A 72089-nucleotide genomic window follows, 5' to 3' on the forward strand; every position below is an offset into this window, starting at 1 on the left:
TACAGTATTAGTGTGTATTTCAGGTTGATTTTACTACAGTATTAGTGTGTATTTCAGGTTGATTTTACTTCAGTATTAGTGTGTATTTCAGGTTGATTTTACTACAGTATTAGTGTGTATTTCAGGTTGATTTTACTACAGTATTAGTGTTTCATTCAGGTTGAGTTTACTACAGTATTAGTGTTTCATCCAGGTTGATTTTACTACAGTATTAGTGTGTATTTCAGGTTGATTTTACTACAGTATTAGTGTTTCATTCAGGTTGATTTTACTACAGTATTAGTGTGTATTTCAGGTTGATTTTACTTCAGTATAAGTGTGTATTTCAGGTTGAGTTTACTACAGTATTACAGTGTTTCATTCAGGTTGATTTTACTTCAGTATTAGTGTTTCATCCAGGTTGATTTTACTACAGTATTAGTGTGTATTTCAGGTTGATTTTACTACAGTATTAGTGTGTATTTCAGGTTGATTTTACTACAGTATTACAGTGTTTCATTCAGGTTGATTTTACTACAGTATTAGTGTGTATTTCAGGTTGATTTTACTACAGTATTAGTGTTTCATTCAGGTTGATTTTACTACAGTATTAGTTTGTATTTCAGGTTGAGTTTACTTCAGTATTAGTGTGTATTTCAGGTGGAGTTTACTACAGTATTACAGTGTTTCATTCAGGTTGATTTTACTTCAGTATTAGTGTTTCATTCAGGTTGATTTTACTACAGTATTAGTGTGTATTTCAGGTTGGTTTTACTGCAGTATTAGTGTGTATTTCAGGTTGATTTTACTGCAGTATTAGTGTGTATTTCAGGTTGATTTTACTACAGTATTAGTGTTTCATTCAGGTTGAGTTTACTACAGTATTAGTGTTTCATCCAGGTTGATTTTACTACAGTATTAGTGTGTATTTCAGGTTGATTTTACTACAGTATTAGTGTTTCATTCAGGTTGATTTTACTACAGTATTAGTTTGTATTTCAGGTTGAGTTTACTTCAGTATTAGTGTGTATTTCAGGTGGAGTTTACTACAGTATAAGTGTGTATTTCAGGTTGATTTTACTACAGTATTACAGTGTTTCACTCAGGTTGATTTTACTACAGTATTACAGTGTTTCATTCAGGTTGATTTTACTACAGTAATAGAGTGTATTTCAGGTCGATTTTACTACAGTATTAGTGTGTATTTCAGGTTGATTTTACTTCAGTATTAGTGTTTCAATCAGGTTGATTTTACTACAGTATTAGTGTGTATTTCAGGTTGAGTTTACTTCAGTATTAGTGTTTCATTCAGGTTGATGTTACTACAGTATTAGTGTGTTTTTCAGGTTGATTTTACTTCAGTATTAGTGTTTCATTCAGGTTGATTTTACTACAGTATTAGTGTGTATTTCAGGTTGAGTTTACTACAGTATTACAGTGTTTCATTCAGGTTGATTTTACTTCAGTATTAGTGTTTCATCCAGGTTGATTTTACTACAGTATTAGTGTGTATTTCAGGTTGATTTTACTACAGTATTAGTGTGTATTTCAGGTTGATTTTACTTCAGTATTAGTGTTTCATTCAGGTTGATTTTACTACAGTATTAGTGTGTATTTCAGGTTGATTTTACTACAGTATTAGTGTGTATTTCAGGTTGATTTTACTTCAGTATAAGTGTGTATTTCAGGTTGAGTTTACTACAGTGTTACAGTGTTTCATTCAGGTTGATTTTACTTCAGTATTAGTGTTTCATCCAGGTTGATTTTACTACAGTATTAGTGTGTATTTCAGGTTGATTTTACTACAGTATTAGTGTGTATTTCAGGTTGATTTTACTACAGTATTAGTGTTTCATTCAGGTTGAGTTTACTACAGTATTAGTGTTTCATCCAGGTTGATTTTACTACAGTATTAGTGTGTATTTCAGGTTGATTTTACTACAGTATTAGTGTTTCATCCAGGTTGATTTTACTTCAGTATTAGTGTGTATTCCAGTTTGATTTTACTACAGTATTAGTGTTTCATTCAGGTTGAGTTTACTACAGTATTACAGTGTTTCACTCAGGTTGATTTTACTACAGTATTAGTGCGTATTTCAGGTTGATTTTACTACAGTAATAGAGTGTATTTCAGGTCGATTTTACTACAGTATTAGTGTGTATTTCAGGTTGATTTTACTTCAGTATTAGTGTTTCAATCAGGTTGATTTTACTACAGTATTAGTGTGTATTTCAGGTTGAGTTTACTTCAGTATTACAGTGTTTCATTCAGGTTGATGTTACTACAGTATTAGTGTGTATTTCAGGTTGATTTTACTTCAGTATTAGTGTGTATTTCAGGTTGATTTTACTTCAGTATTAGTGTTTCATTCAGGTTGATTTTACTACAGTATTAGTGTGTATTTCAGGTTGATTTTACTACAGTATTAGTGTGTATTTCAGGTTGATTTTACTTCAGTATTAGTGTTTCAATCAGGTTGATTTTACTACAGTATTAGTGTGTATTTCAGGTTGAGTTTACTTCAGTATTACAGTGTTTCATTCAGGTTGATGTTACTACAGTATTAGTGTGTATTTAAGGTTGATTTTACTTCAGTATAAGTGTGTATTTCACGTTGAGTTTACTACAGTATTACAGTGTTTCATTCAGGTTGATTTTACTTCAGTATTAGTGTTTCATCCAGGTTGATTTTACTACAGTATTAGTGTGTATTTCAGGTTGATTTTACTACAGTATTAGTGTGTATTTCAGGTTGATTTTACTTCAGTATTAGTGTTTCATTCAGGTTGATTTTACTACAGTATTAGTGTGTATTTCAGGTTGATTTTACTACAGTATTAGTGTGTATTTCAGGTTGATTTTACTACAGTATTAGTGTGTCATTTCAGGTTGATTTTACTACAGTATTAGTGTGTATTTCAGGTTGATTTTACTACAGAATGAGTGTGTATTTCAGGTTGATTTTACTTCAGTATAAGTGTGTATTTCAGGTTGAGTTTACTACAGTATTACAGTGTTTCATTCAGGTTGATTTTACTTCAGTATTAGTGTTTCATCCAGGTTGATTTTACTACAGTATTAGTGTGTATTTCAGGTTGATTTTACTACAGTATTAGTGTGTATTTCAGGTTGATTTTACTACAGTATTAGTGTTTCATTCAGGTTGAGTTATCTACAGTATTAGTGTTTCATCCAGGTCGATTTTACTACAGTATGAGTGTGTATTCCAGTTTGATTTCACTACAGTATTAGTGTGTATTTCAGGTTGATTTTACTACAGTATTAGTGTGTATTTCAGGTCTATTTTACTAAGGTATTAGTGTTTCATTCAGGTTGATTTTACTACAGTATTAGTGTTTCATCCAGGTTGATTTTACTTCAGTATTAGTGTGTATTCCAGTTTGATTTTACTACAGTATTAGTGTTTCATTCAGGTTGAGTTTACTACAGTATTACAGTGTTTCACTCAGGTTGATTTTACTACAGTATTAGTGTTTCATCCAGGTTGATTTTACTACAGTATTACAGTGTTTCATTCAGGTTGATTTTACTACAGTATTAGAGTGTATTTCAGGTCGATTTTACTACAGTATTAGTGTGTATTTCAGGTTGATTTTACTTCAGTATTAGTGTTTCAATCAGGTTGATTTTACTACAGTATTAGTGTGTATTTCAGGTTGAGTTTACTTCAGTATTACAGTGTTTCATTCAGGTTGATGTTACTACAGTATTAGAGTGTATTTCAGGTTGATTTTACTTCAGTATTAGTGTGTATTTCAGGTTGAGTTTACTACAGTATTACAGTGTTTTATTCAGGTTGATTTTACTTCAGTATTAGTGTTTCATTCAGGTTGATTTTACTACAGTATTAGTGTGTATTTCAGGTTGATTTTACTACAGTATTAATGTGTATTTCAGGTTGAGATTACTACAGTATTACAGTGTTTCATTCAGGTTGATGTTACTACAGTATTAGTGTGTATTTCAGGTTGATTTTACTACAGTATTAGTGTGTATTTCAGGTTGAATTTACTACAGTATTAGTGTTTCATTCAGGTTGATGTTACTACAGTATTAGTGTGTATTTCAGGTTGAATTTACTACAGTATTAGTGTGTATTTCAGGTTGATTTTACTACAGTATTAGTGTGTATTTCAGGTTGAGTTTACTACAGTATTAGTGTTTCATTCAGGTTGATGTTACTACAGTATTAGTGTGTATTTCAGGTTGTGTTTACTACAGTATTAGTGTGTATTTCAGGTTGGTTTTACTACAGTATTACAGTGTTTCATCCAGGTTGATTTTACTTCAGTATTAGTGTGTATTTCAGGTTGATTTTTACTACAGTATTAGTGTTTCATCCAGGTTGATTTTACTTCAGTATTAGTGTTTCATTCAGGTTGATTTTACTACAGTATTAGAGTGTATTTCAGTTTGATTTTACTTCAGTATTAGTGTTTCAATAAGGTTGATTTTACTACAGTATTAGTGTGTATTTCAGGTTGAGTTTACTTACGTATTAGTGTGTATTTCAGGTTGAGTTTACTACAGTATTACAGTGTTTCATTCAGGTTGATTTTACTACAGTATTAGAGTGTATTTCAGGTTGATTTTACTACAGTATTAGTGTGTATTTCAGTTTGATTTTACTTCAGTATTAGTGTTTCAATAAGGTTGATTTTACTACAGTATTAGTGTGTATTTCAGGTTGAGTTTACTTACGTATTAGTGTGTATTTCAGGTTGAGTTTACTACAGTATTACAGTGTTTCATTCAGGTTGATTTTACTACAGTATTAGTGTGTATTTCAGGTTGAGTTTACTACAGTATTACAGTGTTTCATTCAGGTTGATTTTACTTCAGTATTAGTGTTTCATTCAGGTTGATTTTACTACAGTATTAGTGTGTATTTCAGGTTGATTTTACTACAGTATTAGTGTGTATTTCAGTTTGATTTTACTTCAGTATTAGTGTTTCATTCAGGTTGATTTTACTACAGTATTAGTGTGTATTTCAGGTTGATTTTACTACAGTATTAGTGTGTATTTCAGGTTGATTTTACTACAGTATTAGTGTTTCATTCAGGTTGAGTTTACTACAGTATTAGTGTTTCATCCAGGTTGATTTTACTACAGTATTAGTGTGTATTTCAGGTTGATTTTACTTCAGTATTAGTGTGTATTTCAGGTTGAGTTTACTACAGTATTACAGTGTTTCATTCAGGTTGATTTTACTTCAGTATTAGTGTTTCATTCAGGTTGATTTTACTACAGTATTAGTGTGTATTTCAGGTTGATTTTACTACAGAATTAGTGTGTATTTCAGGTTGATTTTACTTCAGTATTAGTGTTTCATTCAGGTTGATTTTACTACAGTATTAGTGTGTATTTCAGGTTGATTTTACTACAGTATTAGTGTGTATTTCAGGTTGATTTTACTACAGTATTAGTGTTTCATTCAGGTTGAGTTATCTACAGTATTAGTGTTTCATCCAGGTCGATTTTACTACAGTATGAGTGTGTATTCCAGTTTGATTTCACTACAGTATTAGTGTGTATTTCAGGTTGATTTTACTACAGTATTAGTGTGTATTTCAGGTCTATTTTACTAAGGTATTAGTGTTTCATTCAGGTTGATTTTACTACAGTATTAGTGTTTCATCCAGGTTGATTTTACTTCAGTATTAGTGTGTATTCCAGTTTGATTTTACTACAGTATTAGTGTTTCATTCAGGTTGAGTTTACTACAGTATTACAGTGTTTCACTCAGGTTGATTTTACTACAGTATTAGTGTTTCATCCAGGTTGATTTTACTACAGTATTACAGTGTTTCATTCAGGTTGATTTTACTACAGTATTAGAGTGTATTTCAGGTCGATTTTACTACAGTATTAGTGTGTATTTCAGGTTGATTTTACTTCAGTATTAGTGTTTCAATCAGGTTGATTTTACTACAGTATTAGTGTGTATTTCAGGTTGAGTTTACTTCAGTATTACAGTGTTTCATTCAGGTTGATGTTACTACAGTATTAGAGTGTATTTCAGGTTGATTTTACTTCAGTATTACAGTGTTTCATTCAGGTTGATTTTACTACAGTATTAGTGTGTATTTCAGGTTGATTTTACTACAGTATTAGTGTGTATTTCAGGTTGATTTTACTACAGTATTAGTGTGTATTTCAGGTTGAGTTTACTTCAGTATTACAGTGTTTCATTCAGGTTGATGTTACTACAGTATTAGTGTGTATTTCAGGTTGATTTTACTACAGTATTAGTGTGTATTTCAGGTTGATTTTACTACAGTATAAGTGTTTCATCCAGGTTGATCAACTGTAAACATCAGGGAGACGTGTTAGTTTATAACTCTCATTTATTATTATTGCATAATTGCATTCAGTTCAAATCCTATACGTCTGAACTATATAATTTCCCTGCTGTGAGCTTAATGTGTCAACTATACTATAAAACTAGAAAGACAAAGTCTCATTAACATTTTATACATTTACAAAAAATTTGACAAAAAGATGAGAAAATAACAAACAATAAATGAAAATATATTTTAAAATAATGTTTTTTTTTTTTAAAAGCCCTACTAGTTGCCTCTAATACATTCTACAGCAGGTGTGTTGGGTGGTTGACTGGCTCCGTGTGTTGAGGCCTAGCGCTGGCTGAAGCCTCGGTATTTCCTGGACCCTCTACCCATCTGGCCCTGCTCCGCTGCCTGCCAGGTTGTCCAGGGAGAGCAGGGGCCGTAGTTTGATGGTGGTGTGTCGGAGGGAGTACCACAAGCCTCTCCAGGTTCCCCACACCACACCGTTGTCATAGAGACCCTTGTAGACTCCGCCGCGGTAGAACTTCCCATTCAGGTTGGCTGCATGACACCTGGAGAGACAGGTGAACACATCAACACACTGAGTTCTGAGTACAGAGCGAGAGAAATACATTACAGTGTTAAGAGCTTATCAAGTGCAGCCAAGAGATAGTAAGCAACACGGATAAAGAGAGAGTGACAGACAGGAAGACATGACAGCTGGAGAGGGCGGAGGAAAGGGACATAACATGTACAGAGTTGGAGTTCTAGGTTTGCCAAGCGCTGCCAGGAAGGACATCTGGTTGGAGTCACAAAGTGGGACGTAAATATTTATAGTGTTACACTCTGTTAAGCCCAGCCAAGAGAAAGAGATGGACACAGAGCCATTTGCTCCACCCTTTCCTTATGTTCCATAGTGCTAGGCTCCTCCCTTTCATTATGTTCCATAGTGCTAGGCTCCTCCCTTTCCTTATGTTCCATAGTGCTAGGCTCCTCCCTCTCCTTATGTTCCATCGTGCTAGACTCCTCCCTTTCCTTATGTTCCATAGTGCTAGGCTCCTCCCTTTCCGTATGTTCCATAGTGCTAGGCTCCTCCAACCCCCAATCAGAACTCCCCTCAACCCCTCCCATCTATCTCTGAACACCGTCCAGTCCCATCCTTCAGCTCCACTCAACCCCTCCCATCTATCTCTGAACACCATCCAGTGCCATCCTTCAGCTACCCTCAACCCCTCCCATCTATCTCTGAACACCATCCAGTCCCATCCTTCAGCTCCCCTCAACCCCTCCCATCTATCTCTGAACACCATCCAGTCCCATCCTTCAGCTCCCCTCAACCTCTCCCATCTATCTCTGAACACCATCCAGTCCCATCCTTCAGCTCCATCCAGTTCCATCCTTCAGCTCCCCTCAACCCCTCCCATCTATCTCTGAACACCATCCAGTCCCATCCTTCAGCTCCACTCAACCCCTCCCATCTATCTCTGAACACCATCCAGTCCCATCCTTCAGCTCCCCTCAACCCCTCCCATCTATCTCTGAACACCATCCAGTCCCATCCTTCAGCTCCACTCAACCCCTCCCATCTATCTCTGAACACCATCCAGTCCCATCCTTCAGCTCCCCTCAACCCCTCCCATCTATCTCTGAACACCATCCAGTCCTATCCTTCAGCTCCCCTCAACCCCTCCCATCTATCTCTGAACACCATCCAGTCCTATCCTTCAGCTCCCCTCAACCCCTCCCATCTATCTCTGAACACCATCCAGTCCCATCCTTCAGCTCCACTCAACCCCTCCCATCTATCTCCTAACACCATCCAGTCCTATCCTTCAGCTCCCCTCAACCCCTCCCATCTATCTCTGAACACCATCCAGTCCTATCCTTCAGCTCCCCTCAACCCCTCCCATCTATCTCTGAACACCATCCAGTCCCATCCTTCAGCTCCCCTCAACCCCTCCCATCTATCTCTGAACACCATCCAGTCCCATCCTTCAGCTCCATCCAGTCCCATCCTTCAGCTCCATCCAGTCCCATCCTTCAGCTCCATCCAGTCCCATCCTTCAGCTCCACTCAACCCCTCCCATCTATCTCTGAAGACCATCCAGTCCCATCCTTCAGCTCCATCCAGTCCCATCCTTCAGCTCCACTCAACCCCTCCCATCTATCTCTGAACACCATCCAGTCCCATCCTTCAGCTCCATCCAGTCCCATCCTTCAGCTCCATCCAGTCCCATCCTTCAGCTCCACTCAACCCCTCCCATCTATCTCTGAACACCATCCAGTCCTATCCTTCAGCTCCATCCAGTCCCATCCTTCAGCTCCATCCAGTTCCATCCTTCAGCTCCACTCAACCCCTCCCATCTATCTCTGAACACCATCCAGTCCCATCCTTCAGCTCCATCCAGTCCCATCCTTCAGCTCCATCCAGTCCCATCCTTCAGCTCCACTCAACCCCTCCCATCTATCTCTGAACACCATCCAGTCCCATCCTTCAGCTCCATCCAGTCCCATCCTTCAGCTCCATCCAGTCCCATCCTTCAGCTCCACTCAACCCCTCCCATCTATCTCTGAACACCATCCAGTCCTATCCTTCAGCTCCATCCAGTCCCATCCTTCAGCTCCATCCAGTTCCATCCTTCAGCTCCACTCAACCCCTCCCATCTATCTCTGAACACCATCCAGTCCCATCCTTCAGCTCCATCCAGTCCCATCCTTCAGCTCCATCCAGTCCCATCCTTCAGCTCCCCTCAACCCCTCCCATCTATCTCTGAACACCATCCAGTGCCATCCTTCAGCTACCCTCAACCCCTCCCATCTATCTCTGAACACCATCCAGTCCCATCCTTCAGCTCCCCTCAACCCCTCCCATCTATCTCTGAACACCATCCAGTCCCATCCTTCAGCTCCCCTCAACCTCTCCCATCTATCTCTGAACACCATCCAGTCCCATCCTTCAGCTCCATCCAGTTCCATCCTTCAGCTCCCCTCAACCCCTCCCATCTATCTCTGAACACCATCCAGTCCCATCCTTCAGCTCCACTCAACCCCTCCCATCTATCTCTGAACACCATCCAGTCCCATCCTTCAGCTCCCCTCAACCCCTCCCATCTATCTCTGAACACCATCCAGTCCCATCCTTCAGCTCCACTCAACCCCTCCCATCTATCTCTGAACACCATCCAGTCCCATCCTTCAGCTCCCCTCAACCCCTCCCATCTATCTCTGAACACCATCCAGTCCTATCCTTCAGCTCCCCTCAACCCCTCCCATCTATCTCTGAACACCATCCAGTCCTATCCTTCAGCTCCCCTCAACCCCTCCCATCTATCTCTGAACACCATCCAGTCCCATCCTTCAGCTCCACTCAACCCCTCCCATCTATCTCCTAACACCATCCAGTCCTATCCTTCAGCTCCCCTCAACCCCTCCCATCTATCTCTGAACACCATCCAGTCCTATCCTTCAGCTCCCCTCAACCCCTCCCATCTATCTCTGAACACCATCCAGTCCCATCCTTCAGCTCCCCTCAACCCCTCCCATCTATCTCTGAACACCATCCAGTCCCATCCTTCAGCTCCATCCAGTCCCATCCTTCAGCTCCATCCAGTCCCATCCTTCAGCTCCATCCAGTCCCATCCTTCAGCTCCACTCAACCCCTCCCATCTATCTCTGAAGACCATCCAGTCCCATCCTTCAGCTCCATCCAGTCCCATCCTTCAGCTCCACTCAACCCCTCCCATCTATCTCTGAACACCATCCAGTCCCATCCTTCAGCTCCATCCAGTCCCATCCTTCAGCTCCATCCAGTCCCATCCTTCAGCTCCACTCAACCCCTCCCATCTATCTCTGAACACCATCCAGTCCTATCCTTCAGCTCCATCCAGTCCCATCCTTCAGCTCCATCCAGTTCCATCCTTCAGCTCCACTCAACCCCTCCCATCTATCTCTGAACACCATCCAGTCCCATCCTTCAGCTCCATCCAGTCCCATCCTTCAGCTCCATCCAGTCCCATCCTTCAGCTCCACTCAACCCCTCCCATCTATCTCTGAACACCATCCAGTCCCATCCTTCAGCTCCATCCAGTCCCATCCTTCAGCTCCATCCAGTCCCATCCTTCAGCTCCACTCAACCCCTCCCATCTATCTCTGAACACCATCCAGTCCTATCCTTCAGCTCCATCCAGTCCCATCCTTCAGCTCCATCCAGTTCCATCCTTCAGCTCCACTCAACCCCTCCCATCTATCTCTGAACACCATCCAGTCCCATCCTTCAGCTCCATCCAGTCCCATCCTTCAGCTCCCCTCAACCCCTCCCATCTATCTCTGAACACCATCCAGTCCCATCCTTCAGCTCCATCCAGTCCCATCCTTCAGCTCCCCTCAACCCCTCCCATCTATCTCTGAACACCGTCCAGTTCTGATTTCTAATTGCCATACTGTATATTTTTTAACTGTGCTGTAATGTTTCACAAAAGTCTTGAACTTTTCCATTCTCATAGTTTCTACAGATTGTACATTAAAGATCAATATTTTTACTAAAAGTATTATTATATTATTGATTGATTGACTTAGGCTTTTCAAGACACCCATCAAGACACCCAGCAGTGCTGTCTGCAGGGTTTGCTCCAGATAAATGTTGCAAATCTTCAGCCATTCCTGAACCTGCGACCAAAAACAAGCTACATAAGGACAGTACCAAAACAAGTGATCTAATGATTCTGTCTCTTCACAGCAAAATCTGCAGAGCTGGGATGGTTGTAGCCCCCATATAGTGAAGTTTGTATAATTTTGAATCTGGCGTCGTTTTATGTACCAGTTCATAAATCATGTGCCATGGAATCGGCACATCGGAAATCTCTTCCCAACTATTTTCCAATCTGTATGGCACGGCTGTACATTTTTTGGATCCTTAAATGAAACTGGTGTACTTTTTTACTTATCACAATTTTCTTTAACCAATTACAGTCTTTAATGCCGACAGACAAGTTCCTTACATTTCCTCCTTCTACTTGCCTCTTCCGTTTTTGCGGTAATGCTGCAATTAGTTGGTTGTAATTTTGAGTAGAGCAGACATTTCCATACGCTTTAGTTAGCTGCATGTGTGACATAACTACACCAGTCCTATTTATGATATATTTTACAAAGATTCTAACATTTTGTTTTACATTTTTGAGATTGAGTTTACATATAACACATTAATCATTAACTTGAAGATTCCACTTTAAATCTACCAGAGCTTGAAACCCTAGACAGTATATATATATATATATATATATATATATTGTCCATTTTTAGTTGAAATCTGGGTTGAATTGAAACAATAGCTGGTGACGACTTCGCAAATACAATATAGTCTAACTAGATGATGTACAGTGACTTCAGAAAGTATTCACACCCCTTGACTTTTTCCCACATTTTGTTGTGTTACAACTTTTAAAATGGATTACAATTGAGATTTTGTGTCACTGACCTACACACACACACACACAGCACCCCATAATGTCAAAGTGGAATTAATGTATGTTTTTTGTTGTTGAAATGTTTACTAATGAATTACACAATAAAAAGCTGAAATGTGAAAAGCGAGAGAGGACATTAGTCTTCTCACCTACCTACCTGTTGTACCACCAGCCTCCATTGTTCTCCTGAGCACAGCTGCCCTGTAGGAAGCGGTCATGGTCCTATAGGAATCATCAGGATAACAAATTATATTTACATTCTGATTTTTTTACTGACAAAATGTAGCGCCTTTCACTGTGCTCAATACACTATGAGTGTTTCCACTGTGCTCAATACACTATGAGTGTTTCCACTGTGCTCAATACACTGTCAGTGTTTCCACTGTGCTAAATACACTATGAGTGCCTCCAAATGTGTCTACAATAAGAAATGCTTTCATCACATACTGGCTTGTGACTAACCTGGGAATGATTGATTAGGTAGCTGTGACTAACCTGATCTCTGGTGCTGATTGGTTGACTAACCTGATCTCTGGTGCTGATTGGTTGACTAACCTGATCTCTGATGCTGATTGGTTGACTAACCTGATCTCTGGTGCTGATTGGTTGACTAACCTGATCTTTGATGCTGATTGGTTGACTAACCTGGTCTCTGGTGCTGATTGGTTGACTAACCTGATCTCTGGTGCTGATTGGTTGACTAACCTGATCTCTGGTGCTGATTGGTTGACTAACCTGGTCTCTGGTGCTGATTGGTTGACTAACCTGATCTCTGGTGCTGATTGGTTGACTAACCTGATCTCTGGTGCTGATTGGTTGACTAACCTGATCTCTGATGCTGATTGGTTGACTAACCTGATCTCTGGTGCTGATTGGTTGACTAACCTGATCTCTGGTGCTGATTGGTTGACTAACCTGATCTCTGATGCTGATTGGTTGACTAACCTGATCTCTGATGCTGATTGGTTGACTAACCTGGTCTCTGATGCTGATTGGTTGACTAACCTGGTCTCTGGTGCTGATTGGTTGACTAACCTGGTCTCTGGTGCTGATTGGTTGACTAACCTGATCTCTGGTGCTGATTGGTTGACTAACCTGATCTCTGATGCTGATTGGTTGACTAACCTGATCTCTGATGCTGATTGGTTGACTAACCTGATCTCTGGTGCTGATTGGTTGACTAACCTGATCTCTGGTGCTGATTGGTTGACTAACCTGATCTCTGGTGCTGATTGGTTGACTAACCTGATCTCTGGTGCTGATTGGTTGACTAACCTGATCTCTGGTGCTGATTGGTTGACTAACCTGATCTCTGGTGCTGATTGGTTGACTAACCTGATCTCTGATGCTGATTGGTTGACTAACCTGATCTCTGATGCTGATTGGTTGACTAACCTGGTCTCTGATGCTGATTGGTTGACTAACCTGGTCTCTGATGCTGATTGGTTGACTAACCTGATCTCTGGTGCTGATTGGTTGACTAACCTGATCTCTGGTGCTGATTGGTTGACTAACCTGATCTCTGATGCTGATTGGTTGACTAACCTGATCTCTGATGCTGATTGGTTGACTATCCTGGTCTCTGATGCTGATTGGTTGACTAACCTGGTCTCTGATGCTGATTGGTTGACTAACCTGATCTCTGGTGCTGATTGGTTGACTAACCTGGTCTCTGATGCTGATTGGTTGACTAACCTGATCTATGATGATGATTGGTTGACTAACCTGATCTCTGATGCTGATTGGTTGACTAACCTGGTCACTGATGCTGATTGGTTGACTAACCTGATCTCTGGTGCTGATTGGTTGACTAACCTGATCTCTGGTGCTGATTGGTTGACTAACCTGGTCTCTGATGCTGATTGGTTGACTAACCTGGTCTCTGATGCTGATTGGTTGACTAACCTGATCTCTGGTGCTGATTGGTTGACTAACCTGATCTCTGGTGCTGATTGGTTGACTAACCTGATCTCTGGTGCTGATTGGTTGACTAACCTGGTCTCTGATGCTGATTGGTTGACTAACCTGATCTCTGGTGCTGATTGGTTGACTAACCTGGTCTCTGATGCTGATTGGTTGACTAACCTGATCTATGATGCTGATTGGTTGACTAACCTGATCTCTGATGCTGATTGGTTGACTAACCTGGTCTCTGATGCTGATTGGTTGACTAACCTGATCTCTGGTGCTGATTGGTTGACTAACCTGATCTCTGGTGCTGATTGGTTGACTAACCTGGTCTCTGATGCTGATTGGTTGACTAACCTGATCTCTGGTGCTGATTGGTTGACTAACCTGGTCTCTGATGCTGATTGGTTGACTAACCTGATCTCTGGTGCTGATTGGTTGACTAACCTGGTCTCTGATGCTGATTGGTTGACTAACCTGATCTATGATGCTGATTGGTTGACTAACCTGATCTCTGATGCTGATTGGTTGACTAACCTGATCTCTGATGCTGATTGGTTGACTAACCTGATCTCTGGTGCTGATTGGTTGACTAACCTGATCTCTGATGCTGATTGGTTGACTAACCTGATCTCTGATGCTGATTGGTTGACTAACCTGGTCTCTGATGCTGATTGGTTGACTAACCTGGTCTCTGATGCTGATTGGTTGACTAACCTGATCTCTGGTGCTGATTGGTTGACTAACCTGGTCTCTGATGCTGATTGGTTGACTAACCTGATCTATGATGATGATTGGTTGACTAACCTGATCTCTGATGCTGATTTGTTGACTAACCTGGTCTCTGATGCTGATTGGTTGACTAACCTGATCTCTGGTGCTGATTGGTTGACTAACCTGATCTCTGGTGCTGATTGGTTGACTAACCTGGTCTCTGATGCTGATTGGTTGACTAACCTGGTCTCTGATGCTGATTGGTTGACTAACCTGATCTCTGGTGCTGATTGGTTGACTAACCTGATCTCTGGTGCTGATTGGTTGACTAACCTGATCTCTGGTGCTGATTGGTTGACTAACCTGGTCTCTAATGCTGATTGGTTGACTAACCTGGTCTCTGATGCTGATTGGTTGACTAACCTGATCTCTGGTGCTGATTGGTTGACTAACCTGATCTCTGGTGCTGATTGGTTGACTAACCTGATCTCTGGTGCTGATTGGTTGACTAACCTGGTCTCTGATGCTGATTGGTTGACTAACCTGATCTCTGGTGCTGATTGGTTGACTAACCTGGTCTCTGATGCTGATTGGTTGACTAACCTGATCTATGATGCTGATTGGTTGACTAACCTGATCTCTGATGCTGATTGGTTGACTAACCTGGTCTCTGATGCTGATTGGTTGACTAACCTGATCTCTGGTGCTGATTGGTTGACTAACCTGATCTCTGGTGCTGATTGGTTGACTAACCTGGTCTCTGATGCTGATTGGTTGACTAACCTGATCTCTGGTGCTGATTGGTTGACTAACCTGGTCTCTGATGCTGATTGGTTGACTAACCTGATCTCTGGTGCTGATTGGTTGACTAACCTGATCTATGATGCTGATTGGTTGACTAACCTGATCTCTGATGCTGATTGGTTGACTAACCTGATCTCTGATGCTGATTGGTTGACTAACCTGATCTCTGGTGCTGATTGGTTGACTAACCTGATCTCTGATGCTGATTGGTTGACTAACCTGATCTCTGATGCTGATTGGTTGACTAACCTGGTCTCTGATGCTGATTGGTTGACTAACCTGGTCTCTGATGCTGATTGGTTGACTAACCTGATCTCTGGTGCTGATTGGTTGACTAACCTGGTCTCTGATGCTGATTGGTTGACTAACCTGATCTATGATGATGATTGGTTGACTAACCTGATCTCTGATGCTGATTGGTTGACTAACCTGGTCTCTGATGCTGATTGGTTGACTAACCTGATCTCTGGTGCTGATTGGTTGACTAACCTGATCTCTGGTGCTGATTGGTTGACTAACCTGGTCTCTGATGCTGATTGGTTGACTAACCTGGTCTCTGATGCTGATTGGTTGACTAACCTGATCTCTGGTGCTGATTGGTTGACTAACCTGATCTCTGGTGCTGATTGGTTGACTAACCTGATCTCTGGTGCTGATTGGTTGACTAACCTGGTCTCTGATGCTGATTGGTTGACTAACCTGATCTCTGGTGCTGATTGGTTGACTAACCTGGTCTCTGATGCTGATTGGTTGACTAACCTGATCTATGATGCTGATTGGTTGACTAACCTGATCTCTGATGCTGATTGGTTGACTAACCTGGTCTCTGATGCTGATTGGTTGACTAACCTGATCTCTGGTGCTGATTGGTTGACTAACCTGATCTCTGGTGCTGATTGGTTGACTAACCTGGTCTCTGATGCTGATTGGTTGACTAACCTGATCTCTGGTGCTGATTGGTTGACTAACCTGGTCTCTGATGCTGATTGGTTGACTAACCTGATCTCTGGTGCTGATTGGTTGACTAACCTGGTCTCTGATGCTGATTGGTTGACTAACCTGATCTATGATGCTGATTGGTTGACTAACCTGATCTCTGATGCTGATTGGTTGACTAACCTGATCTCTGATGCTGATTGGTTGACTAACCTGATCTCTGGTGCTGATTGGTTGACTAACCTGATCTCTGGTGCTGATTGGTTGACTAACCTGATCTCTGGTGCTGATTGGTTGACTAACCTGATCTCTGGTGCTGATTGGTTGACTAACCTGATCTCTGGTGCTGATTGGTTGACTAACCTGATCTCTGGTGCTGATTGGTTGACTAACCTGATCTCTGATGCTGATTGGTTGACTAACCTGATCTCTGATGCTGATTGGTTGACTAACCTGGTCTCTGATGCTGATTGGTTGACTAACCTGGTCTCTGATGCTGATTGGTTGACTAACCTGATCTCTGGTGCTGATTGGTTGACTAACCTGATCTCTGGTGCTGATTGGTTGACTAACCTGATCTCTGGTGCTGATTGGTTGACTAACCTGGTCTCTGATGCTGATTGGTTGACTAACCTGATCTCTGGTGCTGATTGGTTGACTAACCTGGTCTCTGATGCTGATTGGTTGACTAACCTGATCTATGATGCTGATTGGTTGACTAACCTGATCTCTGATGCTGATTGGTTGACTAACCTGGTCTCTGATGCTGATTGGTTGACTAACCTGATCTCTGGTGCTGATTGGTTGACTAACCTGATCTCTGGTGCTGATTGGTTGACTAACCTGGTCTCTGATGCTGATTGGTTGACTAACCTGATCTCTGGTGCTGATTGGTTGACTAACCTGGTCTCTGATGCTGATTGGTTGACTAACCTGATCTCTGGTGCTGATTGGTTGACTAACCTGGTCTCTGATGCTGATTGGTTGACTAACCTGATCTATGATGCTGATTGGTTGACTAACCTGATCTCTGATGCTGATTGGTTGACTAACCTGGTCTCTGATGCTGATTGGTTGACTAACCTGATCTCTGGTGCTGATTGGTTGACTAACCTGGTCTCTGATGCTGATTGGTTGACTAACCTGATCTCTGGTGCTGATTGGTTGACTAACCTGGTCTCTGATGCTGATTGGTTGACTAACCTGATCTATGATGCTGATTGGTTGACTAACCTGATCTCTGATGCTGATTGGTTGACTAACCTGGTCTCTGATGCTGATTGGTTGACTAACCTGATCTCTGGTGCTGATTGGTTGACTAACCTGATCTCTGGTGCTGATTGGTTGACTAACCTGATCTCTGGTGCTGATTGGTTGACTAACCTGGTCTCTGATGCTGATTGGTTGACTAACCTGATCTCTGGTGCTGATTGGTTGACTAACCTGGTCTCTGATGCTGATTGGTTGACTAACCTGATCTATGATGCTGATTGGTTGACTAACCTGATCTCTGATGCTGATTGGTTGACTAACCTGGTCTCTGATGCTGATTGGTTGACTAACCTGATCTCTGGTGCTGATTGGTTGACTAACCTGATCTCTGGTGCTGATTGGTTGACTAACCTGATCTCTGGTGCTGATTGGTTGACTAACCTGGTCTCTGATGCTGATTGGTTGACTAACCTGATCTCTGGTGCTGATTGGTTGACTAACCTGGTCTCTGGTGCTGAACTGCATCCCACTGAGAGAGGAAGACCACTGCTCCACCATCCCCCCTCCTCCTGATAGAGCATCTCCTCCACGACCACTAGATACACCATACCATAGACGATAGCTATCCTGGGGGGAGAGAGGAGAGGAATGGTAAGGGTAACAGTAGAGCATCTCCTCCACGACCACTAGATACACCATACCATAGACGATAGCTATCCTGGGGGGAGAGAGGAGAGGGAGAGAGGCATGGTAAGGGTAACAGTAGAGCATCCCCTCCAAGACCCGAGAGAGAGAGAGGCATCCCGTCCTAGACCACCATACCATAGACGATAGCTATCCTGGGGGAGAGAGAGGAGAGGGAGAGAGGGAGAGGGAGAGGGGGAGAGAGAGGGAGAGAGGCATGGTAAGGGTAACAGTAGAGCATCTCCAAGACCACTAGACCCAACATACCATAGACGATAGCTATCCTGGGGGGAGAGAGAGAGGGAGAGGGAGAGAGAGGAAAGGGAGAGAGGGAGAGAAGGGGAGAGAGAGGAGAGAGAGGAAAGGGAGAGAAGGAGAGGGAGAGAAGGAGAGAGAGAGAAGGAGAGAGAGGAAAGGGAGAGAAGGAGAGGGAGAGAAGGAGAGAGAGAGAAGGAGAGAGAGGAAAGGGAGAGAAGGAGAGGGAGAGAAGGAGAGAGAGAGAAGGAGAGGGAGAGAGAGAAGGAGAGAGAGAGAAGGAGAGGGAGAGAGAGAGAGGGAGAGAGAGAGAGAGAGAAGGAGAGAGCGAGAGAGAGCGCGAGAGAGAGCGCGAGAGAGAGCGCGAGCGAGAGCGCGAGCGAGAGCGCGAGAGAGAGCGCGAGAGAGAGAGAGAGAGCGCGAGAGAGCGAGAGAGAGAGCGAGAGCGCGAGAGAGAGAGCGAGAGCGCGAGAGCGCGAGAGAGAGAGCGAGAGCGCGAGAGAGAGAGAGCGAGAGAGAGCGTGAGAGAGAGAGAGCGAGAGAGAGAGAGAGCGAGAGAGAGAGAGCGAGAGAGAGAGAGAGCGAGAGAGAGAGAGACTTTTGACTTTTTGTCTTTCTTTACTGAAACATTCTCATTTCATTTAAAACTCACCACCCAACCTCCCCCTTAAAAATAAAATACATCCTGTAATGCATTCATGTACCATACTCGCCTTTCCAGCAACCACATGATACAAGCCAACATCACAATACTCAAGACAATACCAACTTCTACAACCGTATATCCAAGACATCTTCCCCAGCTATACAGACAGCCCCCCCAACACACCATATCTCCTGAAACATCTCCACACTTTTTATCATTTTATAGAACTCAAACTCAACCCTAAGGCGCGCAGAGACCATCCCATTAAACAATAATAAAGGGTCTGTTCTCCCCCCACCTTTGACCCTGTTCCTCCTTGTTAGCCAAATAGCTAACTTTGCCTGAGCAAACAGAAAATTCAACAAAAACACATTTTTCCTTCTCCTTACTTGAATACCTGTATCCCATTATGAACACCCCAACAGTAAAGACCACCCCCAACCTCTCACATAGACATTCCAACAGAGACATTAATGGCATTAATCTGGTGCACACAGAAAACACATGAATCACAGTTTCTTTCATTTTACAGAAAGGACACTCCTGCCCGACTCCCGGTTCAACCTGTACCAACCAGCTGTTAGTGGCCAGGGCTCCATGTAGAACCCTCCACTGGAGGTCCCCTGACCTCTTTGGTACTGGGGGTTTGTAGAGCCCCCTCCATCTAAAACCCACCATACTCTCCACCCCACATACCCCCTGCCACTGATGTGCCTTCACTCCTGTTAGGCTCCTAATGTTCCTCACCTTAACACAGAGGTTGTAGAGGGCTTTACCTCCCACCCCTTCAAACTCCCCCAGGCTCGGAGTGTTAAAATCTAACAAGTCCTCCAGACCCCCTTGCCAGTCTCCAGTCTCTGCCGTCACCTGCAGTGGCGGAAACATTGGTGGCCCCTCTCCCTTTGGCTGCTCAAACATCCCCCTTACCGGCTCAGACAGTGCCTCCTGGACCTCCTCCAGGAATCTCTCCAGCAGCCTAAGAGACGTTATTCCTGTTTGCTGTGCCAAGACTTCCGGGCTTTTCCACCCCTCCTCTCCCAGGAGTCTCAAGTCACCCAGCCTTTTTACACCCCCTGCCATCAGTTGCCTCTGCAGGATGGCCGACTGGACCGATCTCAAAGGGATGGCTGGGTTGTGGAAGACAGGCTCCTCCCACACCCACAGCCCAGGCTCCACACCCCCTTCTCGTGTGTGCCTTAGCAGCTGCCAGGCCCTCAGCACCGCAGAGTAAAAATCTGAGAGACCTGCTGTACTCAGCCTTTCCAGCTTCATGAGGAACAGCTGCCGGTCCAACCCTAAATCTCCAGCTCTCCTCAGCAGTGCGCATGCTGGTTCCCTCCAGCCAACATCAGTATGGTACAGCAGTCTCTGTGCCGCCTTTAGCCGGAAAGCAGCCATCCTGCTCTCCAGTTCCACCAGGCCCCGTCCTCCTTCGTGGACGGTCGTATACAACACCGCCGCCCTCAGCCAGTGATGGCCCGACCAGAAGAAGTCCACCAGCTTGCGTTGCAGGTCTGCGAGCAGACCGGCGGGGGGGTTGAGGACAGCCAGTTTATGCCACAGGGAAGATGCCACCAGGTTGTTAATTATCAACACCCTCCCTCTATATGACACTTGGGACAGGAGCCACCTCCACCTGGCCAGTCTTGACACCACTGCCTGTGACAGCCCCTCCCAGTTCTTCCTGACCCACCTCTCCGAGCCCAGGTACACCCCCAACACTTTAAGCCCTTCACAACCCCACTGCAAACCCCCTGGAGGCAGCGGAGGAGCCCTATCCCCCCATGCCCCACATAACAGAGCTTTGCTCTTGCCTCCAGTTTACCTTAGCTGATGAAGCTCCCTCGTACACCCTCAGACTGGTCTCCAGTGCCTGCATATCCTGACCATCCCTGACCATCACAGAAACATCATCTGCATATGCTGACACTGCTATGCCTGTCACCACACCCATACCTGTCCAGCACACTCCCTGCAGCCTCCTGCGTAGCAGGCCTAAAAAAGGCTCAATGGCTAATGTGTATAACTGCCCAGATAGAGGGCATCCTTGTCTAATGCCCCGTCTCACCCAGACTGGCCTACTGAGCCCCCCTCCCACCTTAACCATACATGACGCCCCAGCATACAACAGCTTCACACAGGTCAAAAAACTCTTCCCAAACCCAAACACAGACATCACATTAAACAGATACCCATGGTCCACTCTATCAAAAGCCTTCTCTTGATCTAAAGAGACCAGTCCAAAGTTCACATTAGAACCTCTCGACAAGTCCAACATGTCCCTAATTAAGAACAAGTTGTCCGTGATTGAGCGTCCCGGTACACAATATGTTTGGTCCTTATGTACTATCGAGTCCAAGTGGGACTTCAGTCTGTTAGAGAGGACCTTGGCAAATATCTTGTAGTCCGCACAGAGCAATGCCACAGGCCTCCAGTTCTTAAGTTCACACAAGTCCCCTTTTTTGGGCAGTAGAGTCAGAGCCGCCCGACGGCAGCTCATCGGCAACTATCCTACCCCGACGCATTCACGCAACACGCAAAAGAAGTCCTGTCCAATTATTCCCCAGAATTTTTTATAAAACTCCACTGGGAGTCCATCGACCCCCGGTGCACGACCGGGGGACATCTGGGTTACGGCCACTGCCAGTTCATGGGACAACAGAGGAACGTCCAAATCGTCCCTCTGTGCCAGAGAGAGTTTAGGGAGTCCTGTGAACAAGACCTGAGCACACAAAGGATCACACACTTCTGCCCTATACAATTCAGTATAAAACTCCACAGTCCGCTCCCGCATCTCACCCACCACAGAGGTCACCCGCCCATCAGACAGCCGTAGACAATGCATACCCTTGGCTTCACCACTCTGTCTTTCCAAACCAAAGAAGAAGGAGCTGGGAGCATCCATCTCCTTGAGCATGGAGAATCTAGCTCTTACAAGTGCTCCCTTTGCTTTAACCTGGAAAAAACTGCCCAGGTCCCTACGTAATTCAGCTAAATTAGCCTGGAGGCCTACATTGCCTTGCCCCACCATCTCTACCTCCATATCACTAATACACCGCTCTAGTTCCCCCAATACTCTCCTAGCCTCTGAGGATGAGAGAGCTGTGTATTGTTGACAGAAAAGCCGAATTTGGACTTTCCCCACATCCCACCATTGGCTCAGAGACTCATACTCCTCTATTTGCTGCCTCCACCTTTCCCAGAAGGTCTGGAAACCTGAGCAAAAACTGGCATCTTGTAAGAGCTTTACATTGAATTTCCAATAGGATGCCTGCCGGGGCCCTGGTGAAATAGACAGCCGAGCCATGGTTATGTGATGATCGGAAAACCCCACCGGGAGAATGGTAGCGCCCAACAGCCTATTGCTCCGATTCCTAGACATATAAAACCGATCAAGTCGGGCTGCACTCACCCTAGCCCCAAAAACCTTCACCCATGTGTACTGTCTTGTGTTCGGATGTTTAGTTCTCCAAACATCCACTAAGTCGAACTGATTAATAATGTCCCTTAACACTCCCACTAACACTGAATGAGGCTCTTCCCCATTTCTGTCTTTTGTAAAATCCATTGTGCAGTTCCAGTCCCCTCCAACCACCAGTGTCTCCTCAGGCGCTACCTGTGAGAGTTCCTGTCTAAGACTCCCAAATAGAACCCCTCTTTCTCTCCCTGTGTTAGGCGCATACACATTTATAAAGACAAAAACCATGTTGTTAATTTCTGCTTTAACAACAAGGAGCCTACCCCTACACACCTCCTTTGAGGAGCAAATTTTTACAGACAGACCCGGTGCAAAAAGGACTGCCACTCCTGCACTAAGATTTGTCCCATGGCTCAACACACTTGCCCCTTTCCACCAGAGCCCCCAATCGACTTCATTCACCACATCACTATGTGTCTCCTGCAGAAACAACACCTGTACTTTTTTTTGTTTTACATATTCACCCAACACACTCCTCTTTCCCGCATCTCTGGCGCCATTTATATTGAGCGAGCCTACCCGAAGAGTCTCCATAAGAAGTGGGAGAAAAGCCAGCAGAGAAAAAAGACCAATAGCAAAGCTCAAAAGTCCCAGTGTCAGAAAGAAAGTATACATCTAAACAGTGTCCGAAGGTAAACCCTTACGCACTGTTGTGACCCACTTCCTCAACCTAAACCGTTTCCTAGGTGAGAGGACACCATGCCACTCATTTTTCACAGCATGTTGTACTGATCGTACAAACTTTCTTGAATCAGGGAAAAAAGCCTAAAGATTAACTTTTTTCCCCTTGGTCTCATTCAGGAACCTTGTCAGTTCTCTCACCGTGTACTTAGACCCCTCTGCTTGACTGGCTGTCAGCTCCGGGCCCATTGAAGAGGAGTCTGAAAAAAATATCTCCTCATCCTCTTCCTCAGACTCACTTTCCTCCTCATCTCTATCTCCCACCCTGACCACCTGCTCTTCCTCTCTGGTCAGGGCATCCCCCACAGCAACAGGCAAAATTTCCATTGTACCTTTAACCACACCCTTTTTCCTTTTCCGCTTGGCACCCTCCTCCTCCCCCCCTAGTCTCTTACACTTCCCCACTATACTCTCCTCATCCACTAGCATAACCTGACTAGACCTAGCATCCTCTACACCACCCTCCATAGCATGACTAGGCCCAGCATCATTTACACCATCCTCCATATCATAGCTAAGCCCAGCCTCAGCTACCCCACCATCTCTAGCCTGACTAGACCCAGCCTCCGCTACACCACCATCTCTAGCCTGACTAGACCCAGCCTCCGCTACACCACCATCTCTAGCCTGACTAGACCCAGCCTCCACTACACCACCATCTCTAGTCTGACTAGACCCAGCCTCCTCTACCCCACCATCCCTAGTCTGACTAGACCCAGCCTCCTCTACCCCACCATCTCTTGCCTTACTAGACCCAGCCTCAGCTACCCCACCATCCCTGGTATGACTAGGCCCAGCCTCTGCTGTCTGCATCTCATTTCCCCCTGCACTTTGACCTCGATTTCCCCCACCGACGCTTGTACCCTCACTTTGTCTACGGCCTTTATGTGGGCACGCAAAGCTCTTATGCCCCAAATCCCCACACTCAAAACACCGTAGACTGTCTGTGCTGGCAAACCCTGCATAGAGCCCCTCCCCATGCCTCACTTTAAAATGCACATTTAGCTGTTGCCCATTGTTGTTCAGAAACATAAACACTTGCCTCCGGAACGAAACAACGTGCTTAACAGCAGCTGCCTGAAAACCTGCCGACAGTACACGAAACCCGCTAGCAAACTTACCAAAACGACTCAGCTCTTTCCTGATTTGATCGTCCGTAATAAATGGAAGTAAATTTGCAACAACTACTCTTGTCGAAAGAAGGGGTAGAGAAAAACTGTAAAGTAACAGTAAAACAGGCACCAACACATCCCTTACAAACATTCCGCTAGCAATTAGCCTACCAACCAAATTTTCTCTTTTCATGAACACCACCACCGCTTTGTTCATTCTAGAAGCAGAATGTATAAATTCAGCTCCTACCTGTTCGCCGACCGCGAGCAGAACCTCCTCCACCTTAACTCCATTCTCAGGAACACACCTGAATCCATGCCGTATCGACAGCGTCTCCTCCGCGCTAGGCTGAGAAGCGATCGCGCATACCACACCTTGCAAACCCCAGAAACCTTACTCTGTCCTCTTCCACCCTAACTCTGAAAAAAAACAGTGTATACCGCTAAAACAAATATTGCATTAACCCTCCACCATAGAAAATAAAATGTAAGAAAAAGATCAAGAAAAGAGTCTAGAAAGTTAGTTAGGACAGAGTCCTCCGCACCAAACACTCAAACTCCAAAAAACTCCCAGCATGCACAGAGAGAGAGAGAGAGAGAGAGAGAGAGAGAGAGAGAGAGAGAGAGAGAGAGAGAGAGCGAGAGAGAGAGAGAGAGAGAGAGAGCGAGAGAGAGAGCGAGAGCGCGAGAGAGAGAGAGAGAGAGCGCGAGAGAGAGAGAGAGCGAGAGAGAGAGAGAGCGAGAGAGAGAGAGAGCGAGAGCGCGAGAGAGAGCGCGAGCGCGAGAGAGAGAGAGAGAGAGCGAGAGAGAGAGAGAGCGAGAGAGAGAGAGAGCGAGAGCGCGAGAGAGAGCGCGAGCGCGAGAGAGAGAGAGAGAGAGCGAGAGAGAGAGAGAGCGAGAGAGAGAGAGAGCGAGAGAGAGAGCGAGAGAGCGAGCGAGAGAGAGAGAGAGGCATCTCCTCCTAGACCACCATACCATAGACGATAGCTATCCTGGGGGGAGAGAGAGGGAGAGGAATGGTAAGGGTAACAGTAGAGCATCTCCTCCAAGACCACTAGACCACCATACCATAGACGATTAGAGCTGCCGCTTTCAAGGAGCGGGACTCTAACCTGGAAGCTTATAAGAAATCCCGCTACGCCCTCCAACGAAGCATCGAACAGGCAAAGTGTCAATACAGGCCTAAGATCGAATCCTACTACACCGACTCCGACGCTGTCGGATGTGGCAGAGCTTGCAAACCATTTCAGATTAAAAAGGGGAAGCACAGCCGAGAGCTGCCCAGTGACACGAGCCTACCGGACGAGCTAAACTACTTCTATGCTCGCTTCGAGGCAAATAATACTGAAACATGCATGAGAGCACCAGCTGATCCGGACGACTGTGTGATCACGCTCTCTGTAGCAGATGTCAGTAAGAACTTTAAACCAGTCAACGTTCACAAGGCCGCAGGTTCCAGACGGATTACCAGGACGTGTAGAGAGCATGCGCTGACCAACTGGCAAGTGACTTCACTGACATTTTCAACCTCTCCCTGTCTGAGTCTGTAATACCAACATGTTTTAAGCAGACCACCATCGTGTATATGTATCACTGCATGGTATGGAAACTGCTCGGCCTCCGACCGCAAGGCACTACAGAGGGTAGTGCGTACGTCCCAGTACATCACAGGGGCCAAGCTTCCTGCCATCTAGGACCTCTATACCAGGCGGTGTCAGAGGAAGGCCCTAAAAATTGTCAAAGACTCCAGCCAACATAGTCATAGACTGTTCTCTCTGCTACCGCACGGCAAGCAGTACCGGAGCACCATGTCTAGGTCCAAGAGGCTTCTGAACAGCTTCTACACCCAAGCCATAAGACTCCTGAACACCTAGTCAAAAGGCTTTCCAGACTACATATTCCTCAATTACCTCGACTAACCGGTGTCCCCGCACATTGACTCTGTACCTGTACCCCCCTGTCTATAGCCTCACTATTGTTATTTTACTGCTGCTCTTTAATTACTTGCTACTTGTATTTCTTATTCTTAATCATATGTTTTATTCTGCGTGGTTAGAGCCTGTAAGTAAGCATTTCACTGTAAGGTCTACTACACCTGTTGTATTCAGCATTTCACTGTGAGGTCTACTACACCTGTTGTATTCAGCATTTCACTGTGAGGTCTACTACACCTGTTGTATTCAGCATTTCACTGTAAGGTCTACTACACCTGTTGTATTCAGCATTTCACTGTGAGGTCTACTACACCTGTTGTATTCAGCATTTCACTGTGAGGTCTACTACACCTGTTGTATTCGGCGCATGTGACTAATACAATTTGATTTGATTTGATTAACCTCCCTCCTAGACCACCATACTATAGACGATTAGCCTCCCCTCCTAGACCACCATACTATAGACGATTAGCCTCCCTCCTAGACCACCATACTATAGACGATTAGCCTCCCCTCCTAGACCACTAGACCTCCATACTATAGACGATTAGCCTCCCCTCCTAGACCACCATACTATAGACGATTAGCCTCCCTCCTAGACCACTAGACCACCATACTATAGACGATTAGCCTCCCCTCCTAGACCACCATACTATAGACGATTAGCCTCCCTCCTAGACCACCAGACCACCATACTATAGACGATTAGCCTCCCCTCCTAGACCATCATACTATAGACGATTAGCCTCCCCTCCTAGACCACCATACTATAGACGATTAGCCTCCCCTCCTAGTCCACTAGACCACCATACTATAGACGATTAGCCTCCCCTCCTAGACTACCATACTATAGATGATTAGCCTCCCCTCCTAGACCACTAGACCACCATACTATAGACGATTAGCCTCCCTCCTAGACCACTAGACCACCATACTATAGACGATTAGCCTCCCCTCCTAGACCACCATACTATAGACGATTAGCCTCCCCTCCTAGACCACTAGACCACCATACTATAGACGATTAGCCTCCCCTCCTAGACCACCATACTATAGACGATTAGCCTCCCATCCTAGACCACCATACTATAGATGATTAGCCTCCCCACCTAGACCACTAGACCACCATACTATAGACGATTAGCCTCCCTCCTAGACCACTAGACCACCATACTATAGACGATTAGCCTCCCCTCCTAGACCACCATACTATAGACGATTAGCCTCCCCACCTAGACCACTAGACCACCATACTATAGACGATTAGCCTCCCCTCCTAGACCACCATACTATAGACGATTAGCCTCCCTCCTAGACCACCATACTATAGACGATTAGCCTCCCCTCCTAGACCACTAGACCTCCATACTATAGACGATTAGCCTCCCCTCCTAGACAACCATACTATAGACGATTAGCCTCCCTCCTAGACCACTAGACCACCATACTATAGACGATTAGCCTCCACTCCTAGACCACCATACTATAGACGATTAGCCTCCCTCCTAGACCACCAGACCACCATACTATAGACGATTAGCCTCCCCTCCTAGACCATCATACTATAGACGATTAGCCTCCCCTCCTAGACCACCATACTATAGACGATTAGCCTCCCCTCCTAGTCCACTAGACCACCATACTATAGACGATTAGCCTCCCCTCCTAGACTACCATACTATAGATGATTAGCCTCCCCTCCTAGACCACTAGACCACCATACTATAGACGATTAGCCTCCCTCCTAGACCACTAGACCACCATACTATAGACGATTAGCCTCCCCTCCTAGACCACCATACTATAGACGATTAGCCTCCCCTCCTAGACCACCAGACCACCATACTATAGACGATTAGCCTCCCCTCCTAGACCACCATACTATAGACGATTAGCCTCCCATCCTAGACCACCATACTATAGATGATTAGCCTCCCCACCTAGACCACTAGACCACCATACTATAGACGATTAGCCTCCCTCCTAGACCACTAGACCACCATACTATAGACGATTAGCCTCCCCTCCTAGACCACCATACTATAGACGATTAGCCTCCCCACCTAGACCACTAGACCACCATACTATAGACGATTAGCCTCCCCTCCTAGACCACCATACTATAGACGATTCGCCTCCCCTCCTAGACCACCATACTATAGACGATTAGCCTCCCCTCCTAGACCACCATACTATAGACGATTAGCCTCCCTCCTAGACCACCATACTATAGACGATTAGCCTCCCCTCCTAGACCACTAGACCACCATACTATAGACGATTAGCCTCCCCTCCTAGACCACCATACTATAGACGATTAGCCTCCCCTCCTAGACCACTAGACCACCATACTATAGAAAATTAGCCTCCCCTCCTAGACCACCATACTATAGACGATTAGCCTCCCCTCCTAGACCACCATACTATAGACGATTAGCCTCCCCTCCTAGACCACCATACTATAGATGATTAGCCTCCCCACCTAGACCACTAGACCACCATACTATAGACGATTAGCCTCCCTCCTAGACCACTAGACCACCATACTATAGACGATTAGCCTCCCCTCCTAGACCACCATACTATAGACGATTAGCCTCCCCACCTAGACCACTAGACCACCATACTATAGACGATTAGCCTCCCCTCCTAGACCACCATACTATAGACGATTAGCCTCCCCTCCTAGACCACCATACTATAGACGATTCGCCTCCCCTCCTAGACCACCATACTATAGACGATTAGCCTCCCTCCTAGACCACTAGACCACCATACTATAGACGATTAGCCTCCCTCCTAGACCACCATACTATAGACGATTAGCCTCCCCTCCTAGACCACTAGACCACCATACTATAGACGATTAGCCTCCCCTCCTAGACCACCATACTATAGACGATTAGCCTCCCCACCTAGACCAATAGACCACCATACTATAGACGATTAGCCTCCCTCCTAGACCACTAGACCACCATACTATAGACGATTAGCCTTCCTCCTAGACCACTAGACCAACATACTATAGACGATTAGCCTCCCTCCTAGACCACTAGACCAACATACTATAGACGATTAGCCTCCCTCCTAGACCACTAGACCACCATACTATAGACGATTAGCCTCCCCTCCTACACCACCATACTATAGACGATTAGCCTCCCTCCTAGACCACCATACTATAGACGATTAGCCTCCCTCCTAGACCACCATACTATAGACGATTAGCCTCCCCACCTAGACCACTAGACCACCATACTATAGACGATTAGCCTCCCTCCTAGACCACCATACTATAGACGATTAGCCTCCCCTCCTAGACCACTAACCTGTTGGGTCTAGGGGGCAGCATTTGCACGTCTGGATAAAAAAAATGTACCCGATTTAATCTGGTTACTAATCCTACCCAGTAACTAGAATATGCATATACTTATTATATATGGATAGAAAACACTCTAAAGTTTCCAAAACTGTTTGAATGGTGTCTGTGAGTATAACAGAACTCATTTGGCAGGCAAAACCCTGAGACATTTTCTGACAGGAAGTGGATACCTGATGTGTTGTATTGACTTTAAACCTCTCCCATTGAAAAACACAGGGGTTTAGGAATATTTTGGCACTTCCTATTGCTTCCACTAGATGTCACCAGCCTTTACAAAGTGTTTTGAGTCTTCTGGAGGGAGATCTGACCGAACAAGAGCCATGGAACGGTGATGTCCCATTAGACACCTGGCGCGCTACTTCATGTTGGGTACCCTCGTTCCAATACGTTATAAAAGGCTATGCATTCGTCCACCTTGAATATTATTCATGTTCTGGTTAAAAAAGGCCCTAATGATTTATGCTATACAACGTTTGACATGTTTGAACGAACGGAAATATATTTTTTCCCCTCGTTCATGACGAGAAGTCCGGCTGGCTTACATCATGTGCTAACGAGACGGAGATTTTTGGACATAAATGATGAGCTTTTTTGAACAAAACTACATTCGTTATGGACCTGTGATACCTGGAAGTGACATCTGATGAAGAGAATCAAAGGTAATGGATTATTTACATAGTATTTTCGATTTTAGATCTCCCCAACATGACGTCTAGTCTGTATCGCAACGCGTATTTTTCTGGGCACAGTGCTCAGATTATTGCAAAGTGTGATTTCCCAGTAAGGTTATTTTTAAATCTGGCAAGTTGATTGCGTTCAAAAGATGTAAATCTATAATTCTTTAAATGACAATATAATATTTTACCAATGTTTTCTAATTTTAATTATTTAATTTGTGACGCTGACTTGACTGCCGGTTATTGGAGGGAAACGATTTCCTCAACATCAATGCCATAGTAAAACGCTGTTTTTGTATATAAATATGAACTTGATAGAACTAAAAATGCATGCATTGTCTAACATAATGTCCTAGGAGTGTCATCTGATGGAGATTGTAAAAGGTTAGTGTATCATTTTAGCTGGTTTTATGGTTTTGGTGACCCTGTCTTTGACTTGACAAAACATTACACACAACTCTTGTAAATGTACTGTCCTAACATACTCTAAATTTATGCTTTCGCCGTAAAACCTTTTTGAAATCGTAAAACGTGGTTAGATTAAGGAGATGTTTATCTTTCAAATGGTGTAACATAGTTGTATTTTTGAAAAATTTGAATTTTGACATTTATTTGGATTCAAATTTGCCGCTCTTGAAATGCACCTGCTGTTGATGGAGTGCACCACAGGTGGCACGCTAGCGTCCCACCTAGCCCCAAGAGGCTAGACCACCATACTATAGACGATTAGCCTCCCCTCCTAGACCACCATACTATAGACGATTAGCCTCCCCTCCTAGACCACCATACCATGTCTCAGCCTCCAGTATTTATGCTGCAGTAGTTTATGTGTCGGGGGGCTAGGGTCAGTCTGTTACATCTGGAGTATTTCTCTTGTCTTATCCGGTGTCCTGTGTGTATTTAAATATGCTCTCTCTAATTCTCTCTTTCTCTCTTTCTGTCTTTCTCTCGGAGGACCTGAGCCCTAGGACCATGCCTCAGGACTACCTGGTATGATGACTCCTTGCTGTCCCCAGTCCACCTGGCCGTGCTGCTGCTCCAGTTTCAACTGTTCTGCCTGCGGCTATAGAACCCTGACCTGTTCACCGGACGTGCTTGTTGCACCCTCGACAACTACTATGATTATTATTATTTGACCATGCTGGTCATTTATGAACATTTTAACATCTTGACTATGTTCTGTTATAATATCCACCCTGCACAGCCAGAAGAGGACTGGCCACCCCTCATAGCCTGGTTCCTCTCTAGGTTTCTTACTAGGTTTTTGACCTTTCGAAGTGGTGTTTTTCCTAGGGAGTTTTTCCTAGCCACCGTGCTTCTTTCACATGCTTTGCTTGCTGTTTGGGGTTTTAGGCTGGGTTTCTGTACAGCACTTTGAGAATATCAGCTGATGTACGAAGGGCTATATAAAAATAAATCTGATTTGATTTGATTTGATTAGCCTCCCCTCCTAGACCACCATACTATAGACGATTAGCCTCCCCTCCTAGACCACTAGACCACCATACTATAGACGATTAGCCTCCCCTCCTACACCACCATACTATAGACGATTAGCCTCCCCTCCTAGACCACTAGACCACCATACTATAGACGATTAGCCTCCCATCCTAGACCACCATACTATAGACGATTAGCCTCCCCTCCTAGACCACCATACTATAGACGATTAGCCTCCCTCCTAGACCACTAGACCACCATACTATAGACGATTAGCCTCCCCTCCTAGACCACCATACTATAGACGATTAGCCTCCCTCCTAGACCACTAGACCACCATAGTATAGACGATTAGCCTCCCCTCCTAGACCACCATACTATAGACGATTAGCCTCCCTCCTAGACCACTAGACCACCATACTATAGACGATTAGCCTCCCCTCCTAGACCACCAGACCACCATACTATAGACGATTAGCCTCCCTCCTAGACCACTAGACCACCATACTATAGACGATTAGCCTCCCTCCTAGACCACCATACAATAGACGATTAGCCTCCCCTCCTAGACCACCATACTATAGACGATTAGCCTCCCTCCTAGACCACTAGACCACCATACTATAGACGATTAGCCTCCCCTCCTAGACCACCATACTATAGACGATTAGCCTCCCCTCCTAGACCACCATACTATAGACGATTAGCCTCCCTCCTAGACCACTAGACCTCCATACTATAGACGATTAGCCTCCCTCCTAGACCACTAGACCTCCATACTATAGACGATTAGCCTCCCCTCCTAGACCACCATACTATAGACGATTAGCCTCCCCTCCTAGACCACCAGACCACCATACTATAGAAGATTAGCCTCCCCTTCTAGACCACTAGACCACCATACTATAGACGATTAGCCTCCCCTCCTAGACCACTAGACCACCATACTATAGACGATTAGCCTCCCATCCTAGACCACCATACTATAGACGATTAGCCTCCCCTCCTAGACCACCATACTATAAACGATTAGCCTCCCCTCCTAGACCACCATACTATAGACGATTAGCCTCCCCTCCTAGACCACCATACTATAGACGATTAGCCTCCCCTCCTAGACCACCATACTATAGACGATTAGCCTCCCCTCCTAGACCACCATACTATAGACGATTAGCCTCCCCACCTAGACGACTAGACCACCATACTATAGACGATTAGCCTCCCCTCCTAGACCACCATACTATAGACGATTAGCCTCCCCTCCTAGACCACTAGACCACCATACTATAGACGATTAGCCTCCCCTCCTAGACCACCATACTATAGACGATTAGCCTCCCCTCCTAGACCACCATACCATGTCTCAGCCTCCAGTATTTATGCTGCAGTAGTTTATGTGTCGGGGGGCTAGGGTCAGTCTGTTACATCTGGAGTATTTCTCTTGTATTATCCGGTGTCCTGTGTGTATTTAAATATGCTCTCTCTAATTCTCTCTTTCTCTCTTTCTGTCTTTCTCTCGGAGGACCTGAGCCCTAGGACCATGCCTCAGGACTACCTGGTATGATGACTCCTTGCTGTCCCCAGTCCACCTGGCCGTGCTGCTGCTCCAGTTTCAACTGTTCTGCCTGCGGCTATGGAACCCTGACCTGTTCACCGGACGTGCTTGTTGCACCCTCGAAAACTACTATGATTATTATTATTTGACCATGCTGGTCATTTATGAACATTTTAACATTTTAACATCTTGACTATGTTCTGTTATAATATCCACCCTGCACAGCCAGAAGAGGACTGGCCACCCCTCATAGCCTGGTTCCTCTCTAGGTTTCTTCCTAGGTTTTTGGCCTTTCTAGGGAGTTTTTCCTAGGGAGTTTTTCCTAGCCACCGTGCTTCTTTCACATGCTTTGCTTGCTGTTTGGGGTTTTAGGCTGGGTTTCTGTACAGCACTTTGAGAATATCAGCTAATGTACGAAGGGCTATATAAAAATAAATCGTGATTTGATTTGATTTGATTAGCCTCCCCTCCTAGACCACCATACTATAGACGATTAGCCTCCCCTCCTAGACCACCATACTATAGACGATAAGCCTCCCTTCCTAGACCACTAGACCACCATACTATAGATTATTAGCCTCCCCTCCTACACCACCATACTATAGACAATTAGCCTCCCCTCCTAGACCACTAGACCACCATACTATAGACGATTAGCCTCCCCTCCTAGACCACCATACTATAGACGATTAGCCTCCCCTCCTAGACCACCATACTATAGACGATTAGCCTCCCCTCCTAGACCACTAGACCACCATACTATAGACGATTAGCCTCCCTCCTAGACCACTAGACCACCATACTATAGACGATTAGCCTCCCCTCCTAGACCACCATACTATAGACGTTTAGCCTCCCTCCTAGACCACTAGACCACCATACTATAGACGATTAGCCTCCCCTCCTAGACCACCATACTATAGACGATTCGCCTCCCCTCCTAGACCACCATACTATAGACGATTAGCCTCCCTCCTAGACCACTAGACCACCATACTATAGACGATTAGCCTCCCCTCCTAGACCACCATACTATAGACGATTAGCCTCCCTCCTAGACCACTAGACCACCATACTATAGACGATTAGCCTCCCCTCCTAGACCACCATACTATAGACGATTAGCCTCCCTCCTAGACCACCATACTATAGACGATTAGCCTCCCCTCCTAGACCACCATACTATAGACGATTAGCCTCCCCTCCTAGACCACCATACTATAGACGATTAGCCTCCCCTCCTAGACCACCATACTATAGACGATTAGCCTCCCTCCTAGACCACTAGACCACCATACTATAGACGATTAGCCTCCCCTCCTAGGCCACCAGACCACCATACTATAGACGATTAGCCTCCCTCCTAGACCACTAGACCACCATACTATAGACGATTAGCCTTCCTCCTAGACCACTAGACCAACATACTATAGACGATTAGCCTCCCCTCCTAGACCACCATACTATAGACGATTAGCCTCCGCTCCTAGACCACTAGACCACCATACTATAGACGATTAGCCTCCCTCCTAGACCACTAGACCACCATACTATAGACGATTAGCCTCCCCTCCTAGACCACCATACTATAGACGATTAGCCTCCCCTCCTAGACCACCATACTATAGACGATTAGCCTCCCTCCTAGACCACTAGACCTCCATACTATAGACGATTAGCCTCCCTCCTAGACCACTAGACCTCCATACTATAGACGATTAGCCTCCCCTCCTAGACCACCATACTATAGACGATTAGCCTCCCCTCCTAGACCACCATACTATAGACGATTAGCCTCCCCTCCTAGACCACCAGACCACCATACTATAGAAGATTAGCCTCCCCTTCTAGACCACTAGACCACCATACTATAGACGATTAGCCTCCCCTCCTAGACCACTAGACCACCATACTATAGACGATTAGCCTCCCATCCTAGACCACCATACTATAGACGATTAGCCTCCCCTCCTAGACCACCATACTATAAACGATTAGCCTCCCCTCCTAGACCACCATACTATAGACGATTAGCCTCCCCTCCTAGACCACCATACTATAGACGATTAGCCTCCCCTCCTAGACCTCCATACTATAGACGATTAGCCTCCCCTCCTAGACCTCCATACTATAGACGATTAGCCTCCCCACCTAGACCACTAGACCACCATACTATAGACGATTAGCCTCCCCTCCTAGACCACCATACTATAGACGATTAGCCTCCCCTCCTAGACCACTAGACCACCATACTATAGACGATTAGCCTCCCCTCCTAGACCACCATACTATAGATGATTAGCCTCCCCTCCTAGACCACCATACTATAGACGATTAGCCTCCCTCCTAGACCACTAGACCACCATACTATAGACGATTAGCCTCCCCTCCTAGACCACCATACTATAGACGATTAGCCTCCCCTCCTAGACCACCATACTATAAACGATTAGCCTCCCCTCCTAGACCACCATACTATAGACGATTAGCCTCCCCTCCTAGACCACCATACTATAGACGATTAGCCTCCCCTCCTAGACCACCATACTATAGACGATTAGCCTCCCCTCCTAGACCACCATACTATAGACGATTAGCCTCCCCTCCTAGACCACCATACTATAGACGATTAGCCTCCCTCCTAGACCACCATACTATAGACGATTAGCCTCCCCTCCTAGACCACTAGACCACCATACTATAGACGATTAGCCTCGCAAGACGCCATATCTCGCGAGCTTACAGTATATTACACAGATACATGTAGCTAACGTTCATGTAAGCTCGCGAGATCAGGTGGCTTGTGAGGCTAGCAGACAGTAGCTATGCTGGGGGAGGGATGGAGGGAAGGGGAGGAGGGATGGCGAGGAGAAAGAGGGAAGGAAAGGGAAGAGAGGTACAAGGGGGTAGATAGTAAAGGTTGGAGTACAGTAGTACCGTGTAGGCTGTACAAACTGAAGAGAACTGACAGTGTAATGGAATGATAATGTAGGCTATACAAACTGAAGAGAACTAAAAGTGTAATTAAATGGAATGATAATGTAGGTTATACCAACTGAAGGGAGCTAACAGTGTAATGGAATGATAATGTAGGCTACACCAACTGAAGGGAACTAACAATGTAATGGAATGATAATGTAGGCTATACCAACTGAAGGGAACTAACAGTGTCATTAAATGGAATGATAATGTAGGCTATACCAACTGAAGGGAACTAACAGTGTAATTAAATGGAATGATAATGTAGATTATACCAACTGAAGGGAGCTAACAGTGTAATGGAATGATAATGTAGGCTACACCAACAGAAGGGAACTAACAATGTAATGGAATGATAATGTAGGCTATACCAACTGAAGGGAACTAACAGTGTCATTAAATGGAATGATAATGTAGGCTATACCAACTGAAGGGAACTAACAGTGTCATTAAATGGAATGATAATGTAGACTATACCAACTGAAGGGAACTAACAATGGAATGGAATGATAATGTAGGCTATACCAACTGAAGGGAACTAACAATGTAATGGAATGATAATGTAGGCTATACCAACTGAAGGGAACTAACAATGTAATGGAATGATAATGTAGGCTATACCAACTGAAGGGAACTAACAGTGTCATTAAATGGAATGATAATGTAGACTATACCAACTGAAGGGGACTGACAGTGTCATTAAATGGAATGATAATGTAGGCTATACCAACTGAAGAAAACTAACAGTGTAATGGAATGATAATGTAGACTATACCAACTGAAGGGAACTAACAGTGTCATAAAATGGAATGATAATGTAGGCTATACCAACTGAAGGGAACTAACAGTGTCATTAAATGGAATGATAATGTAGGCTATACCAACTGAAGGGGACTGACAGTGTCATTAAATGGAATGATAATGTAGGCTATACCAACTGAAGAGAACTAACAATGTAATGGAATGATAATGTAGCCTATACCAACTGAAGGGAACTAACAGTGTCATTAAATGGAATGATAATGTAGGATATACCAACTGAAGGGAACTAACAATGTAATGGAATGATAATGTAGGCTATACCAACTGAAGGGAACTAACAGTGTAATGGAATGATAATGTAGGCTATACCAACTGAAGAGAACTAACAGTGTAATTAAATGGAATGATAATGTAGGCTACACCAACTGAAGGGAACTAACAATGTAATGGAATGATAATGTAGGATATACCAACTGAAGGGAACTAACAGTGTCATTAAATGGAATGATAATGTAGGCTATACCAACTGAAGGGAACTAACAGTGTCATTAAATGGAATGATAATGTAGACTATACCAACTGAAGGGAACTAACAATGGAATGGAATGATAATGTAGGCTATACCAACTGAAGGGAACTAACAATGTAATGGAATGATAATGTAGGCTATACCAACTGAAGGGAACTAACAGTGTCATTAAATGGAATGATAATGTAGGCTATACCAACTGAAGAGAACTAACAGTGTAATGGAATGATAATGTAGACTATACCAACTGAAGGGAACTAACAGTGTCATTAAATGGAATGATAATGTAGGCTATACCAACTTAAGGGAACTAACAGTGTCATTAAATGGAATGATAATGTAGGCTATACCAACTGAAGGGGACTGACAGTGTCATTAAATGGAATGATAATGTAGGCTATACCAACTGAAGAGAACTAACAATGTAATGGAATGATAATGTAGCCTATACCAACTGAAGGGAACTAACAGTGTCATTAAATGGAATGATAATGTAGACTATACCAACTGAAGGGAACTAACAATGGAATGGAATGATAATGTAGGCTATACCAACTGAAGGGAACTAACAGTGTAATGGAATGATAATGTAGGCTATACCAACTGAAGAGAACTAACAGTGTAATGGAATGATAATGTAGGCTATACCAACTGAAGGGAACTAACAGTGTCATTAAATGGAATGATAATGTAGGCTATACCAACTGAAGAGAACTAACAGTGTCATTAAATGGAATGATAATGTAGGCTATACCAACTGAAAGGAACTAACCGTGTAATTAAATGGAATGATAATGTAGGCTATACCAACTGAAGGGAACTAACAGCGTAATGGAATGATAATGTAGGCTATACCAACTGAAGGGAACTAACAGTGTCATTAAATGGAATGATAATGTAGCCTATACCAACTGAAGGGAACTAACAATGTAATGGAATGATAATGTAGGCTATACCAACTGAAGGGAACTAACAGTGTCATTAAATGGAATGATAATGTAGGCTATACCAACTGAAGGGAACTAACAGTGTAATGGAATGATAATGTAGGCTATACCAACTGAAGGGAACTAACAGCGTAATGGAATGATAATGTAGACTATACCAACTGAAGGGAACTAACAGTGTCATTAAATGGAATGATAATGTAGGCTATACCAACTGAAGGGAACTAACAGTGTCATTAAATGGAATGATAATGTAGGCTATACCAACCGAAGGGAACTAACAGTGTAATGGAATGATAATGTAGGCTATACCAACTGAAGGGAACTAACAGTGTCATTAAATGGAATGATAATGTAGGCTACACCAACTGAAGGGAACTAACAGTGTAATGGAATGATAATGTAGTCTATACCAACTGAAGGGAACTAACAGTGTCATTAAATGGAATGATAATGTAGACTATACCAACTGAAGGGAACTAACAATGTAATGGAATGATAATGTAGACTAATACCAACTGAAGGGAACTAACAATGTAATGGAATGATAATGTAGACTATACCAACTGAAGGGAACTAACAGCGTAATGGAATGATAATGTAGACTATACCAACTGAAGGGAACTAACAGTGTAATGTAATGATAATGTAGGCTATACCAACTGAAGGGAACTAACAGTGTAATGGAATGATAATGTAGACTATACCAACTGAAGGGAACTAACAATGTAATGGAATGATAATGTAGGCTATACCAACTGAAGGGAACTAACAGCGTAATGGAATGATAATGTAGTCTATACCAACTGAAGAGAACTAACAGTGTAATGGAATGATAATGTAGTCTATACCAACTGAAGGGAACTAACAGTGTAATGGAATGATAATGTAGTCTATACCAACTGAAGGGAACTAACAGTGGAATTGGCAGTTGAATATTTGTTATTAGACCTACTGACGGTCCATGCTGACAGTGACTGATATTTAACACGATAGAAAAAGGAAACAGAGAAGTAGCCTATGATTAAGACATTTCCGAGGGCCCATCCCTGCAAGTTATTGAAAGGCCGTACAATTTAAATGATGCATAATGGCCCATGCATTTCATATAATTTCCTTGTGGGAAGAAGGTAAAGTGTTACAATAAGCTGCGTCTCTAGCAATTAGAAGGTCAAAGAGATCTGAAATGAGTATAATCTACAGGAAGTGGACGCTTTCAGGAAGTATTCACACACCTTGACTTTTTACACATTTTGTTGTGTTACAGCCTGAATTTAAAATAGCTTAAATTGAGATTTTTTTTGGGGGGGGGGTCACTGGCCTACACAGAGTACCCCATCATGTCCAAGTGGAATTATGTTTTCTGAAATTTGTACAAATTAATTAAAAGTAAATTGTTAAACCCATCTGGCTTTTAAAAACTTTCTGTCCACCTGACAGAGTAGCCCCCATGACTACTAAAGATAATGAAATGAGTTCAATCAGAAGTACACAGCCTGTTACCAGCCATCCCACAGCCTGTTACCAGCCATCCCACAGACTGTTACCAGCCATCCCCAGACTGTTACCAGCCATCCCACAGACTGTTACCAGCCATCCCCAGACTGTTACCAGCCTTCCTACACACTGTTACCAGCCATCCCCAGACTGTTACCAGCCATCCCCAGACTGTTACCAGCCTTCCTACACACTGTTACCAGCCATCCCCAGACTGTTACCAGCCATCCCACAGACTGTTACCAGCCATCCCCAGACTGTTACCAGCCTTCCTACACACTGTTACCAGCCATCCCCAGACTGTTACCAGCCTTCCTACACACTGTTACCAGCCATCCCCAGACTGTTACCAGCCATCTCCAGACTGTTACCAGCCATATCACAGCCTGTTACCAGCCATCTCCAGACTGTTACCAGCCATCCCACAGCCTGTTACCAGCCATCCCACAGCCTGTTACCAGCCATCCCACAGCCTGTTACCAGCCATATCACAGGCTGTTACCAGCCATATCAGAGGCTGTTACCAGCCATCCCACAGCCTGTTACCAGCCATATCACAGGCTGTTACCAGCCATCCCACAGCCTGTTACCAGCCATCCCACAGCCTGTTACCAGCCATATCAGAGGCTGTTACCAGCCATATCACAGGCTGTTACCAGCCATCCCACAGCCTGTTACCAGCCATCCCACAGCCTGTTACCAGCCATATCAGAGGCTGTTACCAGCCATATCACAGGCTGTTACCAGCCATCCCACAGCCTGTTACCAGCCATCCCACAGATTATACACAGTCTTCTGTGTGTCTTACCTTCTCGTCTGTGATCCTGAAGTTCTGGTAGTAGGTATGAGTCTTCGCTCCGCTCCAGTCCATCAGATCTATCTTCACCAGGTTCTCACCTCAAACCCACACACACACACACACATTATTACACACACACACACACACACACACACACACACACACACACACACACACACACACACCCACACACACATACATATTACACACACACACACACACACACACATACATATTACACACACATTATTACACACACACACACACACATACATACATATTACACACACATTATTACACACATACACAGACACATTATTACACACATGCACATTATTGCACACACACACACATTATTACACACACACACACACACACACACACACACTACAAACATTACACACACACAAATTACACATTATTACACACACACACATTATTACACACACACACATTATTACACACACACACATTATTCACACACACACACACACACACACACACACACACACACACACACACATACATATTACACACACACACACACACACATACATACATATTACACACACATTATTACACACACACACACATACATACATATTACACACACATTATTCACACACACACACACACACAGACATATTACACACACGCACATTATTACACACACACACACACACATACATACATATTACACACACATTATTACACACATACACAGACACATTATTACACACATGCACATTATTGCACACACACACACATTATTACACACACACACACACACACACACACACTACAAACATTACACACACACAAATTACACATTATTACACACACACACATTATTACACACACACACATTATTACACACACACACATTATTACACACACACATTATTACACACACACACACTTTTAAAAGTTGTGTCATACTGCGGTACACTTTACGTGCTGCACTAACCTTTGATGATCTTCATCAGATGGCACTCATAGGACTTCATGTTACACGATACATGTATGTTTTGCTCGATAAAGTTCATATTTATATCCAAAAACCTCATTTTATATTGGCCCGTAATGTTCAGAAATGCTTTTCCTCCGAAAACTTCCGGTGAATGAGCACGACAATTTATAGAAATACTCATCATAAACGTTGATAAAATATTAAACTGTTATTCAAAGAATTATAGATAAACATCTCCTTAATGCAACCGCTGAGACAGATTTCAAAAAAGCTTCACGGGGAAAGCATACTTTGCAATAATCTGAGTACGGCGCTCAGAAAACAACACTAGGCAATACAGATACCCGCCATTTTGGAGTCATCTAAAATCATAAATAGCATTATAAATATTCACTTACCTTTGATGAACTTCATCAGAATGCACTCCCAGGAATCCCAGGTATCCCAGGTCCACAATAAATGTTGTTTTGTTTGATAAAGTCCATCATTTATGTCCTTTTTGTTAGCGCGTTCAGTAAGCTTCTCCAAATGTAGGAAGCGCGCAGAAAATTTCACGACGAAAAGTCAAAAAAAGTTATATTTACGATCGTAGAAACATGTCAAACGATGTATAGCATCAATCTTTAGGGCCTTTTTAACATAAAAGTTAAATAATATTCCAACCGGACGATTCAAATGTCTTCAAAAATGTAATAGAACACAGCTACCTCCCACGTGAACACGCGCAACTGAGGCCATGTCATTGTCTCGGTCATCAGACTCCAGGAGGTCTTCTTCGCTCTCTGTTAACTGTAGAAGCCTGAAACAATGTTCTAAAGACTGTTGACATCTAGTGGAAGCCGTAGGAAGTGCAAAATGAACCCTAAGTCACTGTATACTGAATAGGCCCAGTCTTGAAAAACTTCAAACCACTTCCTGGTTGGATTTTTTTCTCAAGTTTTTGCCTGCCATATGAGTTCTGTTATACTCACAGACATCATTCAAACAGTTTTAGAAACTTCAGAGTGTTTTCTATCCAAATCTACTAATATGCATATCCTACGTTCTGAGCCCGAGTAGTAGGCAGTTTAATAGTCAGATATTTTTTCTGTTAATGCAAGTTAGTGCTAGTTTGACAACCAGAGGGCATCTTTGAGAAGTATTTGATAGTCTTCCATATTGGCATCACCAGAGAATATAAAACCTGTTTTGTAATAACATAGTATGTGGGATTGATTTTAAGAAACTTGGCTTAATTAATTAGATTAATATTATGGTGTTTCTATTCTGAGAAAAACAAAACCCTCAGGGTTTCACTGACGTGACCCCCCCCCCCCTTAGGTTGTGCCATGGGGGAGATCTTCGTGGGCTATACTCGGCCTTGTCTCAGGATGGTAAGTTGGTGGTTGATGATATCCCTCTAGTGGTGTGGGGGCTGTGCTTTGGCAAAGTGGGTGGGGTTATATCCTGCCTGTTTGGCCCTGTCCGGGGGTATCGTCGGATGGGGCCACAGTGTCTCCTGACCCCTCCTGTCTCAGCCTCCAGTATTTATGCTGCAGTAGTTTATGTGTCGGGGGGCTAGGATCAGTCTGTTATATCTGGAGTATTTCTCCTGTCTTATCCAGTGTCCTGTGTGAATTTAAGTATGCTCTCTCTAATTCTCTCTCGCTTTTTCTCGCTTTTTCTCTCTTTCTGTCTCTCCTTTCTTTCTTTCATTCTTTCTCTCTCTGAGAACCTGAGCCCTAGGACCATGCCTCAGGACTACCTGGTCTGATGACTCCTTGCTGTCCCCAGTCCACCTGGTCATGCTTCTGCTCCAGTTTCAACTGTTCTGCCTGCGGCTATAGAACCATGACCTGTTCACCGGACGTGCTACCTGTCCCAGACCTGATGTTTTCAACTCTCTAGAGACAGCAAGAGCGGTAGAGATACTCTGAATGATCGGCTATGAAAAGTCAACTGACATTTACTCCTGAGGTGCTGACTTGTTGCACCCTCTACAACCACTGTGATTATTATTATTTGACCCTGCTGGTCATCTATGAACATTTGAACATCTTGGCCATATTCTGTTATAATCTCAACCCAGCACAGCCAGAAGAGGACTGGCCACCCCTCATAGCCTGGTTCCTCTATAGGTTTCTTCCCAGGTTTTGGCCTTTCTAGGGAGTTTTTCCTAGCCACCATGCTTCTACACCTGCATTGCTTGCTGTTTGGGGTTTTAGGCTGGGTTTCTGTACAGCACTTTGAGATATCAGCTGATGTAAGAAGGGCTTTAGAAATACATTTGATTGATTTGAATTGTTGAACATGGGGTGAGACATTCTCAAGTTGGGGAGGGGGTTCCTACCTACCTCAAGCTGGGGAGGGGGGGGTTCACACCTACCTCAAGTTGGGGGGGGGGGGGGGAGGGGGGGGTTCACACCTACATCAAGTTGGGGGGGGGGGAAAGGGGGGGTTCACACCTACCTCAAGTTGGGGGGGGGGGAAAGGGGGGGTTCACACCTACATCAAGTTGTGGGGGGGGAAAGGGGGGGGTTCACACCTACCTCAAGTTAGGGGGGGGGGAAAGGGGGGGGTTCACACCTACCTCAAGTTGGGGGGGGGGGGGGGAGGGGGGGGTTCACACCTACATCAAGTTGGGGGGGGGGGAAAGGGGGGGTTCACACCTACCTCAAGTTAGGGGGGGGGAAAGGGGGGGGTTCACACCTACATCATGTTGTGGGGGGGGGGGGGGGGGGGTTCACACCTACCTCAAGTTAGGGGGGGGGGGTTCACACCTACCTCAAGTTGGGGGGGGGGAAAGGGGGGGGTTCACACCTACATCATGTTGGGGAGGGGTCGGGGGGGGTTCACACCTACCTCAAGTTGGGGAGGGGGGGGGGTTCACACCTACCTCATGTTGGGGAGGGGGGGGGGGTTCACACCTACCTCATGTTGGGGAGGGGGGGGGGTTTCACACCTACCTCAAGTTGGGGAGGGGGGTTCACACCTAACTCAAGTTGGGGAGGGGGGGTTCACACCTACCTCAAGTTGGGGAGGGAGGGGAGGGGGGTTCACACCTACCTCAAGTTGGGGAGGGAGGGGAGGGGGGTTCACACCTACCTCAAGTTGGGGAGGGGGGGAGGGGGGTTCACACCTACCTCAAGTTGGGGAGGGAGGGTTCACACCTACCTCAAGTTGGGGAGGGAGGGGAAAGGGGGGGGGGTTTCACACCTACCTCAAGTTGGGGAGGGGTCGGGGGGGGTTCACACCTACCTCAAGTTGGGGAGGGGGGGGGGTTCACACCTACCTCATGTTGGGGAGGGGGGGGGGGTTCACACCTACCTCATGTTGGGGAGGGGGGGGGGTTTCACACCTACCTCAAGTTGGGGAGGGGGGTTCACACCTAACTCAAGTTGGGGAGGGGGGGTTCACACCTACCTCAAGTTGGGGAGGGAGGGGAGGGGGGTTCACACCTACCTCAAGTTGGGGAGGGAGGGGAGGGGGGTTCACACCTACCTCAAGTTGGGGAGGGGGGGAGGGGGGTTCACACCTACCTCAAGTTGGGGAGGGAGGGTTCACACCTACCTCAAGTTGGGGAGGGAGGGGAAAGGGGGGGGGGTTTCACACCTACCTCAAGTTGGGGAGGGGGGTTCACACCTACCTCAAGTTGGGGAGGGAGGGGAAAGGGGGGGGGGTTCACACCTACCTCAAGTTGGGGAGAGAGGGGGGGGGGGGGTTCACACCTACCTCAAGTTGGGGGGGGGGGGTTGGTTCACACCTCAAGTAGCTCGGCTATTAGGCAATTCTTTAGTAAAGGTTGAATAGTCTATTGTTCAGTTAATAGCCCACCCTGCTACGCTGGTGAATAACGAATAATAATACTTTCCCCCTTTCCACATGTTAAAGTTAAAAGATTCCAATCAGCCCCAACCCCAATTAATACATTTGGGTACAGTCGATAGCGTGCCGGACTAGAATGTTGAGGGTTTCGAAACCTGCTCCCTGCTTGTTTCATTACATTATTATGCCTGTCTCAGAGCAAATAGCCTGTATTGTTACTCCCATCTCGTTTATCTCGTTCCTCTGAATCAGAGCAGAATGGAGTGGCTGTGCTCAAGGGCAGAACGGCAGATTTTTCCACCCTGATGGCTCAGGGGTTCAAACCAGTGACCTTTCGCTTACGGGACCTTACTGGCCTTTACTGGCCCTTACTGGCTCTTACTGGCCCTTACTGGCCCTTACTGGCCCTTACTGGCTCTTACTGGCCCTTATTAGTCCTTACTGGCCCTTACTGGCCCTTATTAGTCCTTACTGGCCCTTACTGGCCCTTATTAGTCCTTACTGGCCCTTACTGGCCCTTATTAGTCCTTACTGGCCTTTACTGGCCCTTACTGGCCCTTATTAGTCCTTACTGGCCCTTACTGGCCTTTACTGGCCCTTATTAGTCCTTACTGGCCCTTACTGGCCCTTATTAGTCCTTACTGGCCCTTACTGGCCCTTATTAGTCCTTACTGGCCTTTACTGGCCCTTACTGGCCTTTACTGGCCCTTATTAGTCCTTACTGGCCCTTACTGGCCTTTACTGGCTCTTACTGGCCCTTACTGGCCCTTACTGGCTCTTACTGGCCCTTACTGTCCCTTACTGGCTCTTACTGGCTCTTACTGGCCCTTACTGGCCCTTACTGGCTCTTACTGGCTCTTACTGGCCCTTACTGGCCCTTACTGGCTCTTACTGGCCCTTACTGGCCCTTACTGGCTCTTACTGGCCCTTACTGGCCTTTACTGGCCCTTACTGGCCCTTACTGGCTCGTACTGGCCCTTACTGGCCTTTACTGGCCCTTACTGGCCCTTACTGGCCCTTACTGGCCCTTACTGGCCTTTACTGGCCCTTACTGGCCCTTACTGGCTCTTACTGGCCCTTACTGGCCCTTACTGGCTCATACTGGCCCTTACTGGCCCTTACTGGCCCTTACTGGCCCTTATTGGCTCTTACTGGCCCTTACTGGCCTTTACTGGCTCTTACTGGCCTTTACTGGCTCTTACTGGCCTTTACTGGCCTTTACTGGCTCTTACTGGCCTTTACTGGCCTTTACTGGCCTTTACTGGCCTTTACTGGCTCTTACTGGCCCTTACTGGCCCTTACTGGCCCTTACTGGCCCTTACTGGCCCTTACTGTCCCTTACTGGCCCTTAACCACTAGGCTACCTGCTGCCCTAAAACCAGAGAGTGAATGTGTTCTGGGGCCGTATGTATCAAGCCTCTCACAGGGTTAGGGTTGACAGCCTACATATTTTACATTACATTACACTTTACATTTATTTTACATATGGCCCCATATGGCCCCAGATGGCCCCAGATCTTACCGTCCTTCACCAGGGAATGGATGTGTTCGTTGCCCAGCCAGAATTCATCGTTCCACAGTTTAAAGTCTCCAAACCCGTCTCTGTAGTCCACCCAGTCTCTATGGAGGAGAAAATATTCACTGATTCAGTCTCTATGGAGGAGAACATATTCACTGATTCAGTCTCCAGGGAGGAGAGAACATTCACTGGTTCAGTCTAGAGCATTCACTGATTCAGTCTCTATAGAGGAGAGAACATTGACTGGTTCAGTCTCTATGGAAGAGAGAGCATTCACTGGTTCAGTCTGTATAGAGGAGAGAACATTCACTGGGTCAGTCTCTATGGAGGAGAGAACATTCACTGGTTCAGTCTCTATGGAGGAGAGAACATTTACTGGTTCAGTCTCTATGGAGGAGAGAACATTCACTGGTTCAGTCTCTATGGAGGAGAGAACATTCACTGGTTCAGTCTCTATAGAGGAGAGAACATTCACTGGTTCAGTCTCTATGGAGGAGAGAACATTCACTGGTTCAGTCTCTATGGAGGAGAGAACATTCACTGGTTCAGTCTCTATAGAGGAGAGAACATTCACTGGTTCAGTCTCTATAGAGGAGAGAACATTCACTGGTTCAGTCTCTATGGAGGAGAGAACATTCACTGGTTCAGTCTCTATGGAGGAGAGAACATTCACTGGTTCGGTCTCTATAGAGGAGAGAGCATTCACTGGTTCAGTCTCTATGGAGGAGAGAGCATTCACTGGTTCAGTCTCTATAGAGGAGAGAACATTCACTGGTTCAGTCTCTATAGAGGAGAGAACATTCACTGGTTCGGTCTCTATAGAGGAGAGAACATTCACTGGTTCAGTCTCCAAGGAGGAGAGAACATTCACTGATTCAGTCTAGAACATTCACTGATTCAGTCTAGAATATTCATTGGTTCAGTCTCTATGGAGGAGAGAACATTCATTGGTTCAGTCTCTATGGAGGAGAGAACATTCATTGGTTCAGTCTCTATGGAGGAGAGAACATTCACTGGTTAAAGTCTCACACTTGCTGCTTCCCCTTCCGTCACTATGCTGACGTGATCAAGACAAAGGAGATGATTGTGGACTACAGGGAAAGGAGGAGGACTAATACAATTTGATTTGACACACAGTAGCTAGTAGCTGGATGCCACAGTGCTGATGTGAAAAACTACTAGCTGATTACAGAGGTTAAACAGGCCAGCTTTCCAAAGATCGTACACACACACACACACACACACACACACACACACACACACACACACACACACACACACACACACACACACACACACACACACACACACACACACACACCTGTTGAAGTCAACCCTGCCATGTCTTCGTCGCTGTATAACAGTCCATCCCCCTCCATCTTCCATGTCACAGTAGACTAGAACCGGCTCCTGATCCACTCTGGGTTTGATCCGGTAAAACCCGGAGTCTGGCCTCTGTCTGTCATACAGCTCAGAGCAGTCTGGAGATGAGAGGTGACACACGCAGAGATATTATCACAACTTGCTATGAAGGCACATTTTACTGAAAAGGTGTAACACTCAATTACCATTAAAAAATATATATATTATATTATTTAAACAAATCAAATCACATTTTATTGGTCACATACACATATTTAGCAGATGTTATTGTAGGTGTAGCGAAATGCTTGTGTTTCTAGCTCCAACAGTGCAGTAATATCTAACAATTCACAACAAAACACAAATTTAAAAGTAGAAGAATGGAATTAAGAAATATATAAATATTAGGATGAGCAATGTCAGAGTGGCATGGACTAAAAATACAGTAGAATAGATTAAAGTATATAGCCTATTGGACATGACGTTGTTATAATATCTTCTGTTTGGCTGACTCATGTCTGAGCCATGTCCCTCTGTCTATTTCCAGCCCTGCCATTACAACCTGTCCTCATCTAGCGTTTGACCCCTGACCTCCTCACACCGTCTCGCTGTCCATGTCTACTTTTTTGTTGTTGTCAAGATCGTCGTATGGAGTAGACCAAAACGCAGTGGGAATGTGTACGCTCATCTTCTTATTTATTAAAGAAAAAAAACACGACGACGACGAAAACCAGTCCCGTAAGGACAAATGACTATACGGAGAAACAACCACCCACAAATCCCAATGAACAAACACCCCTACTAAATAGGACCTTCAATTAGAGGCAACGATGAACAGCTGCCTCCAATTGAAGGTCAACCCAATAAACTAAGCATAGAAATAGAATAAATAGACACAGACATAGAAATAGACTAACATAGAACATTGCCCCCCCCCCCCCCCCCAAAAAAAAACGAAACACACTAAACAAACGCCCCCTGCCACGCCCTGACCAAACTACAATAACAAACAACCCCTTTTGCTGGTCAGGACGTGACACCTGTCCCGATCTAATGTTTGACCCCTGACCTCCTCACACCGTCTCACTGTCCATGTCTGCTTTTAAGCCCCCATCTCTACTTCACTGCATTATAATGGACCTTATGTTTGTTACATCACCTCTGTAACCAGTTATCAGACATACTGACCTTTCTGACCTTATCCCAACACCCTACTTTCTAGAACTGAACATTTAAGTTCCCTGTGGCTCAGTTGGTAGAGCATGGTGTTTGCAACGCCAGCATTGTGTGTGCAACGCCAGGGTTGTGGGTTCGATTCCCACGGGAGGCCAGTACAAAAAATATATATATATATGAAGTGTATGTATTCACTACTGTAAGTCGCTCTGGATAAGAGCGTCTGCTAAATGACTAAAATGTAAAAATGTTCTATGAGTTTTGTTTAGTGGACATTTACATATTTATTTATGTATTTAAATATGTGTTGTATATTGGCCTTGTGCCGCAGAGCATCATGGGGGTTTTTATATGTGTTGAGGTGATCACATTCCAGATAAATGGTCGAACTGATTCCATGTCTCCTGTCACATCATTATTGAATTGTTATACAGACGTGGTTATGAAACCCAACGAGACATAACAACAGATTGGTGATGAGTAAGTCTGAATCTACAGGAACTATTCTGTCTGGAAGAAGTATGTTTTTACAACTGTTTAAAATTCTTATTTAATGTGGTACAGTCTAGGCTAATGCTAGCACGGTGTGTTGCTAGCAGAGGCAAGCACATAGCCGAGCTAGCTAAGAAAGAGAGAGTTAAAATCGTCATGGACGGCAGACAGGGACTGGAGACGGACTTCGGAGCGGGAAAATAACGTGATTTAAAAAGGAACCAAATATATACAGTGATTAACGGAAAGGACATTTATTCAACTCTGAGGACGAACTTTGGAATTAAAAAAACTGCTAAATGAGCGAACTTGAGGAGGAAACGTCAATGAGTGAAGTGAATGAAGATCAAGTGGCTGCAGGACAATATTGAAGTGAATCAGGAGCTGGAATTGTTGAAAACATTCGACAGTTTGATGAAAGTATTGAGCAGTGCAGCTCATATACAGAACGGTTTGAATGTTTTGTTCTTGCAATAAATAAATGATGCGTTTGAAACTGTTCCATTAATTCCATTCCAGTTTTTACAATGAGCACATCCTCCTATAGCTCCTCCACCAGCCTCCTCTGGTGTGTACATGCAAGTATCCTTGTGTCTATGTTCCTGTGGAGGTAAATTACATATATATATATATATACACACTACCGTTCAAAAGTTTGGGGTCACTTAGAAAAGGTCCTTGTTTTTGAAAGAAAAGCAAATTTGTTGCCCATTAAAATAACATCAACTTGATCAGGAATACAGTGTAGACATTGTTAATGTTGTAAATGACTATTGTAGTTGGAAACGGCAGATTTTTAATGGAATATCTACATAAGCGTACAGAGGCCCATTATCAGCAACCATCACTCCTGTGTTCCAATGGCACGTTGTGTTAGCTAATCCAAGTTTATCATTTTAAAAGGCTAATTGATCATTAGAAAACCCTTTTGCAATTATGTTAGTGTTACCAATGTGAAATGGCTAGCTAGTTAGCAGGGTGCGCGCTAATAGGATTTAAAATCGGTGACGTCACTCGCTCTGAGACCTTGAAGTAGTTGTTCCTCTTGAAGTAGTTGTTCCCCGAAAGCCGTGGCTTTTGTGGAGCGATGGGTAACGATGCTTCGTGGGAGGCAGTTGGAGATGTGCGCAGAGGGTCCCCGGTTCGAGCACAGGTAGGGGCGAGGAGAGGGATGGAAGCTATACTGTTACATTAGCACAGCTGATGTGTTTAACGAAGCAATAAAACAGGCCTTCTTTAGACTAGTTGAGTATCTGGAGCATCAGCATGTGTGGGTTTGATTACAGGCTCAAAATGTCCAGAAAATAATAACTTTCTTCTGAAACTCTTCAGTCTATTCTTGTTCTGAGAAATTAAGGCTATTCCATGCGAGAAATTAAAGATCTCGTACAACGCTGTGTACTACTCCCTTCACAGAATGACGCAAAATGGCTCTAACCAGAATAGAAAGAGGAGTGGGAGGCCCCGGTGCACAACTGAGCAAGAGGACAAGTACATTAGAGTGTCTACTTTGAGAAACAGACGCCTCACAAGTCCTCAACTAGCAGCTTCATTAAATAGTACCCTGCAAAACACCAGTCTCAACGTCAACAGTGAAAAGGCGACTCCGGGATGCCGGCCTTCTAGGCAGAGTTCCTCTGTCCAGTGCCTGTGTTATTTTGCCCATCTTAATCTTTTATTTTTTATTGGCCAGTCTGAGATATGGCTTTTTCTTTGCAACTCAGCCTAGAAGGCCAGCATCCCGGAGTCGCCTTTTCACAAGGAAATTTCTAAGTGACCCAAAACGTTTAAATGGTAGTGTACGAAAAAAAAAGTATGAAATGAAATGTATGCATTCACTACTGTAAGTCGCTCTGGATAAGAGCGTCTGCTAAATGACGTAAATGTAAATGTACGTAAAATGCTTTTTTGGTGATTTTTATTTTTTTTTCCAAAGAAAAAAATTGTATCTAGAATACATATTTGACAACATTTCAACAAATCCCAAGTCTGGAGTTATCTGAGTTATCTAAGGATAACTGCAGATACTGTAATTCATCTGAAGCTGAGACATTCTTTTTGGTGAAAGTGGGAAGGGTGTGACTTCAAGAAATAGCAGTTAAGAGAAGCATTTAGCTCAAACCAATCACCAATCACCAATCACCAACCACCAATCACCAATCACCAATCACCAACACATCTATTTAGACCCAACCACCAATCACCAACACATCTATTTAGACCCAACCACCAACCACCAATCACCAATCACCAATCACCAATCACCAACACATCTATTTAGACCCAACCACCAACCACCAATCACCAATCCACCAATCACCAATCACCAATAACCAATCACCAATCACCAATCACCAACCACCAATCACCAACACATCTATTTAGACCCAATCACCAATCACCAATCACCAACACATCTATTTAGACCCAACCAGCAATCACCAATCACCAACACATCTATTTAGACCCAATCACCAATCACCAACACATCTATTTAGACCCAATCACCAACCACCAATCACCAATCACCAACACATCTATTTAGACCCAATCACCAATCACCAATCACCAACCACCAATCACCAATAACCAATCACCAATCACCAATAACCAACACGTCTATTTAGACCCAACCACCAACCACCAATCACCAATAACCAATCACCAATCACCAACAACCAATCACCAATAACCAACACGTCTATTTAGACCCAATCACCAACCACCAATCACCAATCACCAACCACCAATCACCAACCACCAATCACCAATAACCAACACGTCTATTTAGACCCAATCACCAATCACCAATCACCAATAACCAACCACCAATCACCAACCACCAATCACCAACCACCAATCACCAATAACCAACACGTCTATTTAGACCCAATCACCAACCACCAATCACCAACCACCAATCACCAATAACCAACCACCAATCACCAACCACCAACCACCAATCACCAACACATCTATTTAGACCCAACCACCAACCACCAATAACCAACCACCAACCACCAATCACCAACCACCAATCACCAACCACCAATCACCAATCACCAACACATCTATTTAGACCCAATCACCAATAACCAATCACCAATCACCAATCACCAATCACCAACACATCTATTTAGACCCAATCACCATCTCTTCAAAGTAAGTTACTTCATATAGTGTGTAACATTCTCACGGAAATGAGCTTTTAAATGATGTATGATTAAAGTTAGTGAGTTTAGGAATTATGGATTTTTTGTCTATTTGAATGCGGTTAAAATTCATGAAATTTTGATGACGGTAATATGATAAACAAAATAAAATATACATTTACATCAAGATTTAGATAAATGTTTATGTTTACTTTTTGAAATAACTAATATTAAGGCACCAAAATACCAAAATAGATAAGAGGATGAAAGAATGTATTCCAGCCTGTGGTCTTAAGGATTTACATTTGATGTATTATTTCATTTTAAAGAAAAAAAAAAGCGTGAAAATGTCATTTAATAAGCTTCTGATGCATTACCATCTCCATTGGCAGCCATTTAACATCTTTGGAAGTTCTAGGATGTTTTACATAAAATCTGGGGAATATTTGTTCCAAATTCCATGTTTTTATCTGTTGCATAACATTTTTTTATGGTCCAAAAAAAAACAGGTATTATGGCAGCCTGTAGGCGATAACTCGCGATAACTCGCTTCCTGGTTAAGTTTGGAATTGGTAACCCTTCTGGGATGTTTTTATATCGCCTGAGGTCATGATTTTATCCACTTCGTAACATATTTTTTTTTCTTCATGTACCTGGAGAGTATCTCTACTAGTGTGTTTCTCTGTGACAGCAATATTTGTTTATGTTCATATTGTAGTTTCCTGTTTGACAGACAACATTAGAGCTCTGGTCTTCTAGTATAAAGTCAACTGAAATAGTTGAAATAGAAATAGACACAAATAGCCTAAGATGTTTTTTTGTTTTTTGACTGAGAAACACAAGAATAGATTGGATGATTCTACTCCTCATGTTATCATGAGGTGTTACAGAAACGGTGTGCCACGGAACAGAACGGTGTGCCCGGAACAGAACGGTGTGTTACAGAACGGTGTGCCCGGAACAGAACGGTGTGTTACAGAACGGTGTGCCCGGAACAGAACGGTGTGCCCAGAACAGAACGGTGTGTTACAGAAACGGTGTGCCCGGAACAGAACGGTGTGCCCGGAACAGAACGGTGTGTTACAGAACGGTGTGCCCGGAACAGAACGGTGTGCCCGGAACAGAACGGTGTGTTACAGAACGGTGTGTTACAGAACGGTGTGCCCGGAACAGAACGGTGTGTTACAGAACAGTGTGCCCGGAACAGAACGGTGTGTTACAGAACGGTGTATTACAGAACGGTGTGTTACAGAAACGGTGTGCCCGGAACAGAACGGTGTGTTACAGAAACGGTGTGCCCGGAACAGAACGGTGTGCCCGGAACAGAACGGTGTGTTACAGAATGGTGTGTTACAGAACGGTGTGCCCGGAACAGAACGGTGTGTTACAGAACGGTGTGTTACAGAACGGTGTGCCCGGAACAGAACGGTGTGTTACAGAAACGGTGTGCCCGGAACAGAACGGTGTGCCAGGAACAGAACGGTGTGTTACAGAACGGTGTGCCCGGAACAGAACGGTGTGCCCGGAACAGAACGGTGTGTTACAGAACGGTGTGTTACAGAACGGTGTGCCCGGAACAGAACGGTGTGTTACAGAACAGTGTGCCCGGAACAGAACGGTGTGTTACAGAACGGTGTATTACAGAACGGTGTGTTACAGAAACGGTGTGCCCGGAACAGAACGGTGTGTTACAGAAACGGTGTGCCCGGAACAGAACGGTGTGCCCGGAACAGAACGGTGTGTTACAGAATGGTGTGTTACAGAACGGTGTGCCCGGAACAGAACGGTGTGTTACAGAACGGTGTGTTACAGAACGGTGTGCCCGGAACAGAACGGTGTGTTACAGAAACGGTGTGCCCGGAACAGAACGGTGTGTTACAGAACGGTGTGCCCGGAACAGAACGGAGAACGGTGTGTTACAGAAACGGTGTGTTACAGAAACGGTGTGTTACAGAAACGGTGTGCCCGGAACAGAACAGAGCTGATGTACAGTTCAACTCTTTCTACACCTGGTAGCGTCTCCTGTGTCCATATTGTGTTCTCAGAAGAGACTGGTGGTACAGCCATACAGTAGACAATGTTGAAAGGTTCCCGGAGGATGTAGCCAGCAGATCCTCTTGCTTACAGCTGCTTATAGCTGCACTAGAGTCAGACAGGCTTCCTGTGTAGATTAGCAATACAGGGATGAGAAATGCATTGGTACTCCGAATTGTTCCATTATCCAAAACTGTTACACCGAGAATATTGAATGACTGCTAGACAATTCAGGAGAACAACACATTTCTCATTGTCCGACCCCTAGTGCAGCTGTAAGCCAGCGGGTCAGATCTGTTGGCTAACGGAGGATGTAAACTCTTAGCCTGATCCCAAATCAGTTGAAGTGTTGTCTTGGTCATTGACAATGATGACGATACTGTAGGAGTTGGCAAAACAAGGCTATGAATCGCTCACCTTTGTCATGTACGATGAGGCTTCCTGCTGGAGGTAGAGACGCTTGGGCTCCTGTCCTGTATTCCTCTGTTAGGTTGGTGCTGGAGGCAGAGTTTGTGGTCAGGGTGAGGAAGAAGAAGAATTTTACTTTATTGTCCATACATAAAGCAAAGTAAATTAGTTTTTTCCATATCCAATTCTCCCCAGAAGATTGAAATACTGGTTAGAGTTAGGGTCAGGGTTGGGGTCAGGGTCAGCGTTGGGGTCAGGGTCAGAGGCAGGGTTGGGGTCAGAGGCAGGGTTGGGGTCAGGGTCAGAGGCAGGGTTGGGGTCAGGGTCAGAGGCAGGGTTGGGGTCAGGGTCAGAGGCAGGGTTGGGGTCAGGGTCAAAGGCAGGGTTGGGGTCAGGGTCAAAGGCAGGGTTGGGGTCAGGGTTGGGGTCAGGGTCAGAGGCAATGTTGGGGTCAGGGTCAGAGGCAGGGTTGGGGTCAGGGTCAGAATTGATTAGAAGGGGAGACTCCATAGTGTTATCTTCAGGGTCAGGGTCGGAGGCAGGGTCAGGGATGGGGTCAGAGGCAGGGTCAGGGTTGATTAGAAGGGGAGACTCCATAATGTCTGGGAGATTCAACAGAATAAAAGCTACAGAGCAGTAACATGTCATGCTACACCTGGGTAGTGGTGGGGTGATGATGTAGCTGTGTGCCTTGACATGGTTGAGCTGCCACGCCCCGATCAACAGTTTGTTCTCCAGAATACGGACATCACGTCTCAGCTCCTCTAGTTCGAGAACGCAGGGGTCTGATGCCTCGGAGGGACATAGAGGAAATTTAAAATCAATCAATCAATCAAATAAATCAATTCATTGTGTCCCCCAAAGAGAAATTGGCTTCGTAAGCGGTAAACAGAAGCTTTTCAAAGCACCCTCTCTTGGTGAAAGAAGCTGAGCCTAAGGAAGATTACAGAGTCAGGGAATGGTATGCGTAGAATGTTCCCCACAGCGATTGGTACGTACTGAGAGTCGAGGTGATGCCATGGCTTGGCACGCCAACACCAGCAGTAGCATCAGAGACATGATCTTCAGTTAGAAGTCTTTAACAAGATAAAATAAGAAAAGTCTAAATTCACTCAATATATGCAGGCAGAGGACATTGACTCGTCCAATAACTGATCCAAGTATATTTCATCTATCGACAGGGTTACATAGCAGGTACGGTGTATTCGGAAAGTATTCAGACCCCTTGACTTTTCCCACATTTTTATTATGTTACAGACTTCTTCTAAAATGGATTAAATACATGTTTTTCCTCATCCCTTTACACACATTTACCCCATAATGAATAAGCGAAAACAGGTTTTTAGACATTTTTACAAATGTATAAAAAATTAACAGAAATACCTCAGATCCTTTGCTATGAGACTCTAAATTGAGTTCAGGTGCATCCTGTTTCCATTGATCATCCTTGAGATATTTCTACAACTTGATTGGAGTCCACCTGTGGTAAATTCAATTGATTGGACATTTTTTGGAAAGGCACACACCTGTCTATATAAGGTCTTACAGTGCATGTCAGAGCAAAAACCAAGCCATGAGGTTGAAGGAATTGTCCGTAGAGCTCCGAGACAGGATTGTGTCGAGGCACAGATCTGGGGAAGGGTACCAAAACATTTCTGCAGCATTGAAGGTCCCCAAGAACACAGTGGCCTCCATCATTCTTAAATAGAAGAAGTTTGGAACCACCAAGACTCTTCCTAGAGCTGGCCGCCCAGCCAAACTGACCAATCTGGGAGAAGGGCCTTAGTCGGGGAGGTGACCAAGAACCCAATGGTCACTCTGACAGAGCTCCAGAGTTCCTCTGTGGAGATGGGAGAATCTTCCAGAACAAAAACCATCTCTGCAGCAATCCACCAATCAGGCCTTTATGGTAGAGAGGCCAGATGAAAGCCACTCCTTGTAAAAGGCACATGACAGCCCGCTTGAAGTTCGCCAAAAGGCACCTAAAGACTCTCAGACCATGAGAAACAAAATTCTCTGGTCTGATGAAACCATGACTGAACTCTTTGGCCTGAATTCTAAGTGTCTCATCTGGAGGAAACCTGGCACCATCCCTACGGTGAAGCAATGGAGGTGGCAGCATCATGCTGTAGGGATGTTTTTCAGCGGCAGGATCTGGGAGACAAGTCAGGATTGAGGGAAAGATGAACAGAGCAAAGTACAGAGAGATCCTTGATGAAAACCTGCCCCAGAGCGCTCAGGACCTCAGACTGGGGGCGAAGGTTCGCCTTCCAACAGGACGACGACCCTAAATACACAGCCAAAACAACACAGGAGTGGCTTCGGGACAAGTCTCTGAATGTCCTTGAGTGGCCCAGCCAAAGCCTGGACTTGAAACCGATGGAACATCTCTGGATAGACCTGAAAACAGCTGTGCAGCAACGGTCCCCATCCAACCTGACAGAGCTTGAGAGGATCTGCAGAGAAGAATGGGAGAAACTCCCCAAATACAGGTGTACCAAGCTTGTAACGTCGTACCCAAGAAGACTCGAGGCTACAATCACTGCCAAAGGTGCTTCAACAAAGTACTGAGTAAAGGGTCTGAATATTTACGTAAATGGGATATTTCAGTTTTTGATTTGTCATTATCGGTTATTGTGTGTAGATTGATAAGGAAAAAAACGATTTAATCAATTTTAAAATAACGCTGTAACATAACAAACTGTGGAAAAAGCCAAGGGGTCTGAATACTTTCCCGAATGCTCTGTATCTAGGCTAAAAAGTATCACTGATATTAGGCTACATGACATAGAATAGAATACATGAAATAGTTTAATATTTTTTCATTTAACATAAAGTTTATAAAACAGAAAACATGGATATCTAGAGCCTACCTTAATAACTTTTTCAGTGTTTCTTCGGTTGTGAGTAGTTGAAGAAGCTCTGTGGTCTAGGTGCAGTGTGTTCAGATACCGTGCCCGTTAGATCGGTGATTCATCAGCCCAGACGCTGTCCGCTTTGTTCCGCATGGTTCACGTTAAAGAAAGAGAAGAACGGAGTTAACCCAGAAATCTGATCGAAGATCAGTTTGGCTTTTTCCCCCAGTTTGGTGGTCAAGGTAGAGAGTCGGTGTGGATACACTGATCTTAGATCAGTGAACCCACCGACCACCTGTATCTAGGCTACGGTCCATCCTCTGTGGGGAACATTTGAGCATTGTCTCAAATAGCAGCCAATTCCTCATGTAGTGTACTACGTTTGACCAAGGCCCAGGGCGCTTTGATCAAACGTAGTGCACTATGTAGGGAATAGAGTTCCATTTTGGGACACTTCAGGTGCATGACACACCATTTTTTTTCACAAACACCTCTCCTCTATCTGGTCCTGGGAAAAAACATTCTACATCATCCTACCACTCTATCTGGTCCTGGAAAAAACATTCTACATCATCCTACCACTCTATCTGGTCCTGGAAAAAACATTCTACATCATCCTACCACTCTATCTGGTCCTGGAAAAAACATTCTACATCATCCTACCACTCTATCTGGTCCTGGAAAAAACATTCTACATCATCCTACCACTCTATCTGGTCCTGGAAAAAACATTCTACATCATCCTACCACTCTATCTGGTCCTGGAAAAAACATTCTACATCATCCTACCACTCTATCTGGTCCTGGAAAAAACATTCTACATCATCCTACCACTCTATCTGGTCCTGGAAAAAACATTCTACATCATCCTACCACTCTATCTGGTCCTGGAAAAAACATTCTACATCATCCTACCACTCTATCTGGTCCTGGAAAAAACATTCTACATCATCCTACCACTCTATCTGGTCCTGGAAAAAACATTCTACATCATCCTACCACTCTATCTGGTCCTGGAAAAAACATTCTACATCATCCTACCACTCTATCTGGTCCTGGAAAAAACATTCTACATCATCCTACCACTCTATCTGGTCCTGGAAAAAACATTCTACATCATCCTACCACTCTATCTGGTCCTGGAAAAAACATTCTACATCATCCTACCACTCTATCTGGTCCTGGAAAAAACATTCTACATCATCCTACCACTCTATCTGGTCCTGGAAAAAACATTCTACATCATCCTACTGGTCCTGGAAAAAACATTCTACATCATCCTACCACTCTCTGGTCCTGGAAAAAACATTCTACATCATCCTACATTTGAAATGGAAGTGTTCTTTTAGTTTTAGTATCAGGTAGTTTTCTGTGTTTTTCCCCCCATCAACAGAACCATTCATTCCCTTTATTGATTCCAGATGTATTCTCAGAATCCTTACCAGCTGCAACAGAGGAGAAAAAAATAGTTGTTTTTTTTAAATTTGAAAAGATTGGCACACATCACGTTTTTTATTGGCATATTCACTGGATTAAAGCGAATATAAGTTTCTAATTTAAGAACATTCCATGTGAAATGGAGACAAGCCCATTTGAGCCTAAGCGCAGCGCAGGGGGACTACTAGGCCGACCAGAGGAAACGGGAAGAGAGTAGCAGACTGAAAACCCGGTATGTTTTCTAACAGTGACTAGACTGTTACCCACTGGGTACAGATGTCAGTTCAACATCTAGTTTTGATTTACACTTGGTTGACTTGTCAAAGTTGGGTGAGAAAAAAAAAATACGAAATGCCCTTACGATGATTACTTTATGCAAATACAATTACATTTCCACTTTGATTCAATGGCATCCCATAGATTTTTTGTTTTTGTTTTTGTTGACATGGAAACAATGTTGTTTTTGCCCAGTGGGTAAAAGCTCCTTTGAACTGTCTTTAACAGTCACAAGACCAAAGCTGTATAATTCCAGATCGGAGCAGGCGACCCGGAGTGGTAATATTACCCGGAGTGGTGATATTACTCGGAGTGGCGATATTACCCGGAGTGGTGATAGGAGTGGTGATATTACCTGGAGTGGTGATATTACCCGGAGTGGTGATATTACCTGGAGTGGTGATATTACCCGGAGTGGTGATATTACCCGGAGTGGTGATATTACCCGGAGTGGTGATATTACTCCGAGTGGTGATAGGAGTGGTGATATTACTCCGAGTGGTGATATTACTAGGAGTGGTGATATTACTCGGAGTGGTGATATTACTCGGAGTGGTGATATTACTCGGAGTGGCGATATTACCCGGAGTGGTGATATTACCCGGAGTGGTGATATTACTCGGAGTGGTGATATTACTCGGAGTGGTGATAGGAGTGGTGATATTACTCGGAATGGTGATATTACCCGGAGTGGTGATATTACTAGGAGTGGTGATATTACTAGGAGTGGTGATATTACTCGGAGTGGTGATATTACTCAGAGTGGTGATATTACTCGGAGTGGTGATATTACTTGGAGTGGTGATATTACTCAGAGTGGTGATATTACCCGGAGTGGTAATATTACTCGGAGTGGTGATATTACTCGGAGTGGTGATATTACTCGGAGAGGTGATATTACTCGGAGAGGTGATATTACTCGGAGTGGTGATAGGAGTGGTGATATTACTCGGAGTGGTAATAGGAGTGGTGATATTACCCGGAGTGGTGATAGGAGTGGTGATATTACTCGGAGTGGTGATATTACTCGGAGTGGTGATATTACTCGGAGTGGTGATATTACTCGGAGTGGCGATATTACCCGGAGTGGTGATATTACCCGGAGTGGTGATATTACTCGGAGTGGTGATATTACTCGGAGTGGTGATAGGAGTGGTGATATTACTCGGAATGGTGATATTACCCGGAGTGGTGATATTACTAGGAGTGGTGATATTACTAGGAGTGGTGATATTACTCGGAGTGGTGATATTACTCAGAGTGGTGATATTACTCGGAGTGGTGATATTACTTGGAGTGGTGATATTACTCAGAGTGGTGATATTACCCGGAGTGGTAATATTACTCGGAGTGGTGATATTACTCGGAGTGGTGATATTACTCGGAGAGGTGATATTACTCGGAGAGGTGATATTACTCGGAGTGGTGATAGGAGTGGTGATATTACTCGGAGTGGTAATAGGAGTGGTGATATTACCCGGAGTGGTGATAGGAGTGGTGATATTACTCGGAGTGGTGATATTACTCGGAGTGGTGATATTACTCGGAGTGGTGATATTACCCGGAGTGGTGATATTACTCGGAGAGGTGATATTACTCGGAGAGGTGATATTACTCGGAGTGGTAATAGGAGTGGTGATATTACCCGGAGTGGTGATAGGAGTGGTGATATTACTCGGAGTGGTGATATTACCCGGAGTGGTGATATTACTCGGAGAGGTGATATTACCCGGAGTGGTGATATTACCCGGTGTGGTGATAGGAGTGGTGATATTACCCGGTGTGTGATATTACCCGGAGTGGTGATATTACCCGGAGTGGTGATATTACTCGTGGTGAAATGAAAAGGGTTTTTGGAGAGCTTTTGGATAAATGACGAAAAATAAGTTCCGGGGTAAACACAGGTTTAGGAGATCTGATCCGTTTTGTTCTATGAGATAATCTTCATCAACTAACATCAATATTTTACCATTTTGGAAGCATTTATGTCATAAGTTAAAAGCTAAGGATGTGCTAACTAATAAAACTACACCGTATGATGTCACCAACACCTTTGGCAGCGATTACAGCTGTGAGTCTTTCTGGGTAAGTCTCTAAAAACTTTGCACACCTGCATTGTACAATATTTGCACATTATTTGTTTTTAAAAATTCTTCCAAGCTCTGTCAAATTGGTTGTTGATCATTGTTAGACAGCTGTTTTTAAAGCCTTGCCATAGTTTTTCAAGCCAATTTCAGTCAAAACTGGGCCACTCTGGAACATTCAATGTCATATTGGTAAGCTACATTAGTGTACATTTGGCCTTGTGTTTTAGGTTATTTTCCTGCTGAAAGGTGAATTTGTCTCCCAGTTTCTGTTGGACAGCAGATTGAAGCAGGTTTTCCTGCAGGATTTTGCCTGTGCTTAGCTCTATTCCATTTTTTTTTTATACAAAAAAAACCTCTCTTGCTGATGACAAGCATGCCCATAACATGATGCAGCCACCACCATGCTTGAAAATATGAAGAGTGGTACTCACTGATTTGCCCAAAACATAACATTATGTCCTGAATACAAAGTGTTAATTTCTTTGCCATATTTTATATTTATAGTTTTACATAAGTGCCTTATTGCAAACAGGATGCATGTTTTGGAATATTTCTTATTCTGTACAGGATTCCTTCTTTTCACTCTGTCATTTAGGTTAGTATTGTGGAGTAACTACAGTTGTCTCCTATCACAGCCATTAAACTCTGTAACTGTTTTAAAGTCATGGTGAAATCTCTGAGGGGTTTCCTTCCTCTCCGGCAACTGAGTTAGGAAGGACGCCTGTATCTTTGTAGTGACTGAGTGTATTGATACAAAATCCAAAGCGTAATTAATAACTCAACCATGCTCAAAGGGATATTCAATTATAAAAAAAATTATGTTAAACACTATTATTGTACACAGAGTGAGCCCATGTAACTGAATTAATTTAGACATAATAATAAAAGGATTGAATACTTATTGACTCAAGACATTAAGATTTTCCATTTGTAATTAATTAGTAAACATTTCTAAAAACATAATTCCTCGTTGACATTATGGGATGTTGTGTGTAGACCAGTGACAAAATATTTTTTACAATTCAGACTGTAGCACAATAAAATGTGGGAAAAGTCAAGGGGTGTGAATGCTTTCTGAAGGCACTGTAAGTAGATACTGTAGTTGTTAGTAGCTACTTTTAGTTATATAACATTATTTGATAATGCTACAAGGCAGGTGAGCTATGATACCACAGGTGGAAGGGGAATGACACTGTAGATAAAACTAGATGGATAGATGGAGTTCCAAGTAGGCTTTTTGGCCGTCATGTACTCACCTGTAGCTGGTTGGTTCCTCGTCTTACAGTTCCTGTAGAAGACTGTTAACCTCTATGGGCTAGGTGGGACGCAGGCGTGCCACCCGTGGTGCACTCCATCAACAGCAGGTGCATTTCAAGAGCGGCAAATTTGAATCCAAATAAATGTCAAAATTCAAATTTTTCAAACATACAACTATTTTACACCCTTTGAAAGATAAACATCTCCTTAATCTAACCACGTTTTACGATTTCAAAAAGGTTTTACGGCGAAAGCATAAATTTAGAGTATGTTAGGACAGTACATTTACAAGAGTTGTGTGTAATGTTTTGTCAATTCAAAGACAGGGTCACCAAAACCATAAAACCAGCTAAAATGATGCACTAACCTTTTACAATCTCCATCAGATGACACTCCTAGGACATTATGTTAGACAATGCATGCATTTTTAGTTCTATCAAGTTCATATTTATATCCAAAAACAGCGTTTTACTATGGCATTGATGTTGAGGAAATCGTTTCCCTCCAATAACCGGCAGTCAAGTCAGCATCACAAATTAAATAATTAAAATTAGAAAACATTGGTAAAATATTATATTGTCATTTAAAGAATTATAGATTTACATCTCTTGAACGCAATCAACTTGCCAGATTTAAAAATAACCTTACTGGGAAATCACACTTTGCAATAATCTGAGCACTGCGCCCAGAAAAATACGCGTTGCGATACAGACTAGTCGTCATGTTGGGGAGATCTAAAATCGAAAATACTATGTAAATAATCCATTACCTTTGATTCTCTTCATCAGATGTCACTTCCAGGTATCACAGGTCCATAACGAATGTAGTTTTGTTCAAAAAAGCTCATCATTTATGTCCAAAAATCTCCGTCTTGTTAGCACATGATCTAAGCCCGCCGGACTTCACTTCATGAACGAGGGGAAAAAATATATTTACGTTCGTTCAAACATGTCAAACGTTGTATAGCATAAATCATTAGGGCCTTTTTTAACCAGAACATGAATAATATTCAAGGTGGACGAATGCATACTCTTTTATAACGTATTGGAACGAGGGTACCCAACATGAACTCGCGCGCCAGGTGTCTAATGGGCCATCATCGTTCCATGGCTCTTGTTCGGTCAGATCTCCCTCCAGAAGACTCAAAACACTTTGTAAAGGCTGGTGACATCTAGTGGAAGCAATAGGAAGTGCCAAAATATTCCTCAGCCCCTGTGTTTTTCAATGGCATAGGTTTAAAGGTAATACAACACATCAGGTATCCACTTCCTGTCAGAAAATGTCTCAGGGTTTTGCCTGCCAAATGAGTTCTGTTATACTCACAGACACCATTCAAACAGTTTTAGAAACTTTAGAGTGTTTTCTATCCATATATAATAAGTATATGCATATTCTAGTTACTGGGTAGGATTAGTAACCAGATTAAATCGGGTACATTTTTTTTATCCAGCCGTGCAAATACTGCCCCCTAGCCCTAATCCTGCCTTCTAAGCCAGTTCCTCACCCATTGTACTCACCTGTAGCTGGTTGGATCCTCGTCTTACAGCTCCTGTAGAAGACTGTTAAGGTATCCTGCCTTCTAAGCCAGCTCCTCACTCAATGCTGTCTTTTCTAAGGTCTGTTCACTTGCTTTTCCATAATATCTACTAAGATTAGTGCACTTAGGGCGCAATTCCAACCCGAGTTAAGTACCTGTAAAATGTAACGTAGCTCCGTTTTAATGAGCTTTACTCTCTATACATATTCTGACGAATTTAAGCATGAGGGGTGGAGATGTGTCTGCAGACAGGCCTTATTCTGACCTTGAAACCATGAATAAGGTCTAGCGAACACGCGGATCCAAGTGGAAAAACATCTAGGCCTACTATAACATTTTACATTTTTTACATTTTAGTCATTTAGCAGACGCTCTTATCCAGAGCGACTTACAGTAGTGAATGCATACATTTCATACATTTTTTTTCTCCGTACTGGTCCCCCGTGGGAAGCCATTCTCCACACCATTCTCTTTGTACTGTAACTGAATAAGTGATAAGAGCTAGGGATAAGAGCTAATGATAAGAGCTATTGATCAGAGCTAGTGATAAGAGCTAGGGATAAGAGCTAGGGATAAGAGCTAGTGATAAGAGCTAGGGATAAGAGCTAGGGATAAGAGCTAGGGATAAGAGCTAGGGATAAGAGCTAGGGATAAGAGCTAGTGATAAGAGCTAGGGATAAGAGCTATTGATCAGAGCTAGTGATAAGAGCTAGGGATAAGAGCTAGGTAAATGAGTAATCCGTTTGGAGAAGAGAATTGAAAATACAAATGACTGAAGCTTATCAACATATGAGTAAAGTTTATGAAAAGCTTTGCCATTATGCAGAATTTAAATTGTACAGCCTTATAACTTGCAAGGACGTCTTAATTACCTACCGCGACCGTTTCCTTTTTCCTATCATGTTAAATATTAGCTACTATCAGTGTGGACCGTCAGTAGGCCTAATAACCACACATATTACACTGCCAATTTACTGTTAGTTCCCTTCAGTTGGTATAGTCTACATTATCATTCCATTACGCTGTTAGTTCCCTTCAGTTGGTATAGACTACATTATCATTCCATTACATTGTTAGTTCCCTTCAGTTGGTATAGCCTACATTATCATTCCATTACGCTGTTAGTTCCCTTCAGTTGGTATAGCCTACATTATCATTCCATTACACTGTTAGTTCCCTTCAGTTGGTATAGCCTACATTATCATTCCATTACATTGTTAGTTCCCTTCAGTTGGTATAGCCTACATTATCATTTCATTACATTACACTGTTAGTTCCCTTCAGTTGGTATAGTCTACATTATCATTCCATTTAATTACACTGTTAGCTCTCTTCAGTTGGTATAGCCTACATTATCATTCCATTACGCTGTTAGTTCCCTTCAGTTGGTATAGCCTACATTATCATACCATTACACTGTTAGTTCCCTTCAGTTGGTATAGCCTACATTATCATTCCATTACACTGTTAGTTCCCTTCAGTTGGTATAGCCTACATTATCATTCCATTACATTGTTAGTTCCCTTCAGTTGGTATAGCCTACATTATCATTCCATTTAAATACACTGTTAGTTCCCTTCAGTTGGTATAGCCTACATTATCATTCCATTTAATTACACTGTTAGTTCCCTTCAGTTGGTATAGCCTACATTATCATTCCATTTAATGACACTGTTAGTTCCCTTCAGTTGGTATAGCCTACATTATCATTCCATGTAATTATGCTGTTAGTTCTCTTCAGTTGGTATAGTCGACATTATCATTCCATTTAATTACACTGTTAGCTCTCTTCAGTTGGTATAGCCTACATTATCATTCCATTACACTGTTAGTTCCCTTCAGTTGGTATAGCCTACATTATCATTCCATTACACTGTTAGTTCCCTTCAGTTGGTATAGCCTACATTATCATTCCATTACATTGTTAGTTCCCTTCAGTTGGTATAGCCTACATTATCATTCCATTACATTGTTAGTTCCCTTCAGTTGGTATAGCCTACATTATCATTCCATTTAATTACACTGTTAGTTCCCTTCAGTTGGTATAGCCTACATTATCATTCCATTTAATTACACTGTTAGTTCCCTTCAGTTGGTATAGCCTACATTATCATTCCATTACACTGTTAGTTCCCTTCAGTTGATATAGCCTACATTATCATTCCATTTAATTACACTGTTAGTTCCCTTCAGTTGGTATAGCCTACATTATCATTCCATTACACTGTTAGCTCCCTTCAGTTGGTATAGACTACATTATCATTACATTACACTGTTAGTTCCCTTCAGTTGGTGTAGCCTACATTATCATTCCATTACACCTTTAGTCCCTTTCAGTTGGTATAGTCTACATTATCATTCCATTACACTGTCAGTTCCCTTCAGTTGGTATAGCCTACATTATCATTCCATTTAATTACACTGTTAGTTCCCTTCAGTTGGTATAGCCTACATTATCATTCCATTTAATGACACTGTTAGTTCCCTTCAGTTGGTATAGCCTACATTATCATTCCATTACACTGTTAGCTCCCTTCAGTTGGTATAGACTACATTATCATTACATTACACTGTTAGTTCCCTTCAGTTGGTGTAGCCTACATTATCATTCCATTACACCTTTAGTCCCTTTCAGTTGGTATAGTCTACATTATCATTCCATTACACTGTCAGTTCCCTTCAGTTGGTATAGCCTACATTATCATTCCATTACACTGTTAGTTCCCTTCAGTTGGTATAACCTACATTATCATTCCATTACACTGTTAGTTCCCTTCAGTTGGTATAGTCTACATTATCATTCCATTTAATTACACTGTTAGTTCCCTTCAGTTGGTATAGCCTACATTATCATTCCATTTAATGACACTGTTAGTTCCCTTCAGTTGGTATAGACTACATTATCATTCCATTTAATGCCACTGTTAGTTCCCTTCAGTTGGTATAGCCTACATTATCATTCCATTACACTGTTAGTTCCCTTCAGTTGGTATAGTCTACATTATCATTCCATTTATTTACACTGTTAGTTCCCTTCAGTTGGTATAGCCTACATTATCATTCCATTTAATTACACTGTTAGTTCTCTTCAGTTGGTATAGCCTACATTATCATTCCATTTAATTACACTGTTAGTTCCCTTCAGTTGGTATAGCCTACATTATCATTACATTACACTGTTAGTTCCCTTCAGTTGGTATAGCCTACATTATCATTCCATTACACTGTTAGCTCCCTTCAGTTGGTATAGACTACATTATCATTACATTACACTGTTAGTTCCCTTCAGTTGGTGTAGCCTACATTATCATTACATTACATTGTTAGTTCCCTTCAGTTGGTATTAGCCTACATTATCATTCCATTTAATTACACTGTTAGTTCCCTTCAGTTGGTATAGCCTACATTATCATTACATTACATTGTTAGTTCCCTTCAGTTGGTATAGCCTACATTATCATTCCATTACACTGTTAGTTCCCTTCAGTTGATATAGCCTACATTATCATTCCATTTAATTACACTGTTAGTTCCCTTCAGTTGGTATTAGACTACATTATCATTCCATTTAATTACATTGTTTCGTTTACCTTCATTTGCTTCCTCTGTAAACGCCGTCACGGCCGTGTGGTTGTTGCGGAGGATCACTAGTAACAGTTGATAATATAAGTTTAATTAAATCGTTACGGAGAAGAGCGCACACCAAGCCGTAACAGTTTGAACCTAACACATGCTGCTACACTTGGCTATGTAATCACGCAGTTCCATGGTTAGTACAGGTAATAGACCAGGTTGTAACCTACTACTGAAAACTATTCTCCCTGTTATAACAGTTCCATGGTTAGTACAGGTAATAGACCAGGTTATAACCTACTATAACAGTATTCTCCCTGTTATAACAGTTCCATGGTTAGTACAGGTAATAGACCAGGTTATAACCTACTATAACAGTATTCTCCCTGTTATAACAGTTCCATGGTTAGTACAGCTAATAGACCAGGTTGTAACTTACTACTGAACACTATTCTCCCTGTTATAACAGTCCCATGGTCAGTACAGGTAATAGACCAGGTTATAACCTACTACTGAACACTATTCTCCCTGTTATAACAGTCCCATGGTCAGTACAGGTAATAGACCAGGGTATAACCTACTATTACAGTCCCATGGTCAGTACAGGTAATAGACCAGGGTATAACCTACTATTGAACAGTATTATCCCTGTTATAACAGTTCCATGGTTAGTACAGGTAATAGACCAGGTATAACCTACTATAACAGTCCCATGGTTAGTACAGGTAATAGACCAGGGTATAACCTACTATTGAACAGTATTATCCCTGTTATAACAGTCCCATGGTCAGTACAGGTAATAGACCAGGTTATAACCTACTATTGAACAGTATTATCCCTGTTATAACAGTCCCATGGTTAGTACAGGTAATAGACCAGGTTATAACCTACTATGGAACAGTATTATCCCTGTTATAACAGTTCCATGGTTAGTACAGGTAATAGACCAGGTTATAACCTACTATTGAACAGTATTCTCCCTGTTATAACAGTCCCATGGTTAGTACAGGTAATAGACCAGGTTATAACCTACTATGGAACAGTATTATCCCTGTTATAACAGTTCCATGGTTAGTACAGGTAATAGACCAGGTTATAACCTACTATGGAACAGTATTATCCTTGTTATAACAGTTCCATGGTTAGTACAGGTAATAGACCAGGTTATAACCTACTATGGAACAGTATTATCCCTGTTATAACAGTTCCATGGTCAGTACAGGTAATAGACGAGGGTATAACCTACTATTGAACACTATTCTCCCTATTATGCAATTCCATATACACTAATCTTCCAACATTACCATAGGTTAAAGAACTGAATGTGGACATTTTCATGCATATAAGATCTCCAAAACTATGATTCATAAATACTTTCCTAAATCTAAATAAATCTACAAGATCAGAGTATTTTGTTGTGTTACAGCCTGAATTCAAATTGAATTGGATATATTCACACAATACCCAATAATGAAAGTGAAAACATGTTTTTTAGATATTTTTGCAAACAGATTGAAAATTAAATTACAGAAATATCTCATTTACATAACTATTCACACTCGATTCAATACTTTGTAGAATCACCTTTGGCAGCGATTACAGCTGTGAGTCTTTCTGCGTGAGTCTCTAAGAGCTTTCCACACCTGGATTGTGCAATATTTGCCCATTATTCTTCAAGCTCTGTCAAATTGGTTGTTGATCATTGCTAGACAACCATTTTCAAGTCTTGCCATAGATTTTCAAGAAAATGTAAGTAAAAACTGTAACTAGGCCACTCAGGAACATTCACTGTCTTCTTGGTAGGCAACTCCAGTGTAGATTTGGTTTTGTGTTTTAGGATATTGTCAAGCTGAAAGTTGAGTTAATCTCCCAGTGTTTGCCTGAGTTTAGCTACAATACGTTTCTTTTTTATCCTGAAAAACTCCCCAGTCCTTAACGATTAGAAGCATACCCATAACATGATGCAGTCACTGCTATGCTTGGGGTTGTATGGATAATTGTACTCAGTGATGTGTTGTATTGGATTTGCCCCAAACATAACACTTTGTATTCAGGACAAAAAGTCAATATCTTTGCCCATTTTATTGCAGTATTACTTTAGTGCCTTGTTGCAAACAGGATGCATGTTTTGGAATAGTTTTAATTCTTCACAGTCTTCATTATTTTCACTCTGTCATTTAGGTTAGTATTGTGGAGTAACTACAATGTTGTTGATCCATCCTCAGTTGTCTCCTATCACAGCCATTAAACTCTGAAACTGTTTTAAAGTCACCATTGGCCTCATGGTGAAATCCCTGAGCAGTTTCCTTCCTCTCCGGCAACTGAGTTAGGAATGACTCCTGTATCTTTGTAGTTACTGGGTGTATTGATACACCATCCAAAGTGTAATTAATAACTTCACCGTACTCAAAGGGATATTCAATGTCCGCTTTATTTTTTTTTACCCATCTACCAATAGGTGCCCTTCTTCGCGAGGCATTGGAAAACCTCCCTGGTCTTTGTGGTTGAATCTGTGTTTGAAATTCACTGCTGGACTGAAGAACCTTACAGATAATTGTATGTGTGGGGTACAGAGATGAGGTAGTTATTTAAAAATCATGTTAAACACTATTATTCCACACAGAGTGAGTTCATGCAATTTATGTGACTTGTTAAGCAAACGTTGACTCCTGGATGTATTTAGGCTTGCCATAACAAATGGGGTTAAATAATTCGACTCAAGACATTGTCATTTTAAATTCATTTGTAAACATTTCTAAAAACATAATTCCACTTTGACATTATGGGATGTTGTGTGGAGGCCACTGATGAACAAATCTAAATATAATCCACTTTGACAGATACAGTACAGCTACAGTACAGCGCAGATACAGTGCAGATACAGTACTGAGCAGATACAGTGCAGATGCAGTACAGTACAGTGCAGATACAGTGCAGATACAGCTGAGCAGCAGGCGAGCAGTACAGTCAGGCAGCAGGCAGATACAGTCGGCAGAACAGGCGACGTACAGATACAGAGAAGATAAAGTGCAGATACAGTACAGTGCAGATACAGTACAGAGCAGATACAGTACAGATACAGATACAGTACAGTACAGATACAGTACAGTGCAGATACAGTACAGATACAGTACAGTGCAGATACAGTGCAGATACAGATACAGTGCAGATACAGTACAGATACAGTACAGTGCAGATACAGTGCAGATACAGATACAGCACAGTGCAGATACAGTGCAGATACAATGCAGATACAGTGCAGTGCAGATACAGTACAGTGCAAATACAGTGCAGATACAGTACAGTGCAGATACAGTGCAGGTGCAGATACAGCACAGATAAAGCACAGATACAAATACAGTACAGTGCAGATACAGTACATATACAGTGCAGATACAGTACAGCGCAGATACAGTGCAGATACAGTACAGCACAGATACAGCACAGATACAGCACAGATACAG

General features: G+C 43.5%; 1 protein-coding gene across 1 annotated transcript; it reads right to left on the reverse strand.

Annotated features, from left to right (window-relative positions):
- Positions 1–6332: 6332 nt before the first annotated feature.
- Positions 6333–58805, reverse strand: fgl1b (fibrinogen like 1B). Its single transcript, XM_082973908.1, has 10 exons — positions 58477–58805; positions 56603–56679; positions 56259–56395; positions 55613–55692; positions 48301–48460; positions 46983–47080; positions 40696–40784; positions 17828–17953; positions 11910–11974; positions 6333–6862 (listed from the first exon to the last, which is right to left on the reverse strand). Exons 2-10 carry the CDS (start codon positions 56660–56662, stop codon positions 6676–6678), a joined length of 1002 nt encoding a protein of 333 aa, XP_082830034.1. The 5' UTR covers positions 56663–56679; positions 58477–58805; the 3' UTR covers positions 6333–6675.
- Between the last annotated feature and the right edge of the window lie 13284 nt (positions 58806–72089).

Source organism: Salmo salar, chromosome 04 (assembly GCF_965601325.2).
Source record: "Salmo salar chromosome 04, fSalSal1, whole genome shotgun sequence".
NCBI classification, from domain to species: domain Eukaryota; kingdom Metazoa; phylum Chordata; class Actinopteri; order Salmoniformes; family Salmonidae; genus Salmo; species Salmo salar.

Bases quoted from the DNA above. Each gene is read 5' to 3' on its own strand.
- fgl1b (XM_082973908.1), bottom strand. From the start codon at position 56,662: ATGTCTCTGATGCTACTGCTGGTGTTGGCGTGCCAAGCCATGGCATCA. The intron at 56,396-56,602 runs GTACGTACCAAT...TGTCCCTCCGAG, and splicing joins TGGCATCACCTCGACTCTCA to GCATCAGACCCCTGCGTTCT. The intron at 17,954-40,695 runs GTAAGACACACA...CTCTCCCCCCAG, and splicing joins TCAGGATCACAGACGAGAAG to GATAGCTATCGTCTATGGTA.